This window comes from Emydura macquarii, unplaced genomic scaffold (genome assembly GCF_026122565.2).
Source record: "Emydura macquarii macquarii isolate MOO-44397 ecotype Brisbane River unplaced genomic scaffold, CSIRO-AGI_Emac_v2 contig_2768, whole genome shotgun sequence".
NCBI classification, from domain to species: domain Eukaryota; kingdom Metazoa; phylum Chordata; order Testudines; family Chelidae; genus Emydura; species Emydura macquarii.
The window spans coordinates 4,143,782-4,213,140 of record NW_027132905.1 but is presented as its reverse complement, the minus strand read 5'-3'; the positions used below and the strand labels follow the sequence as shown (position 1 = coordinate 4,213,140).

General features: G+C 50.5%; 3 protein-coding genes across 8 annotated transcripts in view; 1 reads left to right on the top strand and 2 right to left on the bottom strand.

The window, feature by feature from the left end:
- TCOF1 (treacle ribosome biogenesis factor 1) overlaps positions 1-21,534 on the top strand; it is a 28,608-nt gene extending 7,074 nt beyond the window's left edge. Inside the window, exons 6-18 of one of the 6 annotated variants that reach the window (XM_067566974.1) lie at positions 320-414; positions 1,021-1,260; positions 2,058-2,327; positions 7,100-7,277; positions 9,717-9,850; positions 11,396-11,614; positions 12,418-12,694; positions 12,981-13,063; positions 14,062-14,281; positions 15,736-16,278; positions 18,186-18,292; positions 19,096-19,132; positions 20,389-21,534. In XM_067566974.1, coding sequence (XP_067423075.1) covers positions 320-414; positions 1,021-1,260; positions 2,058-2,327; positions 7,100-7,277; positions 9,717-9,850; positions 11,396-11,614; positions 12,418-12,694; positions 12,981-13,063; positions 14,062-14,281; positions 15,736-16,278; positions 18,186-18,292; positions 19,096-19,128 — 2,399 coding nt within the window. In that variant the 3' untranslated portion in view covers positions 19,129-19,132; positions 20,389-21,534. Of the gene's footprint in view, positions 1-319; positions 415-1,020; positions 1,261-2,057; positions 2,328-7,099; positions 7,278-9,716; positions 9,851-11,395; positions 11,615-12,417; positions 12,695-12,980; positions 13,064-14,061; positions 14,282-15,735; positions 16,279-18,185; positions 18,293-19,092; positions 19,133-20,388 lie in introns of all 6 variants that reach the window. The other 5 variants (XM_067566973.1, XM_067566976.1, XM_067566972.1 and 2 more) reach the window with 5 other exon arrangements.
- Positions 21,535-23,019: 1,485 nt separating this feature from the next.
- On the bottom strand, positions 23,020-36,018 carry CD74 (CD74 molecule). Its single transcript, XM_067566979.1, has 9 exons — positions 35,787-36,018; positions 30,851-31,026; positions 29,805-29,896; positions 28,873-28,932; positions 28,448-28,543; positions 27,991-28,081; positions 26,618-26,806; positions 25,381-25,455; positions 23,020-24,578 (listed from the first exon to the last, which is right to left on the bottom strand). Exons 1-9 carry the CDS (start codon positions 35,870-35,872, stop codon positions 24,565-24,567), a joined length of 879 nt encoding a protein of 292 aa, XP_067423080.1. The 5' UTR covers positions 35,873-36,018; the 3' UTR covers positions 23,020-24,564.
- Positions 36,019-43,264: 7,246 nt separating this feature from the next.
- On the bottom strand, positions 43,265-49,834 carry RPS14 (ribosomal protein S14). The gene is made up of 5 exons (XM_067566684.1): positions 49,676-49,834; positions 47,111-47,261; positions 45,654-45,815; positions 44,598-44,674; positions 43,265-43,375 (listed from the first exon to the last, which is right to left on the bottom strand). The coding sequence occupies exons 2-5, from the start codon at positions 47,257-47,259 to the stop codon at positions 43,308-43,310; spliced, it is 456 nt and encodes a 151-aa protein (XP_067422785.1). The 5' UTR covers positions 47,260-47,261; positions 49,676-49,834; the 3' UTR covers positions 43,265-43,307.
- Between the last annotated feature and the right edge of the window lie 19,525 nt (positions 49,835-69,359).

The following is a 69,359-nucleotide window of genomic DNA, read 5'->3' as shown; positions in this document are numbered from 1 at the left end:
GATCCCGCAACGAAGTGGGTGGGTGTCCGTACTGTGCTCACTGCAGGAGCAGGGGCCTGGGTGACTGGCCCTCCTTGAAGGAGGTTCTCCTAAGGGCAAAGGGGGCGGGAGGGGGATAATTTTAATTATGTGACTGGAAAAATTGTTTGACATGCTCAGTAGGCGCCTGCTCGGCCCTGCCCCCACACGACATGGCTGTAGCCTCTCCCCAGTGCCGTCTGACTCCCATCGCCTCCAAGTTGCATGACTATAGCTGTCTGCATGGACTCGACGAGCGTGCAGGGCGGGTGATGCTGATTTCTCCTCTCTGGTGTTTCAGCGCTAAAGCAAACGACTGGAAAAGCAGAGAGCAGCAGCGAGGACTCAAGCGATGAGACTTCATCTGAAGAGGAATTAAAAACCGCAGTGCTCCAGGTATGCTTCTGAATGCTTTGAGCCTTCCCCAGCACCACCACCCATACACATCCCCTAACTCCCAGGGCTTTGCCTTGCGAGGACCCTTCCCCAGATTGATAGTGGGGGGAGAAGGCGGCTAGGAACAGTTTCCTCTGAAGCCAGAGCATGGAGGAAACAACCCCCACCCCATCTGACAGCGGCCCCAGCCTCTGCTAGCGCCAAAGGGAAAGTCTCTGTCTCACTCCCTCACTGAAGATGGAGCAGATGGAGGAACAAACCCTGAGCCGCTGTGAGCTGTAGGGTGCAGTCGATGCAGAAGTGTGGGATACAGAAACCCCAGAGAGTGTCCAATGAATAACAGAGCCTCTAGTGCTTATTAGACACCGCCAGCTGCAGCGTGAACTAAGCTGCTACAGAGTCTGCAGTTGCCACCCAGCCCAAGGGGCTGGCACAGAGTTATGCTGCAGAGGAGAGGCGGCCTTGCTGGTAGCTAATCCCACGTCCTGGTCAAGGCTTGGGCTCGGCGTACCTTGCACCCTGACTGTTCCTTTCAGCTTCCTCCCACCACCACTCCTGCACAGATGTCCACATTCCTCTTCAGTTCTTCTCTTCTCTCCACTCTAGACAAAACCAGCTGGGAAAGCAGCACGGGTCAACGCAACACCAGTGAAAAGTGCGCCAGTCACCCCAATGCCCGCTGAGAGGACCCCAAGGAAAGCGTCCACCCTGGTTCCGGGGAAACCGACAACAGAGACACCAACCCGGAGCCAATCAGGAGCTGCAAAGATGACGACTCCTGCAGAGGACACTTCTGAGAGCAGCGACTCATCAGACAGTGACGATGAGCCCCCGTCAGCCGCTCAGGTGGGTCAGTGCGAGCCCGTTGGCCTTCACCCCTGTTCCAAGGCCTGGCGAGACTTTGGACGGGAACCTTGTCAAAGGCGCACCGTGCACTGCAGGGTCACACTCGCATCAGGGCAGTTTAATGGTTCCAGATTGTTTCCACTGTAAACTTCAAGCCAGCAGTTGAAATTAAGCATGTTGATTTCGAAAGGTGAAAGTTGCATCAGTGCTTTTCAATAAAATCGAACACAGGCCTTCTCCCCCAGCTCCACCCAAGAAAGGAAACTTCTACAACACCCCCCGCCCCGAGTTTTATATCTGACCCATGGAAAGATGGCGATTCACAGCTGAGTGTTGAATCTGCGGTATCCGGCACAAGCAAACTCTAGTGACACCTGATTTCTGCTGCTTTTGTGTCTGGGTAGGGGAGCTTTGGTCCTTTTTAGCCATTGGTTCCTGTGCCGTGGTGAGTGTGAAACAGGCATTCCCGGTCTCTTGCTGCAGGCTGCCTTTTCTCCCCTCATTGTCTGTGCAGCTGTGACCAGTTACACAGAAGGCTAATGAGGAATTTCAGTCACTGCTCCCTTGCCCCAGGAGACTTCTCTCAGTGGCCAGGAGGACTGACCAGGGTGCCTTGCTTTCCACGCTGGTCACTCATCTTCTCTTAGCATTCGTCCCTTTTCCAGCCTTGGCACTGTACAGTTGCTTCCCAGGTCTACGTCTTGATCCCTTATTTTTTTATCCTGAGGAGACGCATTTCCCCACCCTGCATCATGGATTACTTTCATGTTTACACTGTCCTTGTCTCTTGGCTCTAGATGAACCCATCTGCAAAAACTACCCAGGCCATCACGCCACCATTGAAATATGCACCAGCCACTCCTCTGCGTGGCAAGGCAGCTCTGGCAAAAGCCTCGATGCCAGCTCTGCGGAAGCAGCCCTCCAAACCAGCTGTGCCGAGCCAGGCCGATGCGGGGCCTAGAACGACCAGAAAGGCTGCTGGGAGCGCAAAGCCAGCAGAGAGCTCGGAGAGCAGCGACTCCTCGAGCAGCGAGGATGAGGCTCCCCCAGTGCCTTTAAGCCAGAAGGTTGGTGATTATTGCCTCTAGTTGGGTTCTGAGATGCTGGTGATGACCGTGTTAGTGGCTGGCTTTTCTAGCCTGTTTATACTGCTGTTATTAGGGTGCTAACCCCTTAGGATGCATGAAATCTTGGCCCCAGGCATGGCGTCCCTCCACCTTCACTGTGTAGAAGAACTACTGTGATTGTTTTCTACCTTGGTGCTTCCCCCCCCCCTTAACGCATCATTTAAAACCAGGCCGTTTCCAAGTGACTAGCTGACAGTTACTATAGCCTCTGGCTCCTTTGTGGAACTTGTTTGCTTTTGCCAAAGGTCTGACTGCTGCCAATAAGATCAGACACACGGCATTACAAAATACTCTAGGAAAACCCAAGCCAGGGCCTTAGTCAAATACAAGCCAAGGCGTTGGGGGCCCAGAGCATAGTATCACTTGGCTTCAAACGTCTCCCGCCCTTCAAGGAAGCCAAACTAGCAAAACCTGCAAATGGAGATCTCCAGAGCGAAGCAGTTAGTTTGCCTGCATCCAAATGTCGACGCTGGTCTGTCCTACGAATGGTAACCTGTCGGAGCCCTCCCCTCTTGCTTCCTTTTGACTTTTCTTTCCTGGATCTTTGTGCCATAGGTCCCGGAATGGATACGTGTGAGTCACAAGCAGCCTGGTCTGGGGGGAATCTGCTCACACTTGCATATGTGTGGGTATGTGTGAGTCACAAGCAGCCTGGTCTTGTGTCTGGGGGGAGTCTGCTCACACTTGCATAGGCCAGAACCAGCTTCCCATTGAAGCTGATGGCAAAACTTCCATTGCTTCCAGTGGGCTCGGGATCAGGCTGAGTGTTTAGCAAGGCATGAATCCACACAGAATCAATTTGCACTTCTCATTTGCTCATGCTTGGTCTGTTGGCAGCAAGAATGGCCCCGAGGAGTCATTTCTGGTAGGTTGTGTGCTTATCAGTGTTGGCCCTAAGTGCTAGGGCAGTCCTGAAGACAACACGCTAACGAGGCGCAGTCTGGCAGTGTGTGCAAGATTGTGGCCTCATGTCCCCTGCGGCCCTGAGGGTTTTCTCTCCGTCAGAGTGCCCATTTGGTGTAGACAAGTAGGAGTCCAATGAGCTCCGCGTGTTGGCTTTTACAGTGGATTGTCCTGGTCTGCTGGCTCAGGGACCAGCTTTGAGTGGCTGGCACTATCCCAGTCTCTCTCACAGCATTCGTATATTGCGATTCAAATCTCAATGCTGGTTCAGAACGAGCTGCGGCAGGGGCGAATTTTATGCTGCATGAAGAATTTGTACAAAGCCAGTGAGACGTAGCCATTCTAGCAACACAGGTGGAGAATGTGTTTTCACCACAGTATCTTTAGCTGAAGAGAATGCCATCACTGAGGAAGAAGTAGCTGTGTCCCCTGCTGAAGGCTATTAAAGGATTTAATCTCTCCTTCTGCCACTGTTTGCAAATTTGTGATTCCCACGTACTAGTCGCTGTGGCAAAAAAAAAGGTTGTAACCAAAACGGGCTGACTTCCATTATGCCAGCTGCCGGCATCCAAGGACTTGGAATGCAGCTTGGTGTTTAGCCATTATCCTCATTTGTGTCCCACAATCCAGCTCTCCTGGTGGAACTTCTCTGGGCAGATGGAGAACATGAAGTACTTGGGCATATGTTTAACCACTGACTTACTGTATCCTGCAGCTTCCTGTCTCTTCTAAGCAAGATCCAGACAGGTACAGAGAATAGCAAGCTGCTTCATCTTTCACTGTGGGGGCGGATTAGCACAATTAAAATGAACAGCATGTCGACATTGAACTGCTTAATTAGTATGTTTATCGCTGAAGATTTAGGATTATTTAGTCAAAGTCATTTGTTTGCAAAGGTGTTTGTGTTTTATTTTTTCCTGCGGTGGGGAAAGCAAACAAGATCGACCTTGACGAAACTGCCGGCGCCTGCTTCTTTTCAAAATTTCCAAACCCACCTGTGCAATAAGGCCAAAAATGTCAGACTTGCCCCCTAACGTTCTCGGGCCCGATTTCTGGATACACAGCCTGAAAAATCTGCGCTTCATTTTTAGACATGCAGTGAGTCTGCACCTCCCATGAGCACCCGAAACTGGAGACCTATGACATTAGCAGATGTGACTGAAAACGTATCTGAACTTGGTCCCGAGGTGATGTTCCACTAGACCCTTACGTGAGACGAAGCGTGACGCTACTTCCTGAGCTCACGTGACCTCATGCTTGAGTAGAAGCCCTTGTTCTTTGATATCGTGACATATCCAAGTTACTGTGCTCATTGGCTGGGAGGTGGGGTGGGCTTCCTGTGTGCGCCGATAGGTGATAGCTGGAGTGTGACGGACACAGCTTCTGGCTCGCTTCATTTCAGCGCCGACTGCATTACGCAGATAAACTAAGCAGCCTGGGGGAGGGGAGTGATTCAACTCGGGCGTGATCCCACCACTGTGCTAGGAGCTATTTGTAGGGCAGCAGAGAGAGAGAAAGAAAGCGAGGGAGGACAGGAGGAGAAACTCTCTCTGTAGTTACACTTCCATCATCTCATGAATTTCTCCCAGGTACCAGCATCTCTAATATGTCAGACTGCTTCACCCTCCCCCCACCCTTCCTTTGCTTTAGGCTTCTTCCAGTCTCCTGGGTCCGTAAAACACACTGGACTGGATCCTGCTCTGCACTGCTCATCTAGGGGCATCTTGCAGCCCGGAGTAGTTCAGCCAGTCTATAGCTTGAATCCCAGCCTGGACTCATTCACTAGGACATGGTGGCCCTATAAAAATGATACCACTGCCCTCTGGGGGCATGAAACCTGTGTGGGAGACAGAGGGAGTTGGCCCCTAGAGCTGGGCTCTGCCTGGTCATGGATGGGGCAGACTTGGATTTCCAGCAGCTTCCCTCTGCACAGCGCTCTGTATTCTTACAGGCTCTGGCCGCTGCTACCTGATTGTCTTCCAGGTCCTGGAGCTAGCCCCATTACGTCTTTGTTCTGCATCTCTCGCTCTCTGAACATGAGCAAGAGTCCGCCCTCTCGCTAGGAAGTTGCAGGCAAGTGAGTTAGACTAGATCCAATAACTGGCTGAAAGTCCCCCACGCGCTAGTGTCTGAGTCGCGGGAGAAATCTGGTGCGCTCCCAAGTGGGTGATTCATTTAAATCTCTGCATCTGTTTCGAATAACGTTCTTGATCGGCCAGTTAGAAGCTGGCCTCTCTTGGAGATAGTGACTCATGTTAATCAGAACCAAACAGAATCCAGTTTGTTTTCCCCTCTCGTCCTGGGGGAGATAGCTGTGTCTGTGCAGAGCTTGTTTGGAGAGCCCCATCCGGAATGGGTAAACACTCCAATGCTGTCCCCTGGTTAGCTGTGGGGCCGTGCCAGAAAATGTGGTTTGATGCAGCCTCCCATCTGACGAAGCTGCATGTCTGGGGCTCTTGGTGCCAGAACAGCAGTGATGTTCTAGGTCTTCGCTGGTGACTGTGTTGTGAGAGGGGGAGAGCCTGTCTACCAAGGCTGGTCTGCGGGGTAAAGGGGATGAATGACGGGGGGATTGGGCCATTCGTGGTAGAGCTGCTGTCACACTCCGGCTTGCCTGAGAATAGCTTTGGCAATGGTTCCCAGTCCAAGGGCCACCCCAAACGTGGGTGCCAGCCACATGCAGGTTGGGTGGCACTCTGCTCCCACTCTGCCTGGCAAACCTCCGTCCCTAAAGCTGGGACTGGATAACGGGATGGATCACTCAATAATTGCCCTGTTCTTTGCATTCCCTCGGACGCACCTGGCACCAGCCACGGTCGGAAGTCAGGATCCTGGGCTAGGTGGACCATTGGGCTGACCCAGTCTGGCCGTTCTTGTGCCCTCGCTCTGCCAGAGCAAATGGGGAGCTGAGCTTTCAGCCCAGCACATGGAGATCAGGCAGCGTCACGCACCAGCTGCATTGGACTCACGCTCTGCCTTGAGCCGCAGGAATCAAAACGCTGGCAGCCCCCGTTCGAAGGCCCAGCCCCAGTGCCGTGTTTTAGAGTTGCACAACTTCTTACGTAGGCCCATGGACAAATGAATTGCTCGCACTCTGGACAAAGCGCTTCCTAGGACGGGTGGCACTGCCTTCCTCTGGTGGTAAATTCATCTCTAACGCTGAGTCCTCCTGTTTCAGGAGGCAGCTGCTGTGGGGTTTGTGTCTTGCAGTCGGTTCACCTCGCACCCTGGTCCCTCCAAATGTCATAAGCCACCAGGGTCCAGTTGGTATTTGAAGGAGGAGCCTCCAGGGGACGCCTAGCCCCCGCAGGCAGTGGCAGTCAGGTTTCCGTAGGTGGCCGCCTCTCTTCCATGTCAGACTGAACTGGGGTCTCGGCCTAATGCTAGGGAGTGCCGTGCTGCTGGAGGTAGAGTTGTTGGATGAGACGTGATAATGAGGCGCTGACCCCTTGGCCCTCTTTGAAAGAGTAGGGGAGTTAACCCTGGTGGCCTGGTCAGTTTCCAGCGAAATCTGTTCCCCTCCCCACCTTGTGCCTGCACCATTCCAGCTGGATCTGGTGGTACTTCCCCACTTCCCAAACCGTTCTGGGGTGGTTTCCTCCGCTGTGAACGGCTGCCGCCTCCCAGCCGAGAGAGATGGCTGCTTTCGTTGGTTTCAGAAATGATCCGTCTCCGAACGGATGGTGGTCTTCGGGGATAAAAGAAGCGTTTTAAATGACGCAGCGTAAGGGGCGCGGGAAGCGGACTCTGACTCTGGCACTGAACCTGTTACCGTTTTTAAAAAAAAGTTTTCTTTTTCTTTTTTAAAGAGAGTGCCACGCCCTCAGCCTCTCCCTGGTGTCAAACCCTGCCCGGCTGGTAAAGATGGCAGCCCCGTGAAAGCAGCTGGCAGTGCCTTGAAGGCCAAGGACTCTGAGAGCGAGAGCAGCATGTCGTCCTCCGCCAGCGAGGGGGAAGACGCCTCGCAGAAACGGCCGCCTAACGCTGGTAAGATTCTAGCCTGCCATTGCTATTCAGGGCCTCTCTCCATCCTCGTGGGGCTTGCTTCTCTTCTCAGCTGGAGCAGCGTTTGTGTTGTAGACAGGCAGCTTGAGCGCCTCCCCTATTATAGACGGGGCCTGCCCTCTTTAAGAACCATCACACGGCACACTCTGAACTGTCAAGGGATGCAGACGGTGCCAGTCGCTCTGAAGCTGACGTTAGCGAGACCTGTCAGGGCAGCTCCCTTCTGTCTCTTCTAGAGTGTCCTTCCAAACTGGCCCAAGAGTTGTTTGTCGGGGGGGTCTGTTTTCTGTTGCTTCCTGCATTGCCAGCACAGGCCAGCTGCTAACAGCGTGTGCAGATGGAGGGCAGGGAGAGAAGCCTCAGTGTAATAAGTAGTGAGCACGTTGAGTTCGGTGGATGGAAGCTCTGTAAGAGATCAAAAGGCTTCGTTGCTAGTAATGAATTAAGTGTCACTTCTCCCCTCCTGTGCAGCCTGGAGGAGGATTGTCCCCCTCACTCGTCCAGGGGGAAGGGAGAGAACTGAGGTACAGGCAGTCTGCAGCAAAGCCGGGAAATGAACTCAGACCTTTTGACTCCTGAGCTCTTGTTCTAGCTATCTCTTCTCTCTTCCTGGCGGGAGGCTTCCCAGGAAGCAGATACTAATGAATGCTGGATTGCCTTTGAATTCCTCGGGAAACTCTCACATGAGTGACTGGCAGCTTCAGGGGCTTTAAAACTGTTTTGGCTTCATTTCCTCCTCCTCCCCCCATCAGTTAGTGTGACCCACTCCTGGTCTCTTCCCAGGGTGGGAAAGGCTGGGTGAGGAAAAGCTGGTAACATGCTTCTCCCTGGAGGAGGTGAGGAAGACTTGCACCTCTCCGTGGCCTCTCTGGTGGCTACACCATAGAGTCTCACCGGGATGTGGCTGTGTCTGAAGTGAAGATAGAGGGAGATCACCAAAGATGCAGAGGAGCCTCCCAGGCAGAGTACGGATCTGCTTCTCCCTCCCTACTGCTGCCCCATCTCCAGAGCCTTCGGGTGTCTCTGCAGCCACAAGTCCGAGAGAGCGCAAGATCTGAGTCCCCCAAGAAGATGCATGGGCCCTGTCATCAGATCTGCAAAGGCGGTGTGGGAGCAAAACTTGGGGGGTGGCCAATGGATGATGTGGCAGCTGTGGGACACCCAGGGGAACCCAACAGATTGCCGAGGGGATTGATGACCGGTCAGGCTGGCTCTTGCTATTTTCAGTTGACCCGTCTCACCCCTTCCATGGATGTGAACCTTCCATGCTTTTACTCCCAACAGGTGACTCTGGCCATTGCACAGCATGTCCCTCGGGGTGCAGCGGCATTGCCTTAGCAGATAACATGTTTCAGGCTGGTTCCTCTGTATTGCTGGGTTCAGAATGTGAGACACCAGAAGTTATTCCTGGAATCTCCAGAGCTGATGCCTGGATGCAGGACGAGGCCTGAGGGGATGAGTGTTTATTACAAAGGAGTCTTGCTCCTGTGGATGGTTATTACGGGACCTTCTTAGCAGGGAGAGCTTGATCTAATGTCAAATCCTTTCTTGCAGTGAGCTGGTAAAACGGATCTCTCTTAGCCTGTGCACGCGGGAGGTAGGGAAGGCTTGTCAGCTGTAAATGTGGGCTTGAGTTCTGAGAGCAGTGGAGTCTGTACACAGTGCAGAGGACTCGGCTGAGCGTGCATCCCTTCGGCACAGATCTGCCATTTCACTTCTGTCTAGACCTCCAACCCCCCCCGATTTGTGTTCTGGGGCTCACTGAAGCACAGGGCAATAGACCGGCTGGCCTGTCTTGCTTGTTTGTGTAACAGCGGCCAGGAAACCGGCAGAAACCCATCCAGTCAGTTTTATTAGTCGCTAAAGTGTGATCGGATGGTGGAGGGGCTGATGTGTGCCCCAGCTGTAGGCATGCCAGAGAGTGTGTGTGATGTGGGAGACATCAGCCCGCTACGGAGGCCTCCAGCAGGCTTTGAAGAGAGCATTGCTCAGCTGTCAACTGCTAACAATATTTTCCACTCCTGATTCCCGCCGCCTTCTGGTGATTGTTTATTTGCACGGAGACGGGAGGGAAGGTTTTCCAGAGCCCAATTATTCTGGCACGTTCATGGTGTTCCCAGCTATTACCTCCCTCAGCCACCCCTTGCACTACGTCCTGTTGAGCCCCTTCATCCAGGAGTCTCACTGAAGAGCAAGCCGGGGAGTGGGGGAAGCCAGAGAAATCTTGCAGAGAAGGGGGTGTTAGAAATCGTTGTTTTCTAGTGGCGTCCCTTTTCAACAGGGTTTTCCTCTTCCAGTCGAGCAACAGTGGCTCAAAGCAGAACACTGACGCATAAGCAGTCTCCTCCTGTTCTCCAGCCGTTGCCTTCCTAGAAACGGCTTGCGGGCTTACCCTGGTTTCTCTCTGACCTCTTTCAACAGTGAAGACAAACGCCACAGCCCAGCTGGCTAGTGGTCGGAAGGCCCAGGCCCTTCTAGCACCTCTTTCAAAAGCACAAGGGGCAGCAGGTAGCAGTGAGGAGTCTGACTCGGAGGAGGATCAGACACCCCCGCAGGTAACTAGAAACCAGACCACTCGGGCGCGGGGGGTGGGGAGGAAGCTCTGCTGAGCTGGCCTCTTTGAGAGCTGTGGTCTCCAGGCTGCAGCAAGATAAAGCGGCTAGCGAAACTCTGTCTGTCTGGAGCGCTTGCTCTTCCAAGAACTTCCGTGGCTCTTTCAGCAAGCCCAGGCTATGCGGAGCGTCTGTCAATGCTGGTGATCCGAGCCAGCTGTTACAGGGACTTTTCCAACCCATATGAGCCGTGCAAGCAGTGGGTGCCTTGTGAGAGTGAGAATCCTACCGCTCGGTCCCTGCCCGCATTTGGGCCACTTTGTGCATCTCCTGCAGAATAAATGAGCTGGAAAACAGCCAGATCCTGCCAGAGTGAAGAACTCCCCTAACTCAGGAGGGTTCCCCAATCCCTGTAGCCCCAGCATACCAGCGCCCTTCCCTCCTCCCTGTCCCAACAAAGACATGCTGGCCAGGACAGTCGGTGCACCAGCTGTTCAGTGCTGCAGGGCGGCCTGTCCCGCTGGAGAAGCGATCATAAATAAGAGCAGCCCCAGTGGCTTCTCTAACTTCCAGTAGACCGGTGCGTGGGCCTCTACTCCAGGCATTGTCTCCTGAGCGGTGCAGCGCCCCGGATCTGACCCACAGCCTTTCGGCTCCCGCTCGGATCCGTCCCCACGTGCCTGGAATCATTGCTCCCTGCCGGCTGGCCTCTGCGAGAGGAGCTCGGTGCTCAGTCCACGCCCGCATGTGTCCATGCTCATGGGCGCTGCTCTTGGGCGTCGGGGATAGAAAAGCAGCCGCCCGTACTCGAGTCGCCCCTGTGCCGTAGATGACTAGAAGGCTGCTTGCTCCCCAGCTTTCAGGCTGGCACCCAGCCCCAGGGCTGATTTATGCAGAGCGGTGAGATTTTACACGGCTGTAAAAGCAGCCACTGTGATTGGAGCTCTTACATCGCGGCTGAAAATGTTTAAAGGCACCTTTGGACCCGCAGCTGTCTGGACTGCATCTTGCACCAGCTGCGGCGTATGAGAAATGCGTGAGAGCACAAAGCCCTGGCGTGTCGAAGCTCAGGTGTCTGCCGTGGGGGGGAGAGGCCCCACACGTAGACTGACTTGGAACTGAAAGTGGGAGACGGATCGCTTCCCCTGCCCTCCTTTCTTTGTAGTTGTTTGCTGCCTCCCCGGAGCGTGGTGCTCCTTCCATGGCTATCCTGTCGGTCAGCCCCTGCCCTCCCATTTGGGGAGGTGATAGGCCTGGCCTGTGAGGAAACGCAATGGCTTCTTGTTAACGGTCGCTGTCAACCACTGGGTGTGTCTGAAAACCGGGGGAGTGCATTTCCTAGGTGGCTTGTGTCCTGTTTTCCATCTCGGTATTTATGATGCCCTCATCAGCCTGGAACCTGAGCACAGAGACGTGCTTGGATATGCACTGTCCTCGTGCAAAGCGGGGTCAAATTCCCTGGACTTCCAGACTCCTCCACTTCGTTGCTGTGTCTGTTTTCAAAATCACCGCGTTGTCTTGACTTTCCTCCGTTCTTGTCTGGCTTAGCAGCTGGCCCAAGTGAAATCTAAACCGGCACCTGCCTCCGCAGCAAAGCCCAGAGTCTCAGCAGCCGGCCGAGCAAAGCCCAGGCAGCCTCCGAGGAGAGGGGCAAACAGAGTGGCCAGCAGCCTTGCCAAGGCAACTGTAGCCACCGTTGACCACGCGTCCGAGAGCTCGAGCTCGGGTTCCTCGGAGAGCGAGGAAGAAGAGAAGCCTGCAAGACAGGTAAGAGAGACGTGCTGGGTGTGCGGAGTGACAGGCGGCGCTGCAGGGAGATCTGGCAGATCCCGGAGGCCCAGACTAGTGGAGTGTCGTCCAGAGGCTGGGGTCGGGCGGGAGTTTGCAGAGCTATTTTAACAGCCACCCTAACACAGGACAAAATATCCCTGTCGCCTTCCCTGAGGAGGCTGCAGTTCTCAGCCTCACACCGACTTTTCCCTAGAAGAGCGGCGTGCTGGAAACGCCTGTTCCGTGGTCAGCAGTTCCCCAGTGTATCCCAGGTAATGGCTCCTGGGCTGGCATCTGTGCCGTCTCGTAGCCTCCCCTGCACCTCTTTATGCTAAAGATCTGGATTGACCAAACCATCTTTCTCCCTCTCCATCCGCCTCTTTGAGTTGAGCTGCTGCCGCCCCTGGCTGCAGACTGCGGGGTAGCCAGAGCACAGGCAGCAAGGCCCGCGTTAGCTTGCCGTGTCCCTGCGGCCTTCTCTTCCCTGGGACTGAGGATATCCTGCAGTTCGGTAGCACCTTCGATTGGAGGATCTTAGCTCCTCTTGCAGATTACCTTGGCTACTGGCGCTTCCTCAGCCCCCCGGTGAGGCAGGTGGCGTTTTCCTCATTGCGCCCATGGGGAAACTGAGTCACTGAGGCTAAGTCTCTTGCCCATGGGCTGCTTGGGAAATAGACCCCAGATTGCCTAGGGCCTCACCATGAGACCGCCCTGCCTTCCGGGCTCTCTGGCAGTTATGAATCCCCAGCCCCCAGTTTCTCTAAAACGTGCCTTGTTTCCTTCTGCCTTCCTCTCCGCAGCCCCTTCCTCCCTCTTGCTCAAAGCCAGGGGCTGCCTCAGGTCAAGCCGCGGCCCCTGCAGGGAAGAGAGCGCAAGCAAACGCCTCTGCGTTGCAGAGCCCTTCTGCCAAAGGCAAAAGTGTTGTCGCCGCCGCAGGCAGAGCAAGACTTCACGCTGCAGGCAGGGCCACCCGGAGCCAGGCTGTGCCCCCGGCGCCCGGCAAAGGACACGAGAGCCTGGACAGCAGCGATTCCTCGGACAGCGAGGAGGAAAGAGCCGAGCAGCTCCCAAAGCCTGGTAAGGGACGCTGCTCTGGGGAGCTCCCCGGAGCCTGGCCCCCGCGAGCAGCTCGGAAAAGACGGGTTTGCTGCACCAAGAGCCTCGCAGAGCTGGCGGGACGCTTCTCGCTGACACGTGAGGCTGCCCTGTAGAGAGCGCGTCTCCTGGGAACCCCGGCAGAACTGGGGCCTGCTGCAAGGGGCGCCCAGAGAGACAGCTGGGGGGCTCCCCGGTCAGCACCCTCTGCACTGGGCCGGCGTGTACCAGCCGGGGAACTTTACCGGGCACTTTGCTTCTCCTGCAGGGGCAGCCCAGAAGCTGGGAACGCCGAAGGAGGCCGAGAGCTCCTCCTCCGAGTCCAGCGAGGAAGAGCCGCAGTCGTCGCAGGTGAGGTGTCCTGTACCCCGCGGGCGGGGGCTGTTGCTTATCCCAACTGCTCTGGAAGACGGAGCAGACGCTGGGCCAAATTCAGCACTGGGGTAGACGGCGGCTGCTGCTTGGGAGTCCCAGAGTTGCACCCGCTCCGGCTGCTGGGTGGGGTTGTCGAAGGGGGCTGGGGTCCCTTGGAATCCCAGCCGCGGTGCGTCTGCGCTGGGGAGCAGTGATGGGAGAAGGCTTTGGGCTCGGGTTCCCCCGAGCACCCCTGCAAGCAGACAGACAAACCGCACCTGCCTAGAGCTTGACTGACGTCTCCATTGGATAAAAAGGCACGTACGGGGAGCCGGAGGCCCTGCAGCGCTGAAATAGCTAAACAAGGGAAACTGTTATGCCCACAGCAGTGATGTTTGTTTGTAACTAAACCCGTGTCTAAGCCATTAAACTCCCTTCGCGGGTAATACACAGGGAGCACGGTACATCTGCAGTGCATTAGCTTTGCGTGCAAGCGTAGGAGTGCGCCCGTGGGCCAAACCTCCCCAGGCATGCTCCACAGGCAGAGAACAAAGAAGCAAATATACAGAAGATTACAACATATGTCAGAAACTCGTCAAACAGCCTCCCTGCTTGGCAGGTCTCACTCTGTGTGCTGCTACTCACCTACAGGCTGCACGGCACGGGGGTATCCCCCGAGCTGCCACCCACAGAGAGCTGGCCGGGTGTGTGGTACCGGAGAGAGGCATTGCCTCCCAGCTCATAATGGGGCGGGGGGGGGGGGTAGAGCCAGAGGGTCTGGGGCTCTTCACAGATCCCTTGTATTCCCGTGTCTTGCATTTGCCTGTGCGCTTTGCTTCTGTCTCTCCACTTCCCAGTGGCCCCAAACCGTGACGGGCCCCTGAGCGATTGCAACCTTTTGGGAGCCTGCCCCAGGGGAATTGGGGGTGGCAGTTAAAATGTCATGCAAAAGGATACAAGCTCAGTGACTGTCTCGCTCTGTATGCGCTCTTCAGTCCCTTCTAACAGGTTATCTTGGTCTCGCCAAGGCTCCAGCGGCATCCCAGGGGCAAAAACCTGCTTCCCTGCCCGTCTCCAAACCAGGGCGTAGAAAAGCAGCAGCCGCCGCTGCCAGCAGCGTGGCAAGCCCTGGGGAAGCGGCCCTCGCTGACATCTCTGAGAGTGACAGCGGTGACTCCGACACGGATGCTGAGAAGACAGTCAGACAGAAGGCAGGTTAGTCTTAGGGCTCTGCTAGGTGAGGCGGGAGGCTGAGATCTAGCCCACAAACCCAAGCGGCTTTAGAGCCGGCTCCTAAATATGCGCTGTACCAGGGCTCCAGGCACCTGCTAGGCCATGGAATAATCTCCCAAGGGAAGTGGTGGAAACCCCATCAGCTGGGATTTTTAGATGAGGCAGGAGAATATAGGCTGGGGGACGAGCCTGCATTGGCAGGGGTTGGAGTAGGTGACCTATAGGTCTTCTCCATCTCTGAAATCTGAGTCCAGAGGAATCAGAAGCGCACATCGCCTGCTTCACGGTGAGTAGTGACAGTCTGATGCTGCCCCCTGCCGGACGCCTCCAGAAACATTGCAAGCTGTTCTTCACGTCTGCATGCTTTCGGGGCTGTGTGGGGGGGGCTGTTTGAGAAGCATGGAACTACCCAGTGTGTTCCCGTGCGCATGGCTATTCTGAATCCTGACCAAACACTGGAGAACTTTAACTACTGTTTCTAGTGACGATTGCCAAACTTACTTGTAAAATCAAAACCCAGAGAGCAATGAGAGCTGTCGAACCGGACAACTTGCGAGGTGCTTCTTCCTTCAGACGTGTGCTACACTTCTCCTGGGAACCAGTTTTGATTGGAAAAATGTATCCACCCTTGATAAAAGCTGGTTTAAGAATCACTTTGTTAAATGCTACCAACAAAATACCCGCCTGAAACCTCTTCCATGGCTCTGTCCCTGTCGCGTGTCCTTCTGAAACGCTTGTTTGGGGACGGGCAGGGCCAAAGGGACAGGACTGTTTGGCTGGATAGATGATTTGAACCAGACTGTGCAGTTAAGAGCACTTCTCCGCAGTTGAATGTCTGTAAGTGAAAGGTAGAAATCCAAGCCTGAAAGATCTGTGTGGTGGCCTGTGACGTTCAGGAGGTCAGACTAGATGTCCGCAGGGGACCCCTGTGATCTAGGGTCTATTCACGCAGTGCTCACAAAACTGAGGGACGTTAGCAGTGCCTAGAGCCCATCGTGGTGCAAGCTGCCCACGTACACCTGCCGTGCCAGCCAGCGCTCTTCGGCACAGACTGAAAATCCTTAAATTGTTTGACTTGGGGGGTTTTTTTTAGGGCGCACGTTGGAGACCAGACTTCCCTGTTCTGTTTGTTCCCTCTGATGCGTCTGGTCTGACCCAGGATGGCCATTCTTAAGTTCTTTTGAATCCTTTGGACTCTTCGTTTATAGCCCAAACCTGTTTTTTGTTCTCTGAATGAATCCACTTCCCCCTCCCCCCCACAGCCCTGCAGCATACAGCATTGTATTTCTGGGGAGGTTAGTTCCTAGTTCTGTCTGACATGAGTACCTGCAAATTACACTGGCTGGGGGCGTCTCTTAAACACTCGCCTCCCTGGAGCAGTTTGGGTTGTAACCAAATCTCTTCCCTAAATCCTCTTCTTTAAATTGTTTCTACAGGGAGCAAGGTGCCCTCTTCTGGGGAGAAAGCTGTCCCCACAAAAGCAACCTCTAGCAAAGAGACTGCGGCAGGGAAGGTGGGAGAAGAAGGCGCCAGCTACAAAGCCTCCCGAGCAAAGAAAGCCCGGGCGGTGACTCAGAATGACAGCGGTTCTAAGGGCGCTCCGGCGACACCGTCCGTAGCTCTGTCGGGGGGAGAGATCGCCGTGAGCGAATGTGAAGATGGGGCTACCACTGCTGCCAAGGCTCCAGTGGGGCAAACGCCGGGGGAGCTGGAGGGAGGGAAGAAGAAGCAGAAGAAGACGAAGAAAACCCCTGTGGCGTCAGCCCAGGCTGTGAAAGCAGCGAAAGCACCAAAGAGCGGGGACAAAGCGAACAAGAAGCAGAAATCATCTGTGAAAAGGAAGCTGGCGATGGGGGACGCGGGCCCCGCGGAGCCCATGACGAAGAAGCCAAAAAGCAGCCTGGAGACGCCCAAAAAGAGAAAAAGCAAAGGGGAGAAACCCGCGGGCAGCAAGGAGGAGAAGAAGAAATCCAGTAAAAGTAAGGGCCTCTCTCACTCGGTTCATCCTTGGGCTGTCACTGCTCCTCTCTAGACAGGCCAGTGGCCGCTGCTTGCACCACAACTAGTCTGTACTGCAGGACCCCCTCAGTGGTGCCCCCTGGGCTGGCTCCCAAGGTTCGTTCCTTGCTCAGACGCTGCCCCCCGAATGCAGCCAAGGTTGAGCTGAAATAGTTCAGCAGGCGACTGAATACATTTGAACCTGTGGCCAAGAACTACCCCGCTATTAAAAGGCCAGGCAGCTCGGCTCTCTTTTTGCTTCCGTCGTGCCTGTCTGTGGCCTGCGCATCTGCCTTGCTTACGCATCGGGCACGGGTCTGCAGCGCTGTCCCTTCCGCTCGTGCCGCTGTCGCTGGTCCGGGGCAGCGGTGCTTGGAGGGAGGAGTTTGGGTGCTTCTGCCCTTTCTCCAGAAATCCCTGGTGCTCTGGGCCTCCGCCCTTCCCTGCACCTGCAGCACCCACTCGGCTGGCTCAGCGCATGCCCTGCCACGCGCCAACAAGCACGGGGCAAGCTGTCGCCAGCCACAAGCTTTTTAGAGCGGGTCTGCAGACTGCTCTGTGCCTGCCTTCCTGCCGCCTAACGGCCAGCTCCCAGCCAGCACCTGAGAGAGTCCACATGGGCCATGCTCTAAAAAACCCAGAGGGTGAAGTTCACAGGCTGGGGGCTGGCGAGGGAGGGTGCGTGTGAGCAAGCGAGAGAGAGCAGCGCAAGCTCCCTGAGTTTGCAACACGCTGGGCGTGGCGGAGGCACTAACGAGCAGGGTGTTCTCCTCCCCGGAGCTGCCTGAAAATGGCAGATCGGTGACAAACCCTTTCACTCTGCTTGAAAGGATCTGCATTGAGATTGATGCTGTCATCTTCACAGCTTCAATCCGACACTCACGCTCTTCCCAGATGCGGGGGGAGCGCGCCCTGCCTGGCTCTGTGTTCTTGCGTTACATTGCAGCGTGGTGCTGAGCCACGGGGAGCGATGAAGATGACTCAATGCCATTAATGCTGCCCGGGGGGGAATGGAGCAGGGCTGCTGTGTGAATGAAAAGCACAGTTCCTGCCCCTCCCCAGCGGGTAACCCCTGCTCCGGCTTTGCGGAGCCCCACAGTGGCGGAGCACGTGTCTGCAGACTAGAGGTGCCCACTGTGCCAGCTGGCGGTGGGAATGCAGGACAGAGAACGGAGCGGCTAGAACAGTATCTGCTGGGGTTTCGATCATGCGGAAATCCAACTCCTGGCAGCCCAGCGGGGCAGATGGGCAGGCTGCACCGGGTGGGCTGTGTGGGGATGGCAAAGGGATGCTCCAGCCCGGCGAGAATTAAGACCTCCTGGAACGGTTTGCTCATGTTGCTTTTCAGTTTCTGAATTGCACGTGCGTCCGGTGCCGGTGGCCTCCCAGCCCTGCTTGCCTCCCACCCGCCCCTTCGCGGACGCCCCCTCTCGGAGAATCCCCGCTTCGCTTCACTTCACAGCGGCGGCCGTGCCCTGGAACGTGTCACCACGTGGTTGTGCGCAGTCCTGGGGAGCGGGTTAACCCAGGCCCTAGCCGCTGCGGCTGTGCCCAGCCCGAGAGACACCTGCAGCGTTTGCATGTGCCCTGCGCAGCGTGTGAGAGAACGGGCCGTGCTCTCCCAGGCGTCGCAGCTTCCCTCTCGAAATGTCCCTTGGGTGCTGGTGGGCGCCTGCTGGCAGGGCCTGTGCGTTCACTCCCACCGTTGCTACCCTGCTTGAGCAGTGCAGGGCAAGGGTGGGGAAGCTGCTAGCACAGACATGGCCGAAGGCTCGCAGGGCGAGGCAGAGACCTCTCGCCAGCCTCGCTGGTTGCCACTTCTTGGTGTCTGACCCCCAGTGTCAGCTCTGCCCCCTTTCCCAAGCACCCCTGTCCTTTTCCTCTCCAGAGAAGAAGACTGCGAAAGACAAGAAGAAGAAAAGCAAGAAGGCTGCGTCTGGAGTGGAGCCAAGCGCCGACGGGGCTGCTTCCGCCCACAAAAAAAAGAAAAAAAAGGTGTGTGTGTCTGTACGAGGGGCCCTGGAGCCAGGCAGCGACGGTGGGTGGGTGGGGGCTGGCTTCCGTCTTGGCCCTAGTGGGTGGGTACCCACAGCACAGAACGCTCAGCAGGTGTGGCTCCTTTCTCGGGCATCTCAGCGGCGACGCGAGGGTGGATGGACAGACGAGCTGCATCCTAGAGCTGGCCCCTTCAAGGCGTGGCGGAGTCAGGGATGTCGGGGAGGGGGCTGGCATGGTCTGCTTTTCAGACAGCCCCCTGACCTGTGTGGGGGTGGCTGGGTGCGGTGAGAGGGGCAGGGGTGGGTGGCTGCCGCTGCTTGAGGAAATGGGTTTTTTTCCTTGCTGTATGAACTCCTGGCATTTCCAGTCCTGACAGTGCGTTAGCAGCCGCCCCACTCACTCCTGCCCGACTTCCCTGCCGTGCGTGGAGGGAGTGCTCCCTGCCGCCCTGCTCCTGCAGATGAGCCCTCCCCGGCAAAGAGCTCGCATGGCGGGGTGCGGTGGAGAGTCCCCGGCTGCGCTTCCCAGCAGGCTCCGCAATGGCGGAGAGAAATGAATCATGCTAACAATTGTGTGTGTGTGTTGGGGGTGAGGAGGAGAGGGGGGAGGGGGGACTGTGGGAGTGGAGCTTCTGGACAACTGGAAAGCCAATCGAAGCTCCCCTGATGAAACTGGCGGGGGGGGGATGCCCGTTTTTATGGAATTAGCCAGGAAACCAACAACTGTCACGTGCTACAGGAGTGGCTCTGCTGGGTGCAGTTCATAGATTTTACAGACCTTTTTTTTTTTCTTCCTAGAAGAAGAAAGCTGCTGAGGGTGAGGGATCCTTGTGAGAAGGTACGTGTGCCATGGGGACAACGAACCATGAGCGCTTTGACCTCTGATCATCCTGAGACCATTTCGTGGTGGGGACCTGGTCTATGGCACCTGACGGCCTGTTTTAAAACACCGCCCTTGAAAAGTGACCTTGGCGCCGGGGTGGGCGGGTGGGGTGTGTGCACGCCCCTCCGTCTGGGAGAGATGGGCCATGCCCTCTGCACAGGAAGAAGCTGTGTGGGAAAAATCACCACCCAGGCTCAGTCCTTTCCCCTTGAAGTCATGCCCAAAGTTGGGCGGAGAGTGAGATGGGCTGGTTTCTCCTGAGCTGCGTATTTGGTTTTTTCATCATCCTCCCCCCGCCCCCGGGCCAGGTGCTAGCGTAGCACAGATGCCGGTCTGTCCCCATTGCTGCCAGGAGAGGAGCTGGTGGAGTCGCCCCCAGCTGCTGGGCTCTTCAGCTCCTCCCCTGGTGGGCGTGGCTCCAGACTGATCAGCTCTGATTGGTTATTCTGCCCCAGGAGGCAGGCCAGTGGGACAGACAGCCAATCCAAGGGTTCAGTGGCGCTAGCGGGCGAGAGCTTCACCCATCATTCCTGGGCTGGCTGCCTTGCCCCGGCCCTGGCGGTGTGGTAGTCAGCATCTGGCTCCCTCTATCTGTGGTCAAAGACTTCCGCACGGATGGGATCGTTCGAGGTGGACGGAGTTCAGAGCTTGGGGGGAAGTTTGCGGTGCTGGCAAGCTTTGTGCCTTTGCCTCTGTTGTCTAGTAGTCGTACAGGAGTTTGTCCCTCTGGCTCGTTATCACTGACCTGTCTCTGGGAGTCGGTACTTCCTGCTCCCCTGGGAACTGACGGGCTGGTTCCAAGGGTGGCACACGAATGCCGCGGGGCGGGAAGGGAGGTGCATGCTCACCCCTGCTGCTGCATGAAGAGCTTGGAGTTTCACTTCTCTAGCACAAGGGCACCAAGATAGATAGCGCGAGAATCCAGCATCCAAAATCCCAAGCCAAGTACCTTTTTGCTTTTGGGTACAAGCCCAGGGCAGCTGACCTGGCCTGTGTGTGAATGACAGGGCTAGAATGAATAAGCCTTTTAAAAAGAAGTTGAGGCAGGGGGAAATGTAAGAGCGGGTTGCATTGCCCCTTTGCAAAGTGGGGTGCTTGCTCAGGGGAGTTAGCTGGTCACCATGTGGCCTGGTGATAGGCCTTTCCATCTCTGTGTGATGGAGTTGATTGTTTCTTCTCTAACACAATATTTTCTTTCCCCCCCCCCTCAGAGCACCTCTCTGTGACTGCCAACAATGAATGAAGGGCGAATGGGTGGAAGAAAGAGAAAGCAGATTAAAACTCTTCTATTTTTTTTAAAAGAAAAAGAAACTTCTAAATCTTAATTTATAACTTCTTTTAACAGTGACTTTTAGAGCCAAGCTTTGTACTTTGCTGCCTCATCTGCTACATGGCTGGGCATGGACTTAAGTATATATTGCCCCCCGCACCCGAAAACCCCCAGCCATTGCACTGTAATCAAACTAAAGGAGGTAATCTAAGCAGGAAATGGTGCGGCTCCGTGGGCAGAGGAAATAAGCCGCCAGCTCCTGCAGCGTGACGTTCCCCCTCTGACAAGTGATATGCAGCAATCTCTCTCCAGAGTTATATTTTTAAGAGACACTTCTGTGATCGCAGTCTCTGTCTTTTTGCTAACAGTTCTTGGGTTCACTTTATAACTTCTAAAACAGATCGTCATGACCTCTCATGTCCCCTCAGAGCCTAAATTCAAGCATACAAGGCTCTGTTCTCCTAGGTTGTGTTCTTACGTTTTTTTGTGGGTTTTTTTTTATGGAACACAAAAATAAAATTGATTTTGATTGGAAGTGTTCGTGGCTGGGCTCGAGGAAGGGCAGCATTTTTAAAGGGGGGGACAAGTGCATTAAGCCCTTCCCACTATCGGTGTGGCTGTGTCTGCTCATTAAGAAGTAGATGAGAATTGCTGTAGTGAAAGTTTAAAGTAAGGGAGGCTCCATGGGCAGGGGATAAAATACCTTCACGTCAGATCTTTGGCTCTGCCTGAACCACAGGGACGCCTTGTCTTTGCTGTAATGAAGTGGTGCTTTCTTAGATGTTAAAATCCCAGCATGTCCAGTTAAAGCCATGGCTTCCCCCCCGTGGATTTAACTCACCCTGCTAACGTGGCTGAAGATGAGAACGGCCGTGTCTGCTGTGGGATTTTAGCTTGTTGGTTAACGTGAGTGAAGAACACGCTGCTTTGGTTGTGGAGATGAGGGAGGGGAGGCGGTGCTAGGCTACTAGTAATGGTTGTTTGGGGACTATCCTCTGAGCAGGCATTGCAGGAGCAGAAGGCCCTCCACCCCTGGGCTGTAAATATTGCAGAGCAGCTGCGGAGAGAAGGAAGAACTGCCTCTGCAGATCAGGGGAGACTGGAGGGGAGCTGGTGGTGAAAAGTTCAAAGGCAGCCCCATGGGGCAGGACTACAAGAGACCGCTTGTCTGACGGCTGGGTGGGGGCAGTGTTAAGAGGGCGGCACAGCCTAGGCTCCTAGAGTCCATCCTCCTCTTCACTCCTCCAGGTAAGGAGTGAGGTACGGGGCAGGAATGGAGCCGCCTCTGCTCATGCACGAAGTGCTGGGGGGGGACAGAAGCTGAACGTGCGACTCATAAAGCAGATTACTGGGCCCAGCGGGCAGTGCCAGCTCCAGGGGCCGGAGGGGCTGTAGAATTCCTCTCCCCCCCAGCTCTGCTAAGCCAGTCCAAAGCTAATGAAGGCAGAGTGCCATGTAAACACGCTTCACGGGGCTCTTGGTTCCTACAGCAGGTCCCAAACTAGCCTCAGAAGCATAACCAGCACCGTGAGATGAGAGTGGAGGAGCTGGTCCATGACACCCTTTGTCTGCCTTGGAAAGAGAGAGCTGTATGGACCATGCAGCCCCAGGGGTTCTGGGTATTTCCTTGTCTGAGGCTGATGCAGCTGAGCCCTGGGGGGGTGGTGAGGGTGCACTATAAATTGCTGCCTGCCCCATGTATTTTACCTCAGTGGGGAGAGACCAAAGGGGCATTACTGTTCCTCCATCCCCCTGTCAAACAGACCAGCTCATGGGGGCTGAGATCAGACACGTTCATCCTTTGGCAGAGGAGGCGGGCTGAGCAGGTTTCAGCAGGGCCTTGGCTCCCTGCTGCGATAATGTCACTCCACAAACTCCTGCTTGCCCCTCGCCTCCTTTTACGAATCAGACGGAAAACAATGGGTCACAGGGCTCTGCATCTGAAATTAATGGACTCCCGCTGCAAAATGCATCCCATGACCCTGTAAAAGCTAAAGGAAAAAGGAGTGAGAGGACCAGGCAGGAGGTCAGAGGCCATGGTGCCAGAGAAGGGATGCAAGAGTCGGGCGCTGAGTGGGACCAGTGGAAAAGGTTCTCTGCCCATCTGTGCCCCACGGGGAAAGAAGAACTTTTCTCCTCTTCGTGCTGGCTGGAGGGTTGAGGAGGTGGAGGGCGAAGGGTTGGAGACTTCCCAGCCCCCCACTTCAGGGAAAGCACCCACCAGCTAGTAGTGGTGGAGAACATCCAGGGCCCTGATCGGTGCTTCTCTAGCCTAGGGAGAGGCCTCGATTAGGTAGTAAACAGCATGATTGGACCCAGAGGGTGGGCAGGAGGCTGGGCTTCACAGCCCGCAGGTGTGGTAGAGCAGAAAGCTGAGTGATGCTATGAACAGAAGCACATAGCCACTAGGGCTGGGCTATGGAGAACGGGGTAGATACACATGTAGACAAGTCCACAGGCGGTGGAAGAGAGGCACTTGCTAGAGACTTGTTTTGATTAACAGCTGCTTTCCCAATATTTTTTTTAACAAGAGCTTGGACTGACAGATAAATGCTTGTTAAACACCTGCTGGTCAGTTTTTAGTAGCGGTCATTTATTATTCAAAAATTCATTGGAAATCATCAGCCTGGTGAGTTTGGTTATAATGTAAAGATCAAATACATTCAAAAGAGATCGTGCTAGTTCCAAAAGCAGCTATTACTTTACCTGTTAAAGATCCTACCAAATACAAGGGTTAAGCGGGGGTAAGGGGGAAATACAGCCATATAAACTCACGTGCCTGTTTCAAAAGGAAACGAAGCCTGCATTTCTCTAATATTCTACTCTCCTGCTGCAGCCACGCAATTTGGTTAAGCAGATCAGCATTCATTGCTGCTGCGTTTAATGTCTGTTCGGTACAAGGAAAAGCCACTGACCCAGTCTTTAGCATGAGCGATCTCTAACCTGCCCTACAGCCTTCTTGACTGAATTTTCCCCACCAATCAGAGGGGACCTATGTACCAGGAGGTGCTGCAAAACCAGCGGCTAGCTAGGTTCTCCAACTAGGAAAGCTCTCTAACTCTTAGGAGACACAAAGCATTTATTGCTCAAGCAATCAGGGTGTTTTGCTGGCTGAATGCTCCTGACGATCTACTTTGGACTAGCATGTACATCACAGGGTGGGATAGTGCCTACAACAGCTTGGTCCTGGCGGAAGGGGAAGAGAAGGCCCCTGTTTGTTTTCAGCATTCAATATATGCGTAAGAGTTGCTGGGAGATTCAGTGAATTGGGAGGTTGTACTTTGGATAGAGGCAGACATATCCCAGCTTTATCACTGAGTATTGTTGGTCAAAACCTTGTGGCCATAGGTACTTTCCCTCCCTCCCTCCCCCGTTCTTTTTCTTGGAACAACCAGCAAAGTCTGCACCGTGTGCTGGTCATCCACAGACCATGGTTTGAGAACTACGCATCCACAACATCAGAGCCCTTCATAAGCAAACAGAGGGCCTGATTCTTCTCACCTACACTGGCGTAAATCAGAAAAAACTCCACTGAAGTCCATGGAGTTGCCCTGCAGTAAGAGGGGGAAGAATCAGGTCCAGCGTAATTAACACCCCGCTGAGATAATTCAATTGAAATGGATAGGTTTTGGAGCTGGATCCCCTCTTCGCCCCTGAATAATGCTGATGTTACAGGAGCTGTGGTACAGCACAAATCCCATCTCGAGTCAGACACTCTGTGGTTACACATGCAGCTGCTAATGTGCTCTGGTTAGCTGAGAAAGCACTAAGAGCTTTATGCAGTTGAAATAATCCTTCGTCTGCCTTTGATTGGCATTTAGAGAGCCACTTCAGCCTTTCTTCATTAAAACCCCTCCAGATAGTCTGCTGGCTGGCTGCAGCACGGCTTAGGACAGGGAGGGGGAGTGAGCTCAGCAGACAGGGATATGTAACCTGCCCATTTTTACTGCCCGCTAAGATGAGAAATATTAATAAATGCCTGAACAGAGGCGCTCAGAGGCTGCTGCTGTAATGCAGGAAAACAACATAAAAGCACAAGTGAAATAGAGCAAGAATGTGAGGGGGACTCTGCAAACTGGAACCGGAGCCAGAAGGTGCCAGACCCCTGCATCCTCTTCTACTTGGCAGCTTCTAGGGAGAGAGGAGGAAAAGTGGGAGGAAATTAGATAGACCTGGACCCAGAAAGTGATACTCACTGCACCTGCAGCAGTCCAGTCATTTCTCTGTTCAGCTTCAATCACCGCCCTGGTGATGTCAAGACAAAGCACCTCTCCACCTGGATTGACACTAGTCCAACAAAGTGAGGTAACAGCTGAAGAGTAGATTTCATTCCCCTCCAGAATCCCTACAGCCTGGACTGCAGCAGCCTGGGGACCAGCCTTAAAACACCCTCACCACAGCAAGAAGAAAAAAATCCAGACAACTTTTCCATACTGCTCCTGATTCCATTCGGATAGGTGGCCTGGGTCTGCAAAGACCTTTGCCTCCCAGTTTCTGGGCTATCCATCTCTCTCATCTGCCCCGATCCCAGATCTATACTGCCCCCATCCCATACAGCCCAGTGTTCGAGTGGGAATGATTTACCACGGGGATGGTGAGCTGTGTGCCCAGTGGAACAAACATTAATTTTCATCTGAGAGAGAGAGAGCTTGCATTATGTTTAGCCGTGCTATTTTCTCTGTGTCCTTCATCTGGATCTGATTAGTCAGAGAGGTGACAATCCAGCAAAACACCACTCCAGCCCAGAGAGCAAAGGTCCTTCCCCTTGCTTATTTATGATCATCCCTATACCACACAGCACCGTCACCCGGCCACTGGTCCTCCGAGTTTAATCATGAGTCTTGTTGCTTCGTTCCAGTCAATCCTCCCCGTCACCTCGCTGTCACCTTTGCAGAGTCAGAGCCGCCAATCCCCGCCTGACGCAGTCTCTTACCTTTCCCGGAATCCAGTTTGAGCAGATCCACACCTGAGTACATCATCTCCTCAGCATCCAAACCATCAGGAGTGGCTGCAGCAAGACAGCAAGAGATTCGGCATTTTATAGACACCCAGACACCTAGGACGCTTCATGCTCTCCTAAGCCAGGGCTAGTCTCTTCTGCCTCGGCCCACGATTTGCCTGGATCACATTACGGGCATGTATTCGTTTTAACCTGGCCAACACACTGAAGTGTGGGCTCTGATTTTCCTCAGTGTCTGATTCGCCAGAGTTTTAGCCATCTCCCTTCTCTCTGTCACGCTAACAGCTGTATGTGGGATCCCCACCTACACCCAGCAGTGGGATGAAAACGGGGAGCTCAGGGATTCTTGGATAGCTTCCCCCGGCCTTTGACGGCAAAGACCCTTCCTTTGTTTAGAGAAGGTTCTGTGGGGCACTGGACGGGTGTGGGCCCAAACTGGAGTCTGGACACAGCTGAGATGGTCCCTGGGACCTCACCACGCATGCCATGCCCGCTGGCCAGGCCAGGCTGGGGCAATCACAGCTGTCTCCATGTGATTAAGCCAACAAGGGCTGGAGCTTTAGTTCAGACATTTTCAGAGTGCTCCGTTCAGAAAAGATGGTATGGTTCCCAGGAGTAGGGAATCATTGATACCCTAGGATGTGGGGCAGTGAGCACTCGGGGCGTACCAGCAACGGGGAAACTTCCAGTTCTTCAGCCAGCGCTGGGCAGACATAGGCAGTGCAATCTCACCCTTCATCATCTGCCCACGTCTACGATCCTCTACCTTAGATTTGCTCCTTATAGGCTGCATTTCCTATTGTGTTATCTGGGTTCTTCCCAGAGATGACAGTGTCTGATCCTGCCAGGTGCTGAGCACCTCCTGGTTGGTGCAACGCACCCTCAACTCCCACGGAGCCAGTTGTGGGGTACTCACAATTCTCCTTGGTTTCATTTAGAGGTGTGGATGCTCCGCACGTCAGGCCCAGTACAAAGACAGGAGCAGTGCAGGGCTCGGAATCCTGTTTCCCAACGAACCCTCGGGGATGCATTCGACTTTCCCAGAATTATTGATTTACCAGCCAGGCTAACGTCCCCTCACGACCACCCCGCGCACTGCGCTCCCACTGCGCTCCATGGAGCTAGAGCATACGAGCTCACAGGCAGCGTCTCCATGCACGTGTGCTCCTCTCCCCTTCCCCGGGCCAGCGACCATGAAATAAGCTCCTACCATGGCAGTCCAGCTTTCCACGGGTCTCACTGCCTTCGATCTTCGTGCCATTTTTGTAGACGCACCAACAGAAGCCGGTGCTGGCATGGCACTGCTTGGGAAGATAGTCGCCATTTTCGTCACACTGGGGGCGGAACCGACCCGGGTAGTCACCACTAAAACTTGACTCCGCCTGGCACTTGGATTTCACTAGAGCGACAAGCACATGAAACACCCATGAGTGCATTTTATTCTCCCCCCTACAGGAGTCTTAACATTCTTAAGCCCTTGAGACTATTCAGCCAAGCCAGGAACTTGCTGTGTGAATACCGAAGAGGGAGCGGGGCGCATTGTGCAAAGAACTTCTTAGTGCTGCCCAAGGAGGGCCAGGGGAAGGGATAGGGAATAGTACTGTGCAAAACTATGCAAACTTCACTGGGACAACTGCGTTAGTGGGATTGCTGACTGGGAACCCATTTAGCCAATGAATAGCCAATGATAATGGCTGCTGCTTAATGGAGACAATATTAATATAACGTCTGCTAATGGGGTGCATCCAGCATTGCTGAGGGGCTAAGTGGTGTGGAAATCCAGGCTTGAAGCTGGATGAGGAACCAAGAGGAGGCCCCATTTGGCTGCAACAATTTGGATTAAAAAGGAATTGTTCTGTATAGACACTTCCCGTGTGCCCTAGAGGGTCACCCCTTCCTGGAAGCGCAATGGATTTTGCTTCTGTTGTGACGCAGTCAATGGGGCAGAATGAAAAGCAGCAACCCTTGCAAGACAAAGAGCCAGTGGGCCAGGCCCACTGGTTTGTACGGAGCCAAAATGCCAATCAATCTACTTCCAGGTTCTCTGAAGAAGAAAGCGGTTGGCCAAAGGGCAGCTCTGCTCCCAGCTGGGGCTGCAGCTTTGGAAATCTAGCCACTGAAAGCTGACTCTGGACACCACACACAGACTGCTTGGGAGCGTCAAGAATTCGGGAAGGCTGTCCCATAGCACCCGGTTTTCTACTGCCTCCAGCTCAGCTCAAACCTTTGTCCCGCTGCCTGCGTTCCCTGGGGATTTTACCTGACATCACTCAATTGCAACTTCTCAGGCTGATGTGCCCCAAAGTATCCCCACTGCTCGAATAGTGGCCATAACGTGCAGCCTCAAGGGTGGGGTGAAGAGAACACGTTTGGCAAAAACTGAGGTTCGAAAAGGGAGGTGAGAGGATGCTGGGGAAGGAAACCAACCCCTAACTACCGAAGAGCAAATCATTCCTCGAGGGTACATGCTTCCACTGCCCTCCAAGAGGCTCTGTACCTTGGGCAGTGATCGCCTGGCTTGCAATAGCTGCCTGAGGACCATCCCTACCCCTCAAGGAGTTTGGTGACCCACGACCCTGATACCTTCTTCCGCTGGGAGCTCAGTAGGTTGCACAGATTCGGATTTTTTGGCCATTTCGAACAGCAGCCACTTGTGCATCCAGGATTCAAATGACTGCAAGAGACCAACAAGGGCAAACAGGTATTATCAATCAAATGCACCCAACAAAAAGGAATGCCCCACACAACTGGCATAACCGCCCCTCCCCTCCATTTTAGCAGGGTAACACTAGAGCCCCCCTGCTTTTGTACTTTCACGTCTGCAGCACAAAGTCAGGAGCCGGACAGCTGGGGTCTCTTGTGAACCCCCAGCCTCACACAGAAAGGTGGCAATGTAACCAAGCCAGCCCCGTAACTCAACCATCCCCCCATTCCACCACCCGCCCAATTCAGGGTGTTCCCCGCAACAGCCGCAGCGTGCGGAGGAGGAGACAGCGCGGCAGCTGGTCCACTGGCCAGCGGACCCGGTGAGAGCGCTAACCTTCCAGTCGTTGTCCGTCATGGTGCTCTTCAGGTGGTTCAGATTCTCCATCAGGTTATTCCTCATCTCTGGAAACATCTTGCTGGGGTCTGCGTGCTGCAGGAGGACCAAAGGGGACAGGTCAGTGCTAACGGCAGGCGGACGTCTAGGAACCAGAGACAACACACCTGCCACAGTTCTAGCCAGGGCCCAGGGAACAGGAGAATGCTGAGCCACCGGCCTCAGGGAATGGGAGTGGCAGTGAGAGGGAAAAGCGAGGCTGCTCCTATTCCAATGGCTCTTTAATAGTCCATCTCCCTCAAGAGACACTGACACGGCTGAAAGGAAGGGGGTGCGTGGAGGGTTGTGCCCAGCTATCATGGGTGTGGCAGACAGACCCGCGAGAATGGCAGAGGCAGCCACAGGGACAGAGTAGGGGCTCTTACCAGCAGCAGGTGTTTGACTTTATCCTCGGTGGTGTTGAGACTGGACGGGTTCTCCGTGGGCTGGGGAGGGGACAGAGAGAGAATTGGAGTTGTGACGGTTCAGGCAAGGAGCTGAAGAATCAGAGACTAAAACCAGACTGCCTTTAGCTAGACCAGGAAGGGCTTCTTTTAGCAGACATGGAGTCACTCTGCTACCGGGAAACCGGGCTGGCGAGTGTGAACACGGCCCCACGAGAACCTTCTGCAGACATGCTGCTTCTTCATCCTAGGGCAGGCTAATTCCTGGAAATATTGGACCCCCCTGGGAAGCGGAACCTTTCTCAAAGCCTGTGATCCCTGCACAGTCCTATCGAGGGCACACGGAACAGCTGAGCTTTGGGAAATACCAAACTGACCGTCTCCTACTGCTCCTCCTTCCCAGCCCTTTCTCCCTCGCTGTCCGAGAGGGGCTGCACACACAAAGTGCAGTAAACTCAGGAGAAAGAGCGAGGCAACTGCCTCTTATTCTGGGGAGTGAATGGGCCTGGGTAACGGGACACAGCACTTTCACCCCTCCGTCACGGGTGTGAAGGGACAGAGCTGGTTGTCTCCAGCCAGTTACCAATGGGTGGGTTTCCACAGCACACCACGTGTGTCGCTCTAGTTGGCAGAGGGTCCAAGGAGTGGCTGGACCCCAGGAGTTGGGACACAGTAACCAGGAGCAGGAAGCCCAGCCATAGGAGAGAGCTGCTGGTAAAGAGTGTGCATTGCAAGGTGCGGGGTGAGGTGCCGGACAGCCGGGGTGGCCGGGGCTGCTCTCTGCTTCTCTCTCTGCTGAGCACAGAGCAGCTACGGCACAAGGTTAAAAGAAACTACTCCGCCGTGTCCCCAGCTGGACGACGAAACCACCGCAGCAGCATCCCAACCAGCGGAATCCAGGGGACGTCGCTTACCGTCACGTCCACCTTCGGGGCGAGGGGCAGCTCCCTCATGACCATGGGCATGCTGAACTTGGCCATCCTCAGCTTGGAAACTGGCTTGGCGCCTGCAGGGGGAGACCGATGTCAAACACAGAGGAGAAAGAGGGACCCCACAGTCCAGGCCGGGGCCAGTTTCTCCATAAGCGCAAGTCAAATCAGCAGAAGGGTCCCCGAGTTTTAGCTTACTGTGACACCTCAGAGCGAAGGCCAAAAACGAAGGGGTCTGTCTAGGCCTCAGCGGGACGGCGTCTCCCAGCCGGGGCAGGCACAGGCCAGCATGTTTAAAATATCAGTGAGCACGCTGCGGCAGCGCAGGATACCCGCCCGCCTCCACCTCCACCTGGCCCCCCTCAGTCTGAGCTCAGGTGGCTATCCTGTGCCGCCCCCCGCGCTGCAGCGTCCACGCCGCTATTTTAAACACCCCAGTTCCAGCAGAGCTAGTGCGGGTCTGTCCACCCCGGCTGGGAAAGGCACTTCCACTGCAGTGTAGACGGACCCATGGAGACACCGACCCTGTGGCCATCACTCCAGCCAGCCCTGGGGAGACTCCAGCCAGTTTCCCAGGATCTAGTGTTGGGGGCAGAGGTAATAAATGGTTCTGGTACCGCAGCCAGGTTCCACCCAGAGCTCCAGCACGATGGGTAGGAAGAGCACCAGAGAAGCTCCCCCTTCCCACGCAGCAGGCTGCCTGATGGACCAAACGGATGGATGGGCAAAGCAGCGCTCGCGTGGCCCCCATTCTGATCAAAACTACAGCCAGGGCAAGTTTCACTTCCCCCCTCCACAGGTAGCTGAGACGAGGAAGGAAACACGATGAGACGCAGCAGGGTAAGACGCTGCACGGAAACCACCATCTCAAGAAGGGGCGATGCTGTTAATAGCACTCTCTGGAACGCCTTCCTCCGCCTCTCTGGTGGGCTTAATCTCTCCTGGCAAAGGGACTGCTCTGGGACTGTCACCTACCCCCCCGGGCCTCGACTTGTGCCCTCACAATGCAGTCACGCTAGGGAGCTACTCACTCTGGGGGAGTTTCCTGCTCAGCGACTCCAGCTGCAGATCCTGGGAAGTCTTGGTCAGCTTGCTGATCTGGCCGCTCTGCTGATACACGAAGTAGACAGTGACGGCCTGACCAGCAATCAGCAGGGCCACCAAGATGGAGATGGCGGAGTAAATTGCTCCACGGGTGAAGTAATTCCTGCAAGATACAAGACAGAGGGAGGCTCATTTGGAGAACTGGATCCAGTTTTGGGGCCCCTGCTACAGAAAGGATGTGGACAAATTGGAACTGGAGCATATGATCGATGAGGAGCGGCTGAGGGAACTAGGCTTGTTTAGTCTGCAGAAGAGAAGAGTGAAGGGGGATTTGATAGCAGCCTTTAACTACCTGCAAGGGGGTTCCAGGGACGATGGAGCTAGGCTGTTCTCAGTGGTGACAGAACAAGGAGCAATGGTCTCAAGTTGCAGTGAGGGAGGTCTACGTTGGATATTAGGAAAAGCGTTTTCACTGGGAGGGTGGTGAAGCACTGGAATGGGTTACCTAGGGAGGTGGTGGAATCTCCATCCTTCGAGATTTCTAAGGCCCGGCTTGACAAAGTCCTGGCTGGGATGATTTAGTTGGGGTGGGGTCCTGGTTTGAGCAGAGGGTTGGACTAGATCATAGTTTCTCAACCTGTGGTAGGCGTACCCCTGGGGGTATGCGAGACACAGGCAGGGGGTGCGCGGCGAAAAACCCTGTGAAGGGAGGCGAGCAGCAGCCACCAATTTCTGGGGAAGCCAGGTGGCAGCTGCCTGCTTCCTGCCCAGTCCCAGCTCCCAGGTGGGAGGCAGATGGCCCACGCAGTGTGATTTGCCTCAGGCCCGCACCCCCCTAGGGACAGCCATGGGGAGCGCTGCTATCCACTCTGGTGGGCCGCTAGAGCCTGCTCAGACCTCACAAGTTCCCGCCTGTGTGAGGAGAACACCTCGTCACCCCGCCATCAGGCCATAGTGATTGGCGGGTGTTGAGCTTTGCTCCTATGTGGAGGAAGAGGAGGAGGAAGGAGGGGGAAAAACAGCAGGGGGTTTTGTGATCTGCCACAGCCGCACAGCACTGCAGAACTCAGCACTCTCCTGCTTTACGAGAAATACAGTCACCAGCTTCTCGGGATGCATTGCACTGGCCCTGCATGCGAGCAGACATTCTATTCTCCAGACCGCCCTCCTCACCGCGGTACCTGAGCGCCTCCCAGCAGAGCGTTCAGTTGTGCAGCAGAGCGTTAAGTTTGTTCTCTCTCATCCTCTGCCTGGGAGGAGACATGCATGTGCAGTGGAGGGTTTTGTTTTGGTAATTATTTCCTTTAGTGCTAAAACGATTGCTCTCAGGGCAGCCCCCTCCTCGGTCCAGATGCTGAACTTTTCTGTGTATTCTGTTATGTCAAGCTCTGGCCCATCTGAAAGCAGCAGTCACCATCTAAACTAGATTGAAACTAGATTGAAAGGGCTCGAGCACTGGGGCATCCAAGACTGGGGAGACTATTTCACAGACCAAAAGACCTCTCTGACATCATCCGTCATGCAGAATGGAAATGCAAGAGCGAAGGTCTCTTCTTTCCATGCGAGACCTGGCAGGGGAAGTGAAACAGTTTTCTAAAAGGAGGGAAGCATGTGTGCTCATTGGTCGCTGGAGAAAATAACATCAGACATCTCAAACTGTGAAGAAAACTCTTCAGAGAGGCCGAAGAGAGTAAAGAGTTGAAGAGAGTCTAAAGCAGTACCTGGTATATTTGCAGGCATGTCTGGTTAGGAGGGTTTATGTGCACAATTGTTAAATACCTTTTGCCTCCATATTCTCTCAATTTAGGGCATGATTCAATGCCAACTTGCATTGATTCCAATGGGTATTGGATCAGATTCATAGGTAGCATTCTCAATCTGGCATGAGAAAATCCAGATTATGTTGGGGGGGAAAACTGGAGAAAAGTAGCCATGTTACTGCTCCTGTTCTTCCCAAAATACATTTATTGCATATGGCATGCTTGAAATAGAAGAGTCGTCAAGCGTAACAATTGAAAATTTATATTTAATTTTGAGACCCTGGAAATGACAATCAAAACTTAACACAAAAGAGTGGAACCCCTGATTGATGAGAACAGCTTTGTGCATGAGGCTAAAGGAATACAGCGATTACTGGGTGATAAAGAACTATTTGATTATATGTAAGGACCATTCCTATTTTAGGGTAATGAATAAAGTACCCTAATCACACTGCTGCACCTCTTCTCGCTTTGTATTCACCTCTCCTTTTTCCTGTTCTTTTGTAGATTTACCGATTATCGTTCTTTTGCGTGTTCATGTCACACTGATAATTTTAGTAGCCTAAACGTTATGCACGTTTGAAGAACATCCTAAGCCAATATCACTTTTATAAAGAATCTGACGTGCTTTTATACACACTCCCATTTGCTTTTTCTGCCAGGTGAAATTTGCACATATGGAGCTACCCTGCATTCGCTGGCGAGGGAAATAATTAGGAGACTAATGGACTGAAAAGCTCTCCTAGAAACGAGAGAATCCCAGCAGGGAGCATACTGAACACCAGAGGAACAGTGTCATACTGCAAAAGGCCAACTTTGTCCTTAGATATGCATGCACAACTCCCATTGACAGCAGCAGGCACTGTGGGCATGTCTCTGGGCGTGGAATCTGCCTGCAAAGTTCAACTTGCTTAACACAGAGTTAATCAACAATCGATACTAAAGCAAAATTTCAAACAACTCCCAAATCAGCTTTCTACCTTGCAACTGATGACGTCACCCACGAACAAACCAATTAGAAAGAAGCTCCGAGATCTGCAGACTACCTCTTTTTGTAGCCAGCCTTCACTCTTAGCAGGTGTGGTTGGGCTGTTTGAGAAAGGCAGCTAGATTGATCAGAGAGGGAATAGAATGACCTTCATTTACAAATGAGATGGCAAGACTTGCAAACTGAGGATGGGCCCAAGTCAATAAGTAATCAAGTGCAATGCAAATATTCATGCTGTCTCACTATAGGACCAGGTACTGCAAACTCTCTCGCTGAGTCGTCCCACTGGCGTCAATGGAACTGCTCACATGAGCAAGGGCTACTCAAATAAGGGTTTGCCGGATCGGGCCCACTGCTTGGAGAACACACGGTTTGTGTGCGTGCTCTCTCTGTGGCTGCTGCAGGACGGACACACGAAACGCCATTAAAAAGTAAATTCAGCCTGGAGCTGATCCAGGGCTCTTTGTTTGGTGGGAGCTGGATCAGGGCCCCTGTTACCGATGTTCATTAGGATGATATATGCACGGTTGCCAGCGATCGCAGGAGACTGGACTCAATGACCTAGCACAGGGGTTCTCCAACTTTTTTTTTTTGCTGGGACCCCCTTTAAAAAGATTTCAGGTTGTGCCCACCCCGCGCTCCCCGTGCCATGCCGCCTTTACTTCTGCATTGCTGCTGGGGACGGCGCTGCCTTCAGCGCTGGGCACCCAGCCTGCAGGCACTGCTCTCCGGCCACCCAGCTCTGAAGGGTTCTGGCTGTCCCCACCCGCCCAGTCTGAGAAACCCAGATCTAGCAGCTTGATCCAGTCTCATGTCGTCTATGTTACTGTGCTGATCCTCCTGCAAACTCTCCTGCCTGGCAACTCCTGATGTCATCAGATATCTGATTTCTCATTGGCAGTGGCTGTGGGGGGGGGGGGGGGGGGGGTCACTGGATGGCTGCAGCCCACTAGGGCATTTCCCAGTGCTAAGGCGATGGTGGTGGATTTGTACAAATTCAGCAATTTCAGAAAACCAGAGGACAAAGCCCTTCCTTCTCAAAGTCTTTCCCCTAGGATCTATTTACTGGTACAAATGCCAGATCAATGGGAGATACACTCAGGAGGTGGGCAATTATCTGCTCAGGAAATTTGATCCAAGCAATGATTCAGGCCGAGAGGAATTCCAGCAACGCTGGGTATTAAATAACAGCATCACTAGCACATTGAGTGGAAGATTGGGCACACAATAAAGTTGTATTGTCCAAGCTCCGGAACACTAGGCACCTAGGAGACTGCATTCTCCAGCAGACAGTTTCCAGAAAGGGGCCGTCAAAGGTGTTGAATAAAGGAAATAATTTTGAAACATAGTCTGTTAATAAGCTTGATTTACAGGTCAGATCTGTGCCGCCATAGACCCATCCTCTGTGCACACACCGCAGACCGGTGGGGTCAAGTCTGCTGCGCTGGTGTCCGAGGCAACAATAAAAAGGGCGTATTTGGTCCGCAGACTCGCATCTAGACAGCGCGCTGGGACTCAGTGTGAGGATGAACAGGACTGAGCAGGGCACACATGCCTCTGGCCCAGGGTTTAAAATAACTTGCAGGATTTTGCACGATTCCCATGTTGGGCTTTGGTTACCATGGGGCCAGTTCACAAATGGGGCCAAAGATTCCCGAGAGAGTTCTGCAGCATGCGGCAAGGAGTAAAGAACAAGCAGCTTCCCAACACTGCCCCCCACCTCTGGTAGAAAGCGACTCCAGCAGGGTGGGACATCCTTTACAGACATCACAAGCAGTCACACAGCCGGGCTCTAAGGCTTGGCTCTCATAAGAGCCCCGTACTCTCCCACTGGTTAAAAGAAGGTAAAGACCCCCCACCACCACCACCCCCAATCTGAGTCCAGGAGAGAAACAGGAAGTTGAAGTTCAACGTGCAAGCCCTGCTTTGGAGCCTGGTCAAATCAATCACTGGCGAAACCATTTCCCCTTGGAACCCAACACGTTCCATTAGCAAGGCTCTCCTGCAGCTCACAGCTATGGCAATGAGTTGCTGGAGTCCCCCAAATACTTAAATGCCCCCCTTCGCTACATTAACTGAGCCCACTTTCCTGCTCCGGCTCCAAGAGCCCTCCCAACTCCCCCCTGCCCAAAGAAATACACACAAAAGGGGACTGAAAACAGAGATGACAAATACCCCTGTGCTCCAGAGTCTGGGGCAGTGACGACCTCAGCATGTTCCTCATGGTTGGAGATCAGGTCTCGCCTGTCTTCTGCTTCCATGGTGCCTTTTTCCCCTCTCGCTGACTTCTGCTCCGCAGCCGGGGTCTAAGTGGATGCTGAAAAAGAAATTCGATCTTGTTCCTTTGAACCTTCTGGAAGCACAAAAACTAGGAAGTGAAAGTTACAAAATATCAATAGCTGGAAATACCCCATAAGCCAACCCACCCCACACAGACTGGTCAGCCCCTGTCTGATTTCAGGTGTGGGCTTAGAAATAATCCTATTGGCCACTCAGAGAGCATCACTTGTTTCTAGGCAAACCTTTGAATGCCCAGTCCTCAGCTCATAGAGTTGTGTGAGCCGAAGGAACCAGCACAGAGCTCTGGTGGCCTATAATGCAAAATCCCCGATGGAAATAGAAGCGAGACAAGGTGGGTGAGGAGGGAATCTATGTTACTGGACCAAGAGAGAAACGCTTTCCAGCTACACCGAGCTCTTCTTCAGGTCTGGGAAAGGTGCTCCAAGTGTCCCAGCTAAATACATGGTGGAACAGATTGTTTAGCACAAGGATTTAGCACATCTTGTACGAGACCATTCAGGAGGAAAGGGGCAATATATTCCCTCTCCCAGATGAGTTCTGCAGCACGAGATCTGCCATCGGATCAGGCTGAATTGTGAACTCTACAATATTTAACACAAATGCACGTGTAGGGGCCTGTTAAGATGCACACTAAGCTGAGCTGAGCATGTTCAGAGACGCATGTAATGGCTTGGAGGCAGATTTTGCCCTCTGAGCTATGTACCTGAGGCCCTGCACAGGCATTTTAGGGCAGAATTTGACTTTTGGGGCCAGATCCTCAACCAGCGTAAACTAGCATCACTCCATTGCCGTCAGTGGAGTAACGCTATGCTTCGCTAGCTGAGAATCTGGGCCTTTGTTTTTACATATTCTCATCCTATCACTTGCAAAAGTTAGTTGGGGGGAATGTAAATAGGGTGATTGGATAGGAAGTGGGAAACATTGGGACAGGGTGGGGATAATAGGCACCTATATAAGAAAAAGCTCCCAATATGGGGACTGTCCCTATAAAATCAGGACATCGGGTCACCCTAAATTGAAATGGGCCAGCGCTAAGGAGACACCCAGTCACTCTATGTCATGCTCATTTACATATTATTAGGGTTCTAGGAACCATGCTAGAGGTTTAGTGGAAGAGTCACTTTTTATTTAAAGTGGGGGAGGGTTCTTATTTTAAAAGTACTTATTACTTTTCAAATAAGTTAACCTCGGGACTGAACCCTCCCAGGTTCTCTCTCAGCACGTTCTCTTGGGCTAACATTTCAGTCTGCCAAGGGTGGGAGGAAATATTTAAAGCCAGAGCAAATGCCTTTTTGCAACCATATCACTTAAAATGGCTTCTTTTCCCTTCTTCAACTTGCCTGAGATTTGGGACTAGATTTTACAAAGCGCTGTACATACAGACTGCTACACAACGTGGCCAGGTTTTGGAAGCTGCCCAGACCAGCAATGAAAAAAAGTGGGTGCTGAGCACTTTAGAAAATCTGGCTCTTAGCCAGAAATAATGAAACTGACTCGTCTGAAGAGATTTGGTTCGGCAAGGGCCCCACTGCTGCAAATCCTTACTCACAGGGATAAGCACTCACTGTGATAAGTCCCTCAGAAGCTAATAGGACTGGTCATGGGAGTAAGGATTACTCATATAAGTCAGTCTTTGCAGCACTGGATCTTAACAGTATCAATATTTATAAGCTGTGTTTTGTGCACATGCAAAACAGTATTTTCTATTAACTTTCTAATATACCAAGATACCGCAATACTTCTAGTCTTTGAGCGGGTATCTGGGGCACTGAACACTGAGATAAAATAGCGCCATTTATGCAGGGATTACACATTCAAATAGGAATAACTGGAGCATTTCAGTGAGCAATCCGTTTTAGAAAATTAAATCAGAGCTTTACAGTGAGGTTACTTATGAGATTTCAAATGCATGAAAGTCAAGACATTCACGTTTTATGACCCCTTCAGAAATCATCATTTGGGCCCAACGCACCCAGAGACAGACACACGCTGGCCAGCTTGGATATGGATTTTGCATGTTGGTTCAGGCACGTCCCTAACATTAAGGCATAAGCACAAAATATCCCACATCAGTGTGGGCGCGGAGTCCCAGCTGCTGCTGGAGCAGTTACTCTGGGCATAAGATCTCCATCATAATATTGCATCATCAGGTTTTTTTAATTCACACTAATTATAATATTTTGCATGTCTACAGCACCCTTTATCAGAGGATCTCAACACATCATTATTAAACCCATTCCTAAGACACCCATTCGAGAGCACTTTACACAGATTGAAGAGGAAGTAGAAGCAGCAAAAACACTGGGCTCTCTGGCTGCCAGGAGCTTTTTGACACAGTGCCACAGGGAAATCTAGCCAGGCAGCTAGTGATGCAGGACTTCATAGTTTAATCAGCCTGGCCATAGCCATGCATCCTGGCTATGAACATTAAAGCACATGACACCTTAGGGGTAAGGGATAGAATGAGTCCACCTCACCCATGCACGAAAGGCAGCTCTGCTGAGGGTGGAAGACAGCAGTTAAGGATTCAATCCAACTCTCACTGAAGCCAAAAGACAGGGGCCGTATGTTGCACATAGCAACATTAGAATGAAGTACAGTAAAGAGGCCTTGGGAGTAATGCAAGAGAGGAGCAAATTGCCACAATCCAGAATGGCCAGTAATGACAACTGGACCCAGGGGTGACATCCCAAACATAGCAGGAAGCTCTATCCTGGACAAGGGGTGATTTCATTCATCTTCCCTTGATACAGGCACTCTTTCCTCTTCACACTCTGGCACTGCTTGAATAACTTCTACCAATGATGCATTTGGAATCTGTATCCAATTGACTCTACAGGGGGAAGTTAAGGAGGCAGGACAATAAGGTTAACAGCCCTTCCAGGCTATGGGTTTCTTTATCTCTAATTTATGCCTCATCCTCTGGGTCTCCTCCATAGCTGCTCTACATAGTGCCTACGACATGGTGCTGGGACATTTGTCTGACACCTACTGGATCGCCACAGAATTTGCTGCATCACCTGAATCTCCTGTCCATATAGAACCAGGCCTGACCCTGCTTAGCTTGTCAAATCAGACAGGAGCCTAGACGGGGATATTGCTACAGCTCTGGTTATAGGGACACGTTTTCAAGAGCTCTGCTCATGCTGTTTATTTGTCACCTGGCTTCTTCTCATCTGATCGCTGCCAATGGATCCAGTGGCCAAGGCCAGGCTCACCCTCCAGGAGCAACGAATGACCCTGCCTATAGAATGCCAGGTCAGCAGGGCCAGAGACTAGACGGCCAATTCGGCGCAGCCCGAATTTCTGCTCAACATCCTTACAGAAACAGGAACTCCCCGGCAACTCGGTTCCTCTTCCTCATTCCTTACTTCTGCTCTCTGGGGTTTCCAGAGCTCTGTGGGTGGCTGATCCAAAAGGACACTTTGATGTAATTGAAAAATGAAAGCTGGCATTGCTATTAGTCATTCCAACAACCAGGTAATAGGGCTATGGCCAACGGGCCAGACTACAAACAGAATCCCCCATCCCAACTCCGTACTCAAGGCACGAGGGGGTATGTTACAATGCAGATGAGTGCCGTTCGGGCCAGCACAGATGGCCAGTGAGATGTGACAGACAGATACAGGAGAGTCTGATGCGCCACATGCAAGGAGTTCACATTCTCCCTATTGCGGATGGGGTTATGAGTGCTCCGAGGCAGCTCAGCACTACACTCGGAGACACAAGGAAACCCCTCACAGATCAGGCACAGGTCTGATTTCTTTTCTGAAGATTTGTGATTATTAAGCAAAATCCTGAGTTCTTTGCTCAGCCCGACACATGAAAGTCAATGGGAATTTTGCCTGAACAGGGACTGAGACAGAACCAAGACAGACCCTTGTATTTTGCCCCTGATTATTTAGCTGCAGATTGAGAGTTCTGTTATCTTTGTTACTTGTGTTCAGCACCTAGCACAATGGCGGCCTGACCTTTGACTGGGGACCCTAGTAATAAAGAACAAGACAGGTAAGATGCTGCAGCCCTGGATATTCCCATTTACCATCAGTATCAACTGTAATAAAAAGCAAGTTCCCTTTTCTAGATTTGCAGTGGCTGCCATATAGGGTGAATGTTTTCATCTGAGCCATCACCGCCACCCTCAAACACAGAACAAGAAGCTGGTAGCTAATCCATGGCTGGCTTGACATGCAACTAACTCAACAATATCCCTCAGCTCCCCCCAAAATCAGCACATTCAGCTCAGGGATTGAGTTCAATTGAAATCTCTTCCCCACATCTTGTTTTAAGGAAAAACAAGGGAGATTATGAACACCCAGCATTTAACCCCCGGATGTCAAACACTGCACTATGCAGCATATCCTATCAAAGACACCGGGATTCTGTTATAGGTTGATGCTCATCAAGTCAATGCACACAAGTGACTTAATGGCTCTCATGCCTTGGTTTCCCCAGTTGTCAAACGGCAACAATTCCCACTCACCTTCTGAGTAACTCTGCAATCCTTTTGCTGTGTGTGCGCTCCGAGTTATTCATTAGAAACAAACTGCCATACCAGACCAGACACACTCATGTACTCCAAAAGCTTGTGACTCCAAATCAAAGTTACATTTAAAAACCAAGACATCTTTGGCAGTAGAATTAATAGGCCAGTGTAGAATCCCAGAGTCTTAGTTATGCCTTAGATGCTTCACATAAAGTGCTGCTACTGTTTGGTGCTAGAGGTTATCAGCTGGGAACAGTTTCTAAGCAACTGGCATATAGCGCTGATTGAAAAAGGGAAAAAGTATTTTTGAAAAATGAATTTCAGAACAGCTGCATGTCAGATGTATTTTAATTCCAAAGCTGAGCAGCCATACGTCCCAGTATGTGTGTGTGGGATTGTATTTCCATGAGAAGGGCTGTTAAGTCACTGCCTAATAGGAATGGAGATTCCAATAGGCTGCCTCACATCAGTAAGGGCAGCAAGTTTAGAAATATTAACTGGTTTATCTACTGTTCTGTTCTTTCTGAAACCCCTTCTGCCTGGTAACTTCAGACCTCAGGCCATGTCTAATTCTCATTGGCTGAAATGGCATCTGTATTCAGTTTCATTCCTTGGTTGGCTCCCAAAAGCAGAATTCAGAGGAGACTTGGTCAACCTCAAATGCTGCTAATTAGTCATTGTTCCTACAAATAGAACTCCTTAAAACGGCAAAACGTTTATTTCTAAACACCTCTCCATGTAACAATGATACTGATAAAGTTACAATGGAGACAGTGTGGCTATGTCAGGGGAGACGCTAGTGTCCATCCAGGCAAGAGATGTTTCACGCAAAGGGGAATTCCAAGAATACCAGTAACAGTTCACAGGAAAGATGCTAGACTAGGTAAAGTGGCACTGCAAGCAGATAATTCCCAAAGCAGGGTTGCTCCAAGAAGCCAGGACAAAGAGTCTGCAAGCTGCAGAGCTCTAGTTGGCTTTGAACAAAGGCTATTAACAAAAATAAAGTCCAGCTATGGTTTCAGTTCTAAGGGTCTCCTTCTCCGACATTTAAATCTCAGGCCCTGCACTGTAAGGGGAGACGCATGGAGTTGGGAGTCAATACAGAACCACAAAGTGCTGTGTGGTGGTGCAACATGCTGGTTCAGATTCAGAACCACATCTATCCAGTCAGTTAGAAATGGGATTCAGTCTGAGAACTGGACAAAACTCTTTCTGCCTGCAGCCAAAGGGTCCTAGCCAGTGTCGGAGGAAGAGAGAGGGGCCAAAGACAAATCCTCTTAGAGACCAGTGCTTTAAGATCCAAAGTTGGGAAGGGCATACGTGAAAGTAGCTCCATCTTTCTAGATTCATTCTCAAACCTAAAGATTCAAAGGCAGGCCTAGGGTGTGGCTAAGGTCCCACATGACACAATATTCAATTTCTGAACGCATGTCTCCAACATGTAGGTCCTCATGTGTAACACGACTCTCAACCACCTAAGTTATCTTGAGTTTGCTGCATAATACTGCTTTGGAATCTGAGCTTTCAACCAGACAGCTCAGACGTATGAACGGCTCCCGTTAACGTACTTGTCTGCTTTTGCTGGTGGCAAAAATCAGGCGGTATTTGTTCAGCAGGGCATGTAGCTGCTGTTGCTAATGAGTGGAAGGAGGAATTCAAACCCTGCTCCTTCAAATTTGAATCCACTTCTGCTCAAGAGGGGAAAAATGAGACTCATCTTTTTCACAGTACTGAAGGCTGTAACTGCCTCTTAAAAAACAAAAAAACTCTCCAACTGTCACATCCACATTTCAAATCCACCAGCTCCCTGCAACATGTCTACAGTTCAGTTATGAATTGTCACAACAATCTGCAGCATGCTTGGGACAGCACAAAATAAATGAAATTTCAAAAATAAAAGATTATACTGTAGGGGGCAAGTACAGAACGCAATAGGATACTGGAGTTTCTGAATTATAGGACACAGAACTTTGCTGAGAGGACTTATTTGCGTATGCAGTAACAAAAGTAGCAGGGTAGCAGAAGCCATTTTGGACATCACCCTAATACTGGTACAGCAAAGGAATGTGGCTTTGTCTGGTATTAGTAAGATTATCTTCAAGCTTAAAAAAAAAAGGCACCCAAAGAAGCATAACACCTATTAACATGGAGTGAGGTTTCACCGTGACAGAGTGTAGGCAGTTATATTCTCTGCTTTTAAACCTCCCTGGTCAGACACCTGGATACACGTTTAACGAAGATGAGAGCCTGTGTTCCATATCATCATGACAGGTATTAGTGTAGGGCAAATATTACAGCAGGAGCACACAATTACTAGGACGAGAGGAGTCATTTTTCACAGAAATGTAACTGGATGTGTAACATGCCACAGAATGTCTGGTGGGGCCATAATTTCAGAGTGCTTTTAAACTGCTCTCCCAGTCTATACATACACCACTGCTCGTGTAGCAGTGTTAACAGGAGCCCTTATAACAGGGGTCGGCAACCTTTCACAAGTGGCATGCCAAGTCTTCATTCCCCCTCCCAGCCCCGCCCCTCTCCCACGTGACGAGGACACAGCGCCCTGGCTAGGAGCCACTCCCAGCACCACCAAAATTATAAATAACCCTGGCGCCAATGGCAGTGTGAGTGCCGCTCAAAATCATCTCGTGTGCCATGTTTGACACACATGCCATAGGTTGCTGACCCCTCCTGCTAACCAACAAGAAACCTAGCCTCAGAGATCATGCTATTTGTGCTAAACATTTCGATGAAAACAAGGTATTACAGCCACATGGGTTTCAAATGACCACCAAGCTGACACAACACAGAACGCTAGCCCTCTGATCATAGCTCGTGTTAAGAGAACACAGATGAGAACAGAAAATTTCTTTGAGAGGTTTAATGATGAAACAAAACCCAGCCACTGTTTACAGACGACGACCACGGCGACCACCCTTTCTGCGAGTGCTGTCAGAGGGAATGGGGGTGACATCCTCTGTGGAAAGAAACAAACATACACATCATCATTCATGACTGCAGACTGCTTCAAATAGTTTTCTAGGGTACAGAAAATGGACCAGTCAACCCCTGGATAAATGAAACATCCAAGTTCCTGCACACCCCAGACTCCAGCAGTGAAGTACTGAATTGGCTTCACAAGCTAACAACTTATCCTCATGCAACGGGCAGCTTTTAGTAGGATCTAGCATTAATAAGAGGATTTACTGTAGTATAAGAGGCAGAATAACTTTTTATTCCACTTTGAGTGCTCAAAAGGCATTATAAAGCCAAATTAACATATACTTGCCACAGCCACCTTTCCTGACTTTCTTCCAAGGGTCAGGAAACCCCCCACCTCCCCTCAGGAGGCGGCCTGGGAAATGGTATGCAGGAGGTACAATATGTCACATGCCTGTTGACTACTGTGTGGCAGGTCTGTACATCTGTGACATTCAGAATATGGAAAATCCACATTGAAATGGGTGGGGAAAGAAAGTGAAATGGCGCATCATAGGAAAGCAATAGACTGCAGGTCACATGATTTCCCCAACAGCAACAGGTAGCCACTGCCTGTAAGGTAAGTTCCTACAGGAGCTCAATGTACAGGAGAGCCCTTCCACAGGCTCTTCTGAACATTGAGAGCTGAGCAGTGGGTGATGGGAGGAGACATCTTCCTGCAAACCCTACTTCTTATTTGTCCAGCCATGAGCCAAAGGCATTTTTGGCAGCAGCTTTTGAGACTTTCACCCCAGAAAATGATGGCCAATGAATTCCCAGCTATTGCAAAGAGTCAAGGACTTCACTGGAATTCTAAACCTGAGGCACATCACCACCTTGCATGCAACTGCAATTTAGCGCTTGCAGTTAGTTACCAACACTGAGCCCATACCCAAAACTCATGCCACCCGCTGATGGGTTCTTATTTAATTTGAAAGTGCTCCAGTTCCCCATGGCACATAAACATCAAATTAAAAGAAACTCAGCACCCTCAGACAAAAAGCACAAGTGACCAGGTGAGTTCCAATATGTCTGATGGTCAAACTTGGGCCCTGTTGGACTAACAGGGAGTAAATCTCAGACCAGGCCATCTTGTAACCCGGGGTATTAAAAAGCAACAGATGCATCCACAAAGAGTTCTTTCTGGTGACAGAGCTTTTGAAGCAGGAATTAATTCCCACTATTTATCTAAAATACCCCCATATGCACACCACACTTACCAATACGCCCAATCTTCATTCCGGAACGAGCTAGAGCTCTGAGGGCTGACTGAGCACCAGGTCCAGGAGTCTTGGTCCTGGAAATAAGAAGACAGGCAATAGGAGAGGTCAGAGAAGCGTTCATTGAACAGCTGAAGCTGAATACAGGAAGTTCACAAGGAAACAACTGAACGGAAGATTAATATTTTAAGTCATGCATTTTTACCCTTTATCCAGAATTTGAACATGCTGGAACTCTTATTGGATGCTCCACTTTTTGTCTAACCCATTTATATAGCACAACAGTAACAGTTACCAGAATACATTTTAATGTAATTCTGAATTTGCACAGCAGTTGCTCCCTTGACGAGGGGGCAGAAGAGATGTTGATAAAGTTGAATATCAAACTCTAGCCTTCCTGCCATAACACAGATACAATAGGGGGGTTCCTTCCAAGAATATGAAACAAGAGTCCTATAAGTTTGCTGAAAAAGCAGTGGAGATATATTTTAGGAAAAATCAGATTCCTGTAACCCACCCATACCAGGTATTCACCTAATTACAAATGGATTCACAAGATAAATGTAGTTACTATGCAGAATGACCAATACCTTCCCAATCAAACTGGTTCTTAACATATGAATTAAAAACACAGCTTATTATGAGCATAGCTCTTTCAGGTCAGAGCTGAACTGAATAACGGGTCAGTGGACTAGGGCTCTCACGTTTGACAAACTGAAAATGTACACATCTAAATATGGAATTGTTTCTGCTAACAGAACAGGCCCCACCTGCACACAAAAAAGCATCAAGTTTGTGAAGATGCATGGAATAAAATAATGCTAGAGAGTGTCTGAGATACAAGTTCTCTCACAGCTGCACTCAATAGCAGTATTATACAGAACAGCTGCCAATCTTAAAATTGTGATAGCAACCACTGAAGTAAGATTATGTGGAAGCTGCAAGACCTTATTTATTCTGGGCCACCTGATGAGCATGACCTACCAACAGGATCCAAGCTCCACCCCACTGCTGCACAACATTTGTGTATGTCAAAGCAGAGCCTGCTACACACACCTATTTCCACCTGTAGCTCGCAACTTGATGTGAAGGGCAGTGATGCCCAGCTCCTTGCACCTCTGGGCAACATCTTGGGCTGCCAACATAGCAGCATAGGGTGAAGACTCGTCTCTGTCGGCCTTCACCTTCATACCACCAGTCACTCGGCAAATGGTTTCCCTGAAAAGACAATACACCTCTTTGTACGTGGCCAAAAGCAATATCCAGGGAAGAGCCTTATCACAACCTCCAGGCCTTACAGAAGCAAGAGATTCAAAACACAAACACACACACAAACACACTTCCCAGCTCATAAATTGCCATGTGATAACTTGGATTCATATGAATCTGTCTTACTGGATGCAATGCTCACCCCCACCCTCCACCTCTTTTTCTAAGGTCACTTCTGAAGGGAGCAAGGCCTTTTTACATGTGGAAGTTGCACTGGTTAAATGTATAAAAGACTAACAGGGTTAGTTAAATGTGTGGAAAACCCTGTGTGGACACATTGTATTTTAACAGTGCTTTATTCTAGTTTAACCTGTTCCTAATTGGCTTATGCTAAACCAAAATAAGCATCTTCATACAGCCTTTTGCAGAGGTTTAACTAACCATAGAGCCTTTCCACTGATCAGTTTAAAATGACACCTTAAGTCAGATCAATGGGACTTTCTCATATAGATATGCCTTAATTCTAGGTCTCAGCCACTGAGCAAAAACTGAAGATGGTGAAAGATTGCCCAACAAGTTTCAATTAAAAACCCTGTTAAAATTCTTCTGTATTGTGTCACATGAGCATCGAAATAGGTTTATAGATTAACAGATGTTAAGACCACAAGGGACCACATCATCATATATCCAGAGGTTGGCAACCTGTGGCATGCGTGATTTTGAGCTGCATGCCACTCCCAGCCCCAAGCAGGCCACGCAGTGGCCACTCCCCCCTTCCAGCCCCGCCTCTCTCCCACATGGGCCCAGCGGTGCCCTACCCTGACCAAAGCCGGGGCAAAGTAGGTGAGGAAGGCTGCCTGGCCCCTGTGCGCCCAGGGTCCCCATGGATCCCTAGATGCGCCCATTGTGGGGCCAGGAGGACGGCAGGCTGAGGGGCCGGGTTGGCACACCACTGGCCCTGGCCAGGAGCCGTGTGGCAGCTGCTTCCCCCCACCTGTATTGTGAAACCAGTGCAACCCCCTTTCTCTTGTATCCAAGACCAAGAAGTGTCCGTATGATAGCAACTAGATAAGTTCAATAGGTAAGTGTATGATATGATACACTTATCCACATTTACTGGGCACAGACTTTATCCTTAAGTTACAATCAAGATAAAAGTGCGTGAAAACAGTTTGAGTTATTGAACCAAAACTGTTACACATGCACAATTTTAATTTTAAGCACTTGTAAGGATGATATACCAAGGGAAGGTAAGTGCTATAGAGCCTTATATGGTATTGAAGTCACCGACATTCAGTACTCACTTGCCAGAGAGATCAGTTACATGGACAAAAGTGTCATTGAAAGAAGCGAAGATATGGCAGACGCCAAACACATTTTCCCCTTCGGCAACCTGGGGTCCCAAGCTGATGACCTGCTCTTCCTTCTTCTCCTTACCCTTGCGCGGTGCCATTTCTGAGAGGGAAATAAAAGCATGAGTTACAGAGGAGCATACAGAGGTGCTGTCATGAAGAGGAGCAATAAAGGTGGTTCTTTCCCTGGAACTACACAGCAGGCATATGTACCTCTGGTCCTTCTGAGGGTAGTTAAATCAATACAACAGGCATTTTGCAGTTGAACTGGCTACTAACCAATACAGATGAGACATGCACCGATAATCTATTTATAGTTTGGAATACAGGACATTTTAGAGACTAAAGAGGACCAGGCAACCAATTCTTCAGCACAACCCGCTCGCTTAACCCTTTGGAAGAGCATTAGGCTCACTTTTCACATTTTAGTATATTAAAAAACCTGGAGATCAGACTGGCTTTATCATCTGGCATTGCCACTCTTAATCTCTCTCAAATTTTAACAGCAGCTACATAAACATCCCTCACTGCTGCATCTCCACACAAGGCTTAACACAAAAGAGAACCTGGATGGCAACTGCAGTTAAAATCATTGTGCACATAATCAGCCCTCAGTCAGAAGCACTGGGTTCCATTCCCACCACTGATCTGCTCTCTGACTGCGGGCATGGCCCTTCACCATTCTGTCTTTGTTAACCACCTACTATTACCTCCTGCCCTAGATTGTAAGCTCCTTAGAGCAGGCACTGCCTCTTATGTGCATATGAAGTGCACAATGGGCCCCCAATCTGGGTGGAAGCCTCTAGGCACTACTATAATACAAACAAACAGAACCACTTTCAGGGGGTTCCAAATTGGTTTGGTATAATTCCCATTTCACAGATTATGCCTTAATTTACCAGAGATTCTTCTGACTTACCTAAAGTTAAAGAGTTGGAAGCACAGCCAGGAACAGAATTCACCTGTCTTGTGTTTACCAGTAATATCCCTAATACCTCTTTAAACCCAGAACATGTGTAGGTAGGTGCAGGAAATGCTCTGTGCTAACAGCAAACCTGTAACTAATGTAGACAATTTAAATCTTTTTTTTCTGCCAACATTCTGGCTATGGAAACGTGTTTGAAAATAGCTTGTTAGGTTCCCTGAATTTTTCACTGTGTCGTGCACATTTCAGATAAATTGAGTCAGGATCACCATTTGCTCCCATTTGCAACTTATGACCCACCTCCTCTCCCATTTACAATCACATAATATCTCTACTACAGCCACAGCAACTGCTTGAATGGAAAAATATGATTTAATATTTTCAGCAGCTAGCAATGAGGAGAACTAGCATTATGTGACCAACCAACAGACCACTTTGGGAACCTGGGATATGTGCAGTACAGTATTAAACACCTTCAATTAGTGTGATGTTCCTCTGTATGTCATTAAGAAGCATAACTTTGAAGGCACTTAAAAAACTGGGAGCCTTGTATCCTATCTGACACTATCCTGATGTGTTCACTTAAGACTAAGTCATTTACCCTTTGTGTAGCAGCTCTCCTTACTCTAAAACTGGTATAAAACTCAGTTCACTGAGGTTTCCTCAAGCTTAACTGAATGTAGTAATAGCTACTGCCTGCCCCTACCACATAACAGAAGGGATTAAATTAAAAAGACCAAGTTTGTTCATGGTGTAAACCTATTACTATATGAATTAAAGGCAGGGATTAATTTGCTTTTAGCTAGCTATAATACCTAGCTTGCCACTAGCATTTGTGCCTGAAGGCAAAACTTTAGATTTCTCTCCCCTCCGCCATGCACTTAAAAAACCAACCGACAACATTGCAAGTAGGGCTTAGCAGAGCTCTTTGCCCAGTCAAGCTCCGAATGAAGGGACTAACGCATTTTGCATCCCCATTAATAAATATTAAATACTATTGTAGCCCTCTCCCCCCGAGGGATTTCTTATTGTGAAGGTACATGCGAGTGTGCTTGGAAAACACTTGTGTGCCGCGCTGGAAAGCATCTGTGTCTCCCCATGCACGGACTGGGAACCTCCGTATCCCTTCCTCCGTCTCTGAGTCTAGGACAGGATCCCACGAGACAAGCCCCATGCCCCACACATGGGGCTGCTTCCTTCCCTCCCCGCATCACGCTGCATAGAGACGTTCCTACGAGTCTCTCCCCGCTAGGAAGGGGCTCCCCTGTCCACCCCACAGCTACGCACCCAGGCCGGGGGAGGTTATCCCGGGCTGAGGGGGGGTTCAGGACCCTGGCCCGGCCCCACCCGCTGTGTAACGGAGCGAAGAATAAACCAAGCCCCCCCCCCAGCGCCCCCGCGGCCTAGCGCCTCGCTCCCCCAGCCTCCCCTCCGCCCGCTGGGGACTGGGCTCCCGTCCCCGCGGCCTACGCCCGCCCGATATCGGCAAGGAAGGGCCCGGGCAGGCTCGCTGCAGGCGGCAAGGGCCGCTACGAGGCCCAGGGTGGGAGGATGGAAGCGGATTGTGCCGGCCGCCAGGCTCGGCCACTTACTTGCGCGTCTTTTCTCGGGCACCCCACACACCGGAAAGGAAGAGGCAGGGCCGGGGTCACGAGGGCAGAGGTCAGGGCTCGCCCGGAAGTGATTCCTCGACGGGGCGGGGGAGGGGTCCTAGCAACCTCCGGCCTCCACCGCAACCGGCGTCACTCATCCGCCCTGAAATGCACACCCGCGCGGGGAGCCGTCCCCGGCCGGTCCCCGCAGCGGCGCTTCGTTGTGTGTAAAACGAGTAACAAACGGCTTCGGTACGTCCGAGGGCGCGCGAGCGGTACCCTGCCTCCCCAAAATGGCGGCGCCCGAGGGCTTCCCCCGCACAAAGATGGCGGCTGCCCCTCAGCGCGATGGCGGAGTTCTCGATCCGGATTGGTGCTTTGCCCGAGGACGTCAGTGTGGGTGGGTGGTTTGCCGCTGTGGGGTCATGACGGGTTTGATGGGGGCGGGGCTCCCCCATGGCTCCTCCCCCCCATGGCTGCTGGGGTGGGTCCCGGCTGACTCCCAGGGCAGCCCAGTGGGGTGGTTGTCTGTGGCACGGGCGGGTGGCCCCTTCTTCCGGGGTGCAGTCACTCCCTCAGCTCACACCTCTGCAAACAGCTCGGCGCACAGCTGGGAGTTCACCGCCCCCTTCGTGGGGCTGGCCCAGCCCCTGAGGTAGTTAATAGAACAGCCCCACATCCGCTCACCATGGGTCACCGGTGGGGAGCGCCCACGACCCTGGGGGCAGAAAGCGTAGGATCTGTAGCGCTTAAGTTGAAGGGGTGAGTCCATTCGCTGGCAGCAGGAGTAGGCTGTTATCTTTGTACGTGGACCAGCCGCTAGGAGGGGATATACCTCATCATGCTGCGGGCTGAGCAAGCTCAGGGTTTCCTTCATGGAGATGACAGGCCCAGGGCGCCCTGGGAGGTGAAATTGCTCTCTGCATTTCTATAATCCGTAGCAACGTCCCCTGAGATCTCACCCAATTTGATGTTCGGAGAGATCATCCATGGTCCTGTTCATATTATGGGAAAGAATTGAATAGAAAATGCAAACTTTCTTAGAGATTTTTGAAAATCCAGTGGAGGTTTATATAGAAGGGTTCAAAAAGCTACAGAAAGAAATTAATTGTTTAGTCCCTGTTACAAATTTTCAGATTCACTTGTACTGAATCCTATTACAATTCTATAGAACCCTACTGTTTTCGTCACTATGAAATTCCATAGGACTTTCCCATGAGGTTTGGGGACCTCAGGGAGTGGCTAAGCATGTGTGAAGAGGAGAGGAAACTATCAATCCCATCTCACAAGAACTAATAATGTATATTTAAATACTTAATTTACAGTATTGGTTCAATACTGTAAAGGCTACGATAGCGATACAGTAGAGTTTGGAAAACTTCTAGGGCATGGGATGAGAACGGGAAGGAGGCATAGAAACTTAAAGCAAAGACTGGTGGAGAAAACAAAGATTAAATGGGAGTGCAGAAAAAAATACAAGATACTGGTTGTCTCAATTACAGGGCTAGCTGCACTTCTGTCCCCTTTTGGGGTCCTTAAGGGCACCCCTCAGACATTACCTATCCCAGAGTGGAATTCTGCAGTTCTCTCACTCTTAGACCAGGCCTGGGGTAATAGTACCATGTAATCATGCTTACCCAGAGGTACGACTGAGTTCAACATTTGCGGTTCTTCTGGGAGTCTGTGACTAGTGGTGAATATGGTGAGCAGACAGTACTTAAACTAAAGCATTGTTTAATTTTACCAGTAGATGCTTTAGAGAAAAGGATTTAAAAAACAACCATGTACACATGCATCTGTCTGACCTAAAGCCCTCCCACCCTATGATGATAGGTCAAGCAGGTCTAGTTTCTTCAGACACTCCAGCAGGTGCTGGTCTCAGCCCAAAGAGCGCCTCACAACCATCTCAGCAGCAGCCTCCCTAAGAGAGTGAAAGTCACTTTTTAACCAACCAGAGATCCATCTGATCTGCTGCTTCCCAGCCTTGGCTCTGCGTGGCAAAACAAGCTTCATAACTTGGCTGGAGCCATAGATAGAATTTTCACAACTAATGTCTCGGCCACTGTCTCTTAACAACCCTGAAGCGTTACCGGAGCTGGCTTATCTCAAGCAATTGTTTCACCGCCTGTTTGTTTTTCTTACAACCTTCCTTATTAAACCAAACCAAAATTTGCATACAGTAAACATCCCAGTAACCAGATTGCATACGGTCTCCATAACTTATTACAGGGTAGCCCCACATTCATCACACCGGGCATGGCAAACTTTAAGGCAATCATATCGGGCAGTGTGAGTGCGTATCTTATCCCTGTGGCATCCAGTGCTTGTTTTGCCTCATTTCCTCTCTTCTATACAATTACTTCCAATTTTTCAATTCAACAGACAATCTCCCCTTCTGGGATCTCATTTGGTAATAATGGAATTATAGTCCAATTCTTGTGTAGAGAATTCTCCTGTCCAGAGCTTCCATCTCAGATCTGGCTTCCTTCAGGAATTCCTCCTACCAAGCCAATCAATTCCCAAAGCCTTCTCCTCAGACTTCCTTATGGAAAGGTTCCCAAACAGCCCCTGATTCCCCTCAGCAGGGAGTCACCACCGGTCTTTCCCCAGGCCCTTGTTACAGGAGAGTCTCCAGCATGTTCTTACTCCAGGATGTTGCTTATGTCTATCAGTTGCCTGCTCCCAGTTCTCCGAGTCCCGTGAAGTAGAAGGAAAACTAGGTACAGATCAGAGCTGGGGCTTGAGCCCTCAAAGGTCCAAGATCATCCTATGACAGAGTACACACACACACAGGAGTATGAGGAACTACACTAACCAAAGCTGTCCAAGATAAGAAAGAAAACCAGAGACTATATTTCCTGCTTTCCCCAATCTTTTGCCTAAGTTATTCAATTAGATTTTAAGCAGTTGGAGGCAGTGGCCTCTCAACCTTTTGAAGAGCTTGTGTACTCCATGCTATCTCCTCAATTGGAAGGTGTCTGTCCCTAAATCGTCACACTAGTCCATAGACTAGGAGCCCCCCTGTATTGCTTGCTGACAACAGGCCCTTAGACAGCATCAGCCACAAAGGGAAAAACAGCAAAAACTCTGCTTCCAGCCATCTGCTGCTAGTTGGGAGATGATGCCATTTCCTCACTGGTGGTAACTTGGTCTTGGCCAGATGTGCCTTGATTAATTTGTCTTGAAAGTACCAGCCTTGGAAAAGCTGTAGCTGGACCCAATTATTTGTTGCCTTGTGGGCCCTCAGGTGCCATCAGCAGCCCTAAGGTTGAGTCCTCGCCATCCTCAGAATGCAGAGCAGGAAAGTGTCGTAAAACCACCTTCTCCTGCACCCTACATTCTTGTGCCAAGTGCAGGAATGGAGTAACCAAGAATCAGGCCAAGAAGCAGAAGTGTCGAAGGACAGATCTGAAATAAATGTAATACACACCTTGATTTAATCTAATTCGGGGATTATTTTACACTTAATTTATCTTTCAGGCCTGCTGGTGGGAAGTGTTTACAGCATAAACAACCGACCTGTCACTTTGCACTCAACTGGAAAGGGACTCTTACATTTTGCATTCATTTTACGGGAGGTTTTTTTTTTAACAGGATCTTTCTTCTATTAGGGAGGATTTTGCTGTGTATTTCAATGAGACATTTTAAATCTCACTTATTTGTATGATATGCACTTCATTCAAATTGTCAAAGCTTGACAGCTCTGGATAGGTTTAGAAATGAGAGTGGGAAGTCCTGTTGGATAAGAAATCATTGCTTGGCTACTGCTAGCGGGCACCCTTCGAGCTGCTATTTTTCTGATGAGGCATGTTTACTTTAACATCATCACTGTCATCTTGCATTGGATTCCAATTCTGAGATGAAAACCTTCAAAGTGGCAAAGGTGTGGGGGGGTGAATCTCTTACAGCAAACTGGCAGGTCCTAACCATCTTCATTCTCTACAGAGAGAGCACCTGTAGACTGGGAGCATTTCACAAGAGACGGATTCTGCCTGGATCAAGCATCAATCACATTTGTTCTTGTTATTGATTTAAAGGTGATCTGCAAAGGACAAGTAACTGGATTTATGCCCCCTTTCACCTCCTTGTAATGGATACAGAAGGGCTGAAAGATTGTTTTTACCTGCTTATTGTTTTTTGCATTAGAAGTTCCAGAAGTCTACCCTACAAGATTCTATGGACAACTGGAGATATCTATCTTGGTCTGTTATTGTCTGTGTATTGGCCAATTATCTGCAACAATCTTTGATACCTACACAGATGATTCTCCAATTGTCCAAAGACATGATGATGGAGCTGCGAATAAGATCACCACAGGAGCAGCCCATCATGAGAGTTGCTGAGAAGATAGGGAGGACGGCCCAGGCTGCTAGTCTGAGACTCAAAAAACCTGGGTTCATTTCTCTGCTCTGATGCAGACTCCCTATATGACCTTGGGCAACTCACTTAATTTCTCTCTGCCTAAATTCCCTCTCTGTAAAATGGGGATAACTCAGAAGGGAGTTGTCAGGATAAACACATTAAAGGCTGTGAGGTGCTCAGAAACTATGGTGATGGAGGCCATATAAGCATCATAGATGGGAGTTATATAGGTTGCTAGAGGAAAAGCATTTTTGTTACCTATGGGATAAATTAAATAGGGGATATATGAGGAGGAAGGCCAGTCATTGTTATCCACTGTTTGGTGCCTGCTTTGGTATCTATATGGTTGCTTGGTATGTGCTATTTAGTCAGAATTGTCTTGGTAGCAGCTGTTAAGGGCCGGGATGTCGGTGGTCTGGCCTAGTGGTCAGAGTAGGCATCCAGTTTGGGGAACGAAGCCCAGGGTCAGCACTAGAGTCAACTGCCAATTACCAGAGCCAGGGCTCAAGCCAGAGTCAGAACCAGGAATCAAAGCTGAGGGTCAGAGCCGAGGTCAGATACCAAATGCCAGAGACCGGGTGAGACGTCGGAGGCCGAGGTCAGAGCCTGGACAGGTAACTGAGGAGTGGAGGCAAGGGGTAAGGGTAGGAACTGGAGGAGAAGCAACAATCAAGCACAGAACAGGAGCACGGGTGGGAGCAGGAGCGAAGGCAGGGGTGAGACAAGAGGCAGGAACTAGGAGTGGAGCAGGAACCAGGAACTGGCAGGGGTGCAGGAGGCAAGCATAAGCAGGACCCAGTGCAGCCATAACAGGAAATCACCTTGTTGCTCAGACAAACTTCCTGTGCCTCCTTCTGGCTTAAATAGCGTGGTTGGACCAATCAGTGGAGCCAGGGGATCCTCCAATCAGGGCTCCTGTGTGCTGTGCCTTGGCTCATGCTATAGTCCTACTAGCTTCTCAGCCCACCAGGTTTCAGCTGACATTGAGTGGATGCCAGGATGCAGCACCCATGAGTAGTGGGTATAATAGGCCAGGCCTGACGCAGCTGCCCCTTACCTGCTGCCGGATGCCTGGGCCGTGGTAGCCCCACCTCCTCTACACCACTCACCTCCCCCTGCTGCTGGCTACCTCCCTGCTGCTGGTCACATGTGGCCCATGGTGGGGCTCACAGCTCCTCAGGGCGGCATGAACTCAGGACTGTTCCGAGGGCCGGCCAGGGCTGCTCCAGTGGTCAGGGTTCCTCTGAGGGCTAGCCGGGGCTGCTCTGGGTGAACCCTAAAACACTAGAAAAATCTGCTGTAAAACCCTTGTCCGCATTTTAGGCCTTAGAATCAGTTGGCTTCATTTGGAAGTTATCTGATCCCAAAAGAACTCTAGACAAATCTTTTCTGCTAATGCATCCCAACTGTATGCATTACCTTGTGTTAGAAAGAGAGCTATTAAAACTAAATAGGTCTGTAATGCAGTTAATATCCGGTTAACCCCCTGTGATATAGCTAAATAACACTTTTATATCATCTTGTGAAATTTTATCTGTGTGGGAATATAAGGTCTCTGGGAATTTTTCACACAAGGGGTTGTATATAGAGGTTTTAATATTCATAACTCTTTAGAACATTTTCTCATAAGAAGTTAACATGGGAGCTTTTAATATACATAATTCTCCATGGGGCAGTCAGATGACTAATCCAAAAGGCATAGGCTTTGTAGCTGTGAATGATAGGGACTGGGATAAATTCTTTTTTAGAATGATTATCAGCAGGTGATTTGTACCATCTCTACTGCAGATAGACCTGAAACTTGTAAAGTTTTTCATTAAGACATCCTAGAAAGTGACTATTTTTCCATTCCAACTGATTACAGTAGGACTCTTATGAGAGAAAAGATGGTCTTTGGAAAGGTAGATTGAATTTGCGATATCCTTCCTTGGCCTGATCCTGCCTAGTTTCTGAATGCCCCTTGTATGTAATGGTGCTCAGACTTCAAAGGAAATGAGAGTATTCAGAACCTTGCAAGATTGTTTCTTGGCAGCAAACAATGGGCCAAAACTTGTATGCTGTAAAGATGCAGATAGCCATGCTGATTTTAACTGGGCTATTTATATGAGCAAACTGAACAGGATTCAGACCTTGTATCCTGAGTGGACATATTTATATCTGATTAAAAATATAGGGCCAGAAAAGACACGGATGGGTTGATATAGTATACCTGAATGAAGGCTATTCCCAGAATTCCCACTAGAGGGTGTCTGAAATCTCACTGAGGGCCTCAGTACTGCAGAGAGCTGTTTAAGGTGTGGATTGCTTCCAGTCTCTATCAAAGAAGTTGACAGCTTCACTGGTGGCCCAAGGAAAACATTTGAAATCCTTTCTATACTGAGCTGTATTTTGTGGGTTTTGTTATTAGTAGCCTTTGGCGTGAAAACAGATAGTTTTAAAGAATTCACCTGCTGCTTATTGCCCTTCTAACATTGTAGCCCTCTGCTTCTGACTTCATAGCTGCTTCCACAGGGACTACATTTGATGGCAGAGGATTATATCTGATTATGGGGAAGGGGGGAGAATAAGCAGCAGGAGCCAAGGAGCACTTGAGAAAAAATAATCATAACCAAGTGGCTGCCCAGAGATGGGAGTTAAGGTTTCAACTTGATCTACATGCTCAGATACCATGTTAGGAGGGCAATATAACTGTCTGGGGAGAGAGAGAGAACACTGACCATAAATCCATCTGTCTGTCTGCCCGATTGACTGCCGGATGATAGCCTCCCAAGGTGCTATCTGCAATCCTTGACTGAAAGACGGTGGCCAGTCCAGCGTGGGACTGAGGAGTAGAGGATGGGAAGGGGGGCCTGGCGGGGCAAAAATATCCAAGGAACATAGTGACAATATGACTTTGGAGTGCTCGTAGAAAAGAAGGTGGTATGAAGACTTAAGCAACTCCCGTGGTTTTTCAATGTGTTGTGGCCTTTCCACCCTTCTAACTGTTTACAGGCATGCTACCAGAAGGCATCTAAAAGAAATTAAATAGAAATTAGGTCACCTAGTCCCAGGGCTCGAGCCGTGCCGGAATGCTCCGGAATGCCGTTCCAGCACTTCTTGGAAGCCGGAAGAGCATTCTGGTACTTCCAGTACCAGCACTCCCGAGTGACAGTTGGGACGTACCAGAAGGGTATTCCGGCAGCCAACTCTGCCTAATCCATTCCCCTGCCAAAGCAGCACTGTTCCCTATGGCTTTGTCCAGTCTACAGGTAAATGACTCAAGCCTTGGCGCTTTCACGGCTTTCCTTAGGAGTCTGTTGCACAGTCTCATGGGGTGCACTGTTCCAAATGCTTTTGTGTTGTCCAACCTAAATTTCCCTTGCTCACTTCCACCCAGATAACTCCTAGCTCACCCCGCGTGGGCTATCCTGTACTGCTTCTGTCTCCTTGAGGAGTTATTTCCCATGTCATGGATCTTTATGTTTAATATTAGATACAATTCCCTTACCACATGTGTTAATTAAGGCTGCTGTAATTCCAACCGGGGGTTCCAGTGACACGAGCAGCACTCTTGCGATTGATGGTGGAGTTTGAATTTTGGAGGGAAGAAAGAGGGACGTTATTCCTCATTGCTGCCTGGCTTTGGACAAGTCACTTCCCCTCTCTGTGCTCTGTTTCCCCTTCCACCTTTTGTCTGCCGCGTCTCTTTAGATTGTGAGCCCTTCAGGACAGAAACTGTCTCTTCCTATGTGTTTGTACAGCACCGTGCACAGTGATGCCTCCAGCTTGGTTGGTTGGAGCCTCTGGGTTCTGAAGTAATAATATGGACCTGAAGAAGAGTTCGGTGTAGCTTGAAAGCTTCTCTCTCTCACCAACAGAAGTTGGTCCAATAAAAGATATTACCTCACCCACCTTGTCTCTCTAATGTGGATGTTGGCATTTTGCCATTGTTACCACACTTGAAAATGCCACAGAAAAGAGATGGAGTTTTTCACAAATTCCATTTGCCTCCTTGATCCTTGTCTAACTGTCTGTTTTTCCCATTTAGCATTCTCTTAGCTTCTTCATCATCCAGGACCTTACAGTAATTACGGTAGTTTCTGTAAGCTGCGTGTGATAGCAGTGGGGGTTGGCAGGGTTCATACATCAACCAATCACATCAGGTGGTGGTTAGGCTTGGAATTGAATGTGTGTGGCCTGTCCAAGCGAGAAAACACAGGAAAGGTGAAGCAGGATGTGAGCATGCCTGGATGAATTTATCCCAGGAGGGCTGCAAAGAAGAACCTGGGTGTGTGCTAGGGTGGGTTGGACAGATCACACACAGAATTGTCCTCTGTGGATATTGAACCAACCTACAGATGATTTTGGAACAGATGTGACCCAGAAGCAAGGAAGTTGCAAACCTACATTTAATAGTAACAAACGAAAGGCTGCCAGATGAAATAAAACACACAACAGCTGTTTGTGGTTCCCGTCTTGATAGGCAACTGTCTGAATCTGAAAAATGTCCACCCAAAGCAACGGTCTCATTGGCAGTCTCTGAAGAGAGGCCAAGACTGAAAGGGCATCGTCTGAATTCCCTTCTGCCTATATCAGGGCAAAAGCACATTGATGGAGGAATCATCCAGGGCCGAAATGGACTGTCTGCAAGAGCTGGGTGAAACATATCAGACCAATAGTTCATTTGATGAAAAGTGCAGTTTAGGGCGACCAAAAACGATGCACAAATTTGACACAAACTGTTTTGGCCATTTATGAAACAGCCAGGGGAGGAGGTGAAGATGCTGCTGCCACTGTCGGGATCCCAGCCACCTTCCAACCTTTAGCCTAGTGGTTAGGGCATTTGTCGGAAATGCGGGTTAGAATCCTGGCTCTGGAAAAGACCTAAAATGGACTTTTTCGATTCACTGAAAATTTTGAAAAATTTCAGATTTAGTTCAACCCACCCCAATTTTTCTTTTTAAATTTATTTTTTTTTGAACTGCCACTGAATCAAAAATCAGTTATTTGCCCTGTTCTGTCTGCTGTCTGTGGCACCCATCTTGTAGGTAATCAGAGGACTTCGGTCTCCAGGCCTGTCAAAAGGGCAGCCCATTTCACCAACACCACATCTTTCCTACTTCTCCTCTTGCCCCTGTGATGTTAAGAACTTTCTGTAGGAGAAACTCAGTGCCCTGAATGCAGCTGTTAGCAGTTAAAAAGCTTTTCAATGCACTTGTAAGGGTTTTTTTGTTTTTTGTTTGAAAAGCAGTTCAAATAGATATTTAAAATGTGCATCAAGAAAGGTTCTAAGATTAAAACCCCTTACTTCTGATGTAAAGACGCTTAAGGTATTGGCATATATTTCAAGGGCCAGTTCCTGATCCTAGGGAAGTCAATAGGAATTTTGCCATTGGCACCAATGGGACCACGATTTGTCCCTAACTCTCTAGGAACCTGTAGGTGTTGATTAATACATTGGAGACGATACAGAGGGAAGCTGCTAGACTTGTTTCAAACAGCTGTGCCTGAGTCCGTAACTCATATTGTGCAGGAATGGAATTGGTTTCCTTTAAATTTGCAGCTGAAAATGGAGAAGAAAAAAACCCACTTGATGTTATTTATAATGGTAAAACTGGTACTGATCAATATGAATCTCTTTCTGAACAACCTTATGTTCCCAATTGGTTAGATAATTCTAAAAGGAATGTATTTATAAATACTGAGCCAAGTGTTTAACAAATTCCTTTCCCCCTAGCATAATTAGTCAGTGGAAAACTTTACCACTGGAGGTTGTGAACTGTGTAGATTGTATTCAGAGTTTTGTTATGTGCTGTTTATTACTCATAGCTGGCTTGTTGCATGATTTGTATGTGAATCCCCCAACTAAGACTCTGACATGGGCCAGTATATATTCAATAAGCTTTTCTTGGTGAGGATAAGTATTTCTAGCTGAGCTTGCAGCTGATTTTAGATTGGAAAAAAAAATTATTGCCTGAATACAATTTACAATAGTTCAGAGCTGGGAAGATTCCTGTTTGTTTTCTGAATATTCAAGCTACTTTGGATAGGGAAAACATTCAAAGATCTTTAGAAAGAAAACATGTGAGGGAAGCGAAATGTTTTGAGGATGAAAAGCATTTGATTTCAATAGATGCTTCTGAGCTTGTTAGTAATATTTGCAGTTATAATTGTCTGCGGTTCTCTGTTTCCTGTCTATTAAGTTGGGTTTTTGTTTTTTGTTTTGTTTTGGGTTTGTTGGTTGTTTGATTTAACTGAAATTGTTTCCTTGGCTGTTGGTTAATAGGAAACCATCCCAGAGAACTGTGCCAGAGGCCAAATTCCTAACAGATTTCGCAGCCTGTTTCGTTCCTATTGGCTGTGGGACGCCAAACCTCACAGTGTCCTCTTCACCCAGTGTTGGACATTCTCACTCAGTATATGCAATAACCACAATGACTGGATAATGAAGCACAGATTTGTGGACCATGTGGTGGGAGCTGAGGCAGCGCTGGAGACCCAGAAAGCAGTCGAGGGCTTGGGATTTGCCATGTGAGGTCCTAAAGCAGCTTTGAGAAGGCATTTATTTGTGTTTTCTCACTAAAAATTATTTTTTACAGCTGAAATTCACTCCTATGCAAAGAACCTATTTAAAACTCACCTGCTACTTACGTCCCAATTCTGACATCAAAATGGGACTTAAATGGTGCATAGTTCTGGTGCTGGCCCTCTGCATAAGGATGAATTTCACCCTGAGGTCTGGTCTACATTAAAAAATGTTGCCCTCCCCCGCATTTTGACCTTCTGTTTCCTGTGACTCACTTCTCTGTCCCTCCTTGGGCTTGACTGTTGCCTGGCCTTTGTGTTCATCCAAGAAGCTATAGCAGTCTGTGCTGCTCTGTCTCCATCTCTTTCTGTGACATTCATCTAAGGCTGCTCTGTCCTTTTCTTGTTGACCCCTCTAAGGGCCACCATGGACGTATGATGTTCTTGGTCATTCCTTGGTCATACCATTGACCAGTGTTCTTCTGTCTTCCTCAGTCCCTTCAGAGGTCCCCCACTGGCTCAAGCTGCTTCTCTCCTTACCACTGCATGGTGGCTGTAGCCACTCACCTGACGTATGTCAAAATAGCAGAGACAGAAGCTGCACCAGCCCATCCCCCTTGCCAGAACAGCATCCCTGGCTGCGAGAAACCCGGCTTGTTGCACATGGTGAGCTGGGGAAACAGACTCATGCAGTCTGCGCTGATGATTAACTGAAGCATTGTTCCCCTTGGTCTGATGATGTCTGTACATGTCTTGTCTTTAGAGCCCAGAGAAGCCTCTGGGCAGAAGGAAGGGGGCAGGGATAGAACGGTGAGCTCTGTCAAGTCTATTTCCCCCTGCTAGGAATGAAGGGAATTTTTGTGCAGGTCGGAGCAAAGACTGAAATAGACAAAGTCCAGCCTTCAGCTGGCAGTTGGCTCTAATTGGCACCTTGAGCATGTCTCTCAGCCAGTGTAAGAGCTGGAATTATATGATGATTTAGCAGCTTCGGATCAAATCCTGGTTATGTTGTGGAGAAGTCTCAGAATTAATTGGCTTCTAAAATCTGACACGAGAGGCGCGCGCGCACACACGCACCGACAGAAAGATGAAAGGATTCTTTGTAGGAGACATCAGCCTGACATGCCAATTATATAAAAGCATAGCCTTGCCTAACCCTTCAGGACACCTCATCAAGCTTGTCGCGAGGGAACAGCTGTGAGAGAAGGGACTTTATGGAAATATCACTAAGCAGAGCATCAAACACATTCCAGTCCTGGGGAATCATAGGGGCCCTTTGGTTGAGAGATTATCGCATAACTCAGGATAATCCACCATAGCCCAATGTGATATAGATTGAAATAAAATTTTCCTTTTCGCAGCACAGGGGTGCTGGGTTGATTAGCTAGGAGAGAAGGGAGTGTCTTGCACATCAGGCCGAGGGAGTTTAGACATGAATGGCTGTGGGATCTTAGGCCCCAATTCTGCATGGTTTGAGTTCCTGGACCCATGCTGAGCCCCACTGCAGAACTGGGGATGCATCGAGCGCCCAAAGCCCACAGTTCCTTCTCATGCAGTCAGAAAAGGTTGTGATTCACCACGCAGTGCAAAAATTAACTAGGACTCCAGAGCAGGGTCATGATGGAAGGGCATAAACTGGAGAGCTAATCAAGGCCTTTGACTAACACGACAGTTGTTTGAAGGACAGTACATGTGGTGCTGTTAGAATCAAGTGGGCACCGAAATCCAGTTCTGACTTTTCTCCGGCACCTGCCGTCCACTCCAAGAGGACACAAGAAATCAGTTCAGGTTCTCTGGCTCCTGGGAATCCTTAGGTAACTAAATAAAGATCATAGTAATTAGTACATGCATTGCATGGATGTAGTGCCATTCATGTAAGATCTCAAAGCCCTTTACCAACATAAATTGATTCTTACAACAGCCCGTAAGGTAGGTAAGTATTATTATCCCTATTTTATATATGGGTAAACTGAAGCAATGTCAATGGCAGAGCCAGGAATCTCAGTTGCCAACCCCTTGCTTTGACAATCAGAGACCGTCACTGACATCCCTCACAGCAAGGAACACTACATTCCTCACCCAATTCCTGCATTTATTTAGAACAGGGTTGTGTTTAAAGTACAGAGGGCCAAATTCATCCCAGGCATAAGGTGATGTAATTCTAGGGATGGCGCTGGAGCTGCACATGATGACAACAGTGCTGAATTTGGCCCTCTCACACCATTTTAATCTCCTTACACTAAAAGTTAATAAAATGATGAGACTATAGGTCAAATTCACAGGAGGAAAGATCCAAACGTAGAACCAATTAAACTTTAAAAAACACTATACACAATTTTTATAGTAGTTTTTTGTTTAAAAATACATGGCACTTGCAGAATACATGATGGCACTGTATGGTATGAAGATTTTATGTTGGCACTTGCGTGGGGTGACCTGGACATATCACTCATTAAAATTTACGACCCTGGGCACAAAATATCCTAGCCTACAATGTGATAAGATAACTCAAGATAATGAAAAAAAACTACTGATGGTTTATTTACCAGCCAAAAATATTACTTTCCCAGGGCAATTGATCATGTTCTGATTACAGATAGTGCTTTCCAAATGTAAATACAAAGTGTTTGTTTCTAGACACAACGAGTCACACAATATCAGGCCTGAAACATGTGACTGATCCACATCTAAACAGCACCTGCCCCATTGCCTGGGACCAACATAAGATTTGGGGAAAAGAAGGAAACGTCTTTTTTCTTACAGCTATGGTTTGGAATGTTAGCAGCAGTCCAGGCAGAGATGGATTAGTGGGCAAAGTGGAAGTGAGGTGATCAAAGGTACATGATATAGGCAATTTATCGGAGAGGTCTGATCACCAAGTATGTGGTCTATTTATAGACAGACAGATAGGTATGTGCCTAGGGGAGAGATGGTCACAATTTAAAATTTTTTTTACTTTTTCTTTAACGTTTTCAAAAATCCTTTGCACTGAATGTTCACCATTCTTCTACCAGCTCTATTACATGCACCTGTTGTGTCTATCAGCTGATGCTCAGCTGTGTGTCATAGGCCTTATACAGCTTAGATTCTCTGTTAGTTCAAATGGTAGGGACCTCTGCTTTTGGAATTGGAAGATCTATATTCATGCTGTCACTATGAAATTCCAGGTGGCCTTGGCGTAGGGATATCTGTGAAATCCTTGGCAGGCCTGGGTGAAGAGAGAGAAAAATATGGCTACCTTCCCCCCTAGATTTTGCTAAATTATTTATTAATTATTATTTGACGTGCAGTAAAGATTAAAGGGCCCATTCGGGGAGCAGAGCCTGATTGCGCCATGCATAACAAAAAAGACAATCCATGCCCCCCAAAAGCTTAAAGTCTAGATAACTTTAACCCTCTCCTGCTCATCTGGAGCAAAATGTCTAGTCAGTTACGATGAGACCAGGCTCCTTGGCACTGGGTACATGAGAACCGGGGCAGTTTCATGCATTTGCCGAAGTGCCAGTTAAGATTTTTCAAGCTGGCCCACTAGATCTGCCAGTCGGATAAGCGGCAGGGCCAGTGTTTGAAGGGGGTTTAGTACCAGGCCATGCCTCCAGCTTGTCCAGGGCCGAGGGCCGGGCCCGGCCCTGCCCGCGGAGCCCTGGCACTGAGCTGGGGTTGTGCCCCAGGGGAGCAGTGTGCAGAGGGAAGGGCCTCTGCTTTGTGCTGGAAGCAGGAGTCACAGCAGGAGGGGGGGGGAGCGAGCCAGGGCCCGGCCACGCGGCGGTGTTTCCCCCCGTGCCCTGCTCGCCCCTTGCCCTACGCGCAGCTCTGCCCTGCCCGCGCCCCGGAGCCGCGGGGGAGCGAGTCCCGCCGTTCCCATCCGCCAGCGCCGCGCCGCGGCCGGGGCTCGGCTGCCGGGCTGTGGCGGGGTGGGTGGAGCCGGGGGCGGATCCGATCCGAGGCCGGGGCTGCCTGTGTGTGTGTGTGGGAAGGAGGAGGCAGGCGAGGCGGCTGCAGGCTGGGGCCGGCAGGGTTAACGACAACCCCGGGCGGCAGCAGCAGCAGCTGCGGTGGCCGGCGGGGGGAGGCTCCCTGCGGAGCGGCCGGGCATCGTGGCCTTTGCGAAGCGCCTGCAGCCCCCTCCCTCCCCGGCCCGGGGGAGCGGAGAGAGGAGCCGGGCTGCATGCAGCCGGCGGCCCGGGAGGGGGCCCGGGCGAGTCGCCGCTCGCCCCCAGCCCCGTAGCCCGCTCGGCCCGGCCGGGCTCGGCAGCATGCGGCCGGCAGGTAAGGCGGAGCGGGGCGGGGATGAATGGGTCGCGCGTGCCGCAGAGCCGCCGGCAGGCCCCGCCGCAGAAGCAGGGGGCTGAAGTTGGGCTGCTCCCCGGGAACCGGGCCGGGCAGCAGCTGGGCGCGGAGAGGCCCCAGCCAGCTGCAAACGGTGGGGAGATCCAGGGGCCTGCAGGCAGCAGCAACCCTCCTCCCCCTCCCTCCCGCCCGCTGCTGGGATTTGGGAACCCCCCCCTCCCGGGGGCGCCCCGCGGCCGCGGTGGGGTGCGGGTGGAAGCTGTGCACAGACGGGGGAGCCGGAGGGGCGCCGCGGGCGGGCCGCAGATCGTGTCACTCGCCGGGAATTCGCTCCCCCTCATTCCAGAGAACAGGAAAAACTTTTGTCCTCGCCGCGGGCCGAGCCATGTGTCCAGGGTTCCTGGCAGAGGGGAGGGGGGGTCTGTGGTGTTAATGTGTCCTGCTCCAATTGCATGCCATGACCCCCCCCCCTCCGCTTTGTAACTGTAACTCACACCCTCCTTCCTCCCAAATGCTCTATCCCAGCACTGGAAAGGCTGATCCGGCCAGCCAGAGGTGGCCCAGTTCATGGCGGGACCTGAGCGATGGCTGCCTTTCGGGGGTTTTGGAAAACAGGCTTTTAAACTGTCTGCGTTTTGTTTGATAAAAGAACAAATTATTCCAGCTGGGCTGGTGGCTCTGAATCCGTTCCTGCTCTTGGGGCCAGAGCCCGTCGCCTGCCAGGTTTAAAAAACCCGAATACCGATAATATATACATATCAATTTGAAATAATGCTCGGTGCTTAGATGGCTCTTCCTCTTCAAAGTGCTTTTACAGACCTTAATTGATCCTCCCAGCATTTCCAGGGCTGAATGATTTACAGAATAGCAAAGGGCGCACTTCCAAATATTGCCTTATGTTTCCTGAGCACTGCTTTGTACATCCTTGGGGATGTGATCCCTGGACCTGCAATTCTTGCCTGCTCAGAATATCAGGAAGCCCCAAAGAGCAGAGGAGCGGTGGAGAAATACGGAATTTGAGAACAGAATATAGAAAATGCTCATACTCATTTTTCAGTGCGTTTCTTTTGCGTCTCTTTGTAACAGAAATGTGCATTTTTGACATCATGAATAAGATTGTGTGTGTGGGGGGGGGGGATTTTTTCTCTTTTTCCTCTTGAACAGATGGAATTTTGTAATTTTAATTGTTACTTTAGTATTTGGGACATGTGGAGTCATGTGATTGGCTGCTGGGTTCTTACTTAAGTGTTGTCAATGCCACGCAACTTATTCCATTACAGTGTTCTTTGTACAGAGCATTGCAGGTGCTCAGCGCAAAGAGGGAGCTGACTGTGAACGAAGGGGAAAAGGCAGATGTTATAGGTGTGCATGGTATTCTACATGTGCACAGGCTATGTGAAATCTTCCACTCTTGTGTTAGCACCAGTCCAGCTCTTGGTAGTAGCACTAGGGGGTTTTGCCACTGGGCCATCTAACTCTAGGCCTACACAAGATGGTGGTGAAGGTGCAGAGGTTTTGTCTACATTAATGGCTTGTGGGCAGTAGTGCAACGACGGGAGATTTCCCAAAAAATGCTGGTGTACACAAAGCTATGGAATGACGGATCCCTGGCCTGCAGGATTTTCAGTCAGCTGACCCAGTCTTGCAAACCCTTACTCGTGTGAGTAGTCTTGTTTCGTTTCTGTGGAGATGCTGTCGCAGTTAAGGGTTTCAGGGCAAATGCTCAATGAGGTGGGGTTTGAAGAGGTCGGAGAAGTGACCCCAAGTGTCGGAGGGATGGCAGAAGGAGAATGATCCTTCCTGTCCTGGCTTTGGAGAACTGGGAAGTGGAGTGAATGGGTGGGTGGTACCTGGATAGGGCAGGATAGAGGTAAACAGATATTCTGTTAAGATGATTTATTAACATCCTACCATCACCTTTCCACACTGGAACATGAGGTTCAGAGCATGAACCTTACCTCAGAACCTGCAGCTGCTCCTGGGATCTCTCTGGGATGCCCAGAGGTTCGGCTGCATGCAGGTGTTGCAGGCTGCTCTCATTCGTCGGTCCTAGGAGGAGCCGGTGTGGAATTGCAGAGCCCTTTGAAAGCATGTGAGCCATGAAAGCTGGGGGAGCTGCTCAGTAGGCCATGGAACATTCTTCAGGTGACGTTTCTGTGCTACTTCTGGCTTGTGCTGTGACATACACAGTAATAAGATCTTGAAGTGACTGAAGCCCAGGGATGGTTTCTTCCCCCTCCACATCCCCCCTTCCCAGCTTTGCAAGATGAAAAGGTCCCCAGCTTGTTCAGAGATGTCCCTTGGCTCCATCAAGCCTTAAATCCCCTGGTATCTTTCCACTCTCTCTTCTTCAAATGTGCTGTGCTAGGAATTATGGGAGGAAAGAAGCTGGCAGTAAATATTATGCAGGAATAAATGTGAATATGTTAACTTCACAGATCTGTGTCTCAGGCTTTGAATTAGCCCTGTCCTCTGCAAGTCACCATGGTCTGTGAGCACTGTTGTAATGCTAGTAATAAAGACTACCTCTCCAGAAATCCAAGTACTGGTGCAACATACATGTACAAAGGGAGACACGTACAAGATCTTAAACTACATGAATGTCACTGCTCTGGAGAAGTATCAACTACGTTGATTAAAAATAACAAAGGATTAAAGGAAATCTGCAGATTGCTGCCAGGAATTCCACACCTACAACTGCAGGGCTTTGTGTTGCTCCGGTTGGAGCCTTCACAAAGCACCTTCTAATCTCGGTTGGGAGGCACTCCTGACACCTTTGAATTACAGTATCAAATAGCATTTAGCCAGCAATAAAGGAACATGTTGGTTTTGAACAGAATTAAAAAAAGGAAAAAAAAACAAAAAACAAAACTAAAACCCGTTTTAACTCGCTACCCCCCAGCAACTCTGCGCCAAGTTGGCCATACCTGCTTCCTCACACACCTAGATACCAGTCCTCAGACTGTGATTAACTAATTAGCCCTTCCTGCTTAATAATCCTTCTAGTAAATATAGGAGACTGTGCCAGAGATTGTGAACTGCAAACTCTGCATTTCTTACACTACGGACCCAATCCTACAGTTTGATCCATATAGGCAGGCCCGTGTTCCTGTTCAGAACCCAGTGACACCAGGAAGCTCCCTACAGATGCAAAGGTCCTCCTACACGGATACATTTGTGATCTCCTTATGGGCAAGGACTGTCTCTTGCTGTGTATTTGTGCCTACTGCTTTGGGACCCCTGGATGTTACTGCATGTTTAATAACAATAGCTTCGAATCATGAGGGATGTTGTTCACACTAAATATCTACTTACAAAAACAACTTGCAACATCACTTCATTGCTAAGAACTTTAAAACAACAGCCATTCAACAACAAAGCAGCCTCTTTGCCGGACTGATAGTCAGAGTAGCGATTGCTACAATAACTATTCTTGGAACTGGGTTGACTTGACTGAGGATGGTGCATAAACAAGGAAATAAACAACAACATCCCTGTTCATTTCAGCTGCCTGGGGAATAGAAGGAGAGGAAATTATTGTTTTCCAGATAAAATAACTAAGATGAATTCAATAGGAAACTAGCTCCTGGCTTCTAAGTGAACGTTGCAAAGGGTGGAGAAGAAGGAAATTAAATGATGGAAGGACGAGGGCCCCGTTATGCCCCAAAAGAATTTAATTTGGTCTGCTGAATGGTGGTTATAACAGCCCTCAAAGCGTGGAGATGCTGGCATTATCCTGTACCTCCAGCCGCCTTTTCTTTTCTCTTTGAAGGGGACATAAGAAGTAACCTGACTGCAAACATTTCTTAATGAGTGGCAGTCTTTAAAAGCATCAATGTAGAGAGTAGAGCCCTGCTTTAGAGAAGAAGTCTCTAAGTAGCCCTACCGTCTATGGCAGCAACTTGGGACGTTATTGTACTTTAGTATATAGTAAATGGAATTTCCCTGCAAGTGGTTTCCGGTCTATCTGATACATTTCCCTTTCCCTCTATTATTATTTTATTTATTTGTATTTGGATAGGCGTCTGTCATGGATGGTTTAGACCAGGGGTGGGCAAACTATGGCCCGTGGACCACATATGGCCCATCTGAGCTTTTCATCAGGCCCTCCAGCTCAACCAGTGGTCTGCAAGCTCCATTCAGGTGGTCCGTGGAAAGGTTGTGGAACAAGCTGTGCGGTGCGGAGGTGGCCATGCCTCCCTCCCAGCCTCGCTGCTTCCCCCCTGCCCTTCTCCCACCACGTGGGCCCAGCCACACCCTGACTGGAACTGCTCCCGGAGCATTAATGACCCGCCATACAATTTCTATACCCAGATGGGGCCCTCAGGCCAAAGTCTTTGCCCACCCCTGGCTTAGACACAACAAATCCTGCATCTTGGCAAGGGGTTAAAGTAGATGATTCCTGTGGCTGCTTCTAACCCTATAGCTCTATGATTCTGTTATAGTACCACCTACCTACAGACCACAGCCAAGTGTTCCCTCCCACTTCCTCTCCTTGCAGGTGTCTGCTATGTCCTCCATAGAGCCC

Bases quoted from the DNA above. Each gene is read 5' to 3' on its own strand.
- CD74 (XM_067566979.1), bottom strand. From the start codon at position 35,872: ATGGAAGCAGAAGACAGGCGAGACCTGATCTCCAACCATGAGGAACAT. The intron at 29,897-30,850 runs GTGAGTAGCTCC...CTCCCCCTGCAG, and splicing joins GAGCAGGAAACTCCCCCAGA to GCGCCAAGCCAGTTTCCAAG. The intron at 26,807-27,990 runs GTATCAGGGTCG...TTGTCGCTCTAG, and splicing joins TGAGCTCCCAGCGGAAGAAG to TGAAATCCAAGTGCCAGGCG.
- RPS14 (XM_067566684.1), bottom strand. From the start codon at position 47,259: ATGGCACCGCGCAAGGGTAAGGAGAAGAAGGAAGAGCAGGTCATCAGC. The intron at 45,816-47,110 runs GTGAGTACTGAA...TTGTCTTTTCAG, and splicing joins GTAACTGATCTCTCTGGCAA to GGAAACCATTTGCCGAGTGA. The intron at 44,675-45,653 runs GTGTGTGTAGCA...TCTTATTTCCAG, and splicing joins CGAGCTACAGGTGGAAATAG to GACCAAGACTCCTGGACCTG.